This window comes from Haemaphysalis longicornis, unplaced genomic scaffold (genome assembly GCF_048455015.1).
Source record: "Haemaphysalis longicornis isolate Haplotype H1 unplaced genomic scaffold, Haemaphysalis longicornis Haplotype H1 scaffold_6, whole genome shotgun sequence".
Classification (NCBI taxonomy): Eukaryota; Metazoa; Arthropoda; class Arachnida; order Ixodida; family Ixodidae; genus Haemaphysalis; species Haemaphysalis longicornis.
The window spans coordinates 120,690,949-120,763,037 of NW_027526407.1; the positions used below are offsets into that span (position 1 = coordinate 120,690,949).

General features: G+C 47.2%; 2 protein-coding genes and 1 non-coding gene across 3 annotated transcripts; 2 read left to right on the plus strand and 1 right to left on the minus strand.

Moving 5' to 3' along the window:
• Positions 1–4,201: 4,201 nt before the first annotated feature.
• LOC144143228 (uncharacterized) lies at positions 4,202–7,809 on the plus strand. The gene is made up of 2 exons (XM_077675013.1): positions 4,202–5,009; positions 7,607–7,809. Exons 1-2 carry the CDS (start codon positions 4,202–4,204, stop codon positions 7,807–7,809), a joined length of 1,011 nt encoding a protein of 336 aa, XP_077531139.1.
• A 25,154-nt stretch (positions 7,810–32,963) lies between these two features.
• On the plus strand, positions 32,964–35,022 carry LOC144141919 (uncharacterized). The gene has a single exon (XM_077673380.1). The coding sequence runs from the start codon at positions 32,964–32,966 to the stop codon at positions 34,938–34,940; it is 1,977 nt and encodes a 658-aa protein (XP_077529506.1). The 3' UTR covers positions 34,941–35,022.
• An 8,502-nt stretch (positions 35,023–43,524) lies between these two features.
• On the minus strand, positions 43,525–43,597 carry Trnan-auu (transfer RNA asparagine (anticodon AUU)). The gene has a single exon. It is a non-coding gene; the product is annotated as a tRNA-Asn (tRNA).
• Positions 43,598–72,089: the final 28,492 nt, after the last annotated feature.

The window sequence follows — 72,089 nt, forward strand, 5'->3', positions numbered from 1 at the left end:
TTTTGTGTTGTACCCTCGAATCTTAACTTATGTTTAACACCCGCCTGTTATCTACGCTCTTGAACAACGTACACTTGTGAAAGATTTTTAAAACATGCTGGAGGGAATGTCAAACCATTTCTTGCATTACGCGCCTGCTCATAGTGGCCGGTGCGTTCAAGTCGCTTATGTGAAAACCTTCCATATCGTAATTCATACATGTCCCCCGCCAAGACCATCCAAGCTCTTAGTGAAGGATATCATACCTGAAGATATCGGGCTTTTTCTAGTTACCAGCATCTTGCAGTGTTTTTGTCTCCAAGAATACACTTACTTCTACAAGCCATGTTCGTGCAAAAACCAAGCGCAGGTGTGCACAGAAGCCTTTATGGTCCGGAATGCTGAGCTGGTGCGCTCAGCTGTGTATACGGAAGGTTCCCCTGATCCTGGTGCCAGGGAAATGATGCAGCATTATGCGTGTTTCCACCTATATTTTTGCTGTTCTTAATCTTACTTAGCACAACATCTGGATAATTGGAGATCCAGATGCTTTTGCCCTGCAACGGGGGTAGATAACCTGATGATGATTATCTCAACATCTATTTTCTGTGCCCCAAGTCTTCGAAGGAGCCCTATGGCATTACGCATTACTGGAGAGGTTTCAGAAAAGCGGTCGGAAATGCTACTCTGCCACCTTCTCCACACTTAATTCTGGCTACAGAAATCACCTGCTTAGAATAACATGGGGACTGGCATTTGGTTGGTGATTAGCTTGAGCAGTAAAAGTACAACTGAAGCCGAGCCGGCATTGCAGAAGCCCTCTACCATAAAAACCGCTTATAAAGATGGTGAGCTGCGCAGGGAAGGCTGATTGATCGAGGAGATCTCAGAAGTTGGGATTTCGCTCTTATCCCCCATCCTTTATTATCCCCACAACAGATCAAACACGAGGCTCACAGAGGTATGGTGATCTCGGGAGCCCACGCATTCCCGAGCCACTACCAACGCAAAAAGTTCATTCTCAAAGCAACTTGTATTGCTAAAACCTGGTAAGAAATCAAAGAAAGCCATATAATCCAATAAAGGTGCTGTAAAACAAACCACGTTTGTTTGTTGGGACGCAAGTTCAAATCGTGCCTTAATTTTGCGGATTCTTTAAATATTAGTAACTGTAAGATAACCTTTCTGGTCGCCACCACTTGAGAAATCGACACAAATTGAAGCACTTCGTCCTTTTTCTCCAGAAATGCTTTGGAGAGGATTAAACTACAGCTTCCACCAGAGAATGGAGGCCCCGCAAGCAACACGCATAGAGTCAAGCGGACAAATCTCTCTACGACAGTACTGCTCGTAATTGCTGGAAAGGAAGCAGATAATAAATACAACACCAACTTATGCAAGTAATATTGTCACCTAATATAAGTGATTTCGGTAGTACCTAGCACTATAAAAAAACAGACAAAGCAATCCAAATCTAACTTTATCTATATGTGACCCGGAGGGCTCTGCCGCAACCATGGGCGTCAGGCAGCAGCTTTTCTGATCTTGAAGAACATATAAGGTGTTTATTCTCTCTCTATCTCTCTTCCGCCTCAACTACCACAACATTGTTTTGTCTTTAAAAAGAACTAAACTACTATATGCACGACCTCCACCAAACAAAATTCTGCCATTAACTCTCAGAACTAAGCACAAACGGTCAAAAATCGGTATAAATAGCTGTTCGTCTTTCTAATCATTTCAAGCAAAAATGGCAGACGTTTGAGAAATATAGCTACTTTACGCTCCGTAGCATCCTGAAAGGCACGTTTTTATCAAGCAAAATAGGCCCTAACAAAGCAGCAAAACCAACTGTGGTAAACAGAAAGCACCCTAAACCTGTTCAGGAGTGAAGGCTTCCGGTGATAATCCTGCCAGAATATCTTGTAACTCTGGAAACAACGATAACTCCTCCTAAAAAGCAGCTCATTTTCTCTCGGAAAGTCTTAGCTGCCAAAGATAGACACGTGCATCTCTTTCAGGGGCCAACAAATTCGAAAAAACGCCAAAACAAAAGACCCGAGCATGAACTCTACCGCCATTGGGCATTTATTTTGAGGTACACAAAATCTGCTGTTACCAAAGCATTTGAGTGAACTAGCGCACTTATCTCTGTTACTGCTACCTTTGAAACTGTCGTTCGTGTTGCATGTGTAGGCACAATCCTTTTCTTTCTTTTCAAGATTTCAATTTTTTGCTTCATTATTGAAGTCTCCCTTTTTTTATCCAAGTAGTTAAAAATGTCCAGCCTCAAGCCTTTTTATAAGGGAAAGGATTAAGTTATCGCGTCAAAGGACAAACCGGGCCTAGTCAGCAGCATTTCCCTCATAACTCCTAGCACCATGAAGCAAAAATAAAACGGGACCCAGCACAGGAAACGACCTCGTGTGTGTGCGGTGGAGGGTAACACACTTAAATTCTGCTCGGTCCTTACACTACAAGGAACAGGGTATTTTGAGATATTTGAAATATAAAAACAGTGGGAGAGAAGAGAAACAATTTTGGAAGAACGAGATTGGGGACATAGGCTTTGAACTTGAAATGATCCCGGCTTCTCCTGGCAATATTTAAATGCCTCTTTTCTGGGGAGCTGCGCTGGTTCAAAGAAGCTTCCATATTACAGATTCTTAGGACATTAGTGGAGATTCTGTATTTCTCAGCAGCTTCGTGAAAAATAAATGCGAATTAATGAAAAGAAGAAATACGTACAAGAGACATAAGTTTTTGTCAAGCGTCGCAAGTGAAAACCATATTTTTTTGCATTCGTAGCGCGTAAGGCAAGCTACGTGCCCTGTGGATTTTTTGGCGGTCTTTTGATCCTGATTGTTCTTTCTCCAGCACTGCTTCTTTTTTTATCATGGCCATTTCAGCTTAGATGTAGATTAGATTCAACTTTTGGTCAACTTTTTATGCCGTAAGAGAAGCGGCAAGGATATATTGTAGCACAAAGTAATTAGGAAAGTAATGAGCAATTTATATAAAACAACTGGCCTGAATTAATTATTTACATTGGTAAATTACCAACACTCAAAATTAATTCATTACAATATTCATGATAAAAATTTATTGTATTGACTAATTAAATTACGGTAATTTTCTTACTGCCAAGTCTGGAAATGACATGACACTTCGCCTGCTTTAGAATGTATGTGATGTGAACTGTCATCCTTGTAGATGGAAAAATGTCTTAAAGTGTTTGGAAATTCTGTACGCATGCAAAAATTTACTGGCTATTTCAAAGTGAGTAATGATATTTAGGCTGATATTTGGTAGTTTCGAAAGGCGGATCGCCGACCTTTCACAGAAACCTAGAGTACTTTGGTCCAGCAGTTTCGCGGAGAATGCGCAAAAATCTTTTCTCCGGAGACACACCCCCGGCGACACACCCGTCGAAGCGCATCGCGTGATTCGGTGATTCGCCGGGTCTGCCTTTGGCGATGCGCACAAGGTCCCATTTTCAGTCGTTGTGAGCAGCACGAAAGCGGCGGTAGCCACCGCCGCTGCGCCGGCAGCCGACCACCCCCGTAGGGTCCTATGCATGCGGCGCTGTATCGTCTTGGGCTACGGTGCGCCCCGGCGAACGCCACGTTCACCCTGCCTTTGTCTGTAGGCGTTGCACGGGACCGAAGGGCTTTGAGATGTGGACGGCAACACACTAAATAAAAGGTTAACCAACGAAACGAAGACTCAACCAGAGCAAGCCAAGCTTTTGCTTTGCATACCCAAGGTAAGCTGAGCTAAGCCGTAGCCATTTTTTGGTGATCGTGAGAACTGACTGGTTCAGGGCTGTCTTATATGACGCCCTGATAACGGGGTTTGTTTTGTCTTAGTCAATATCAGAAAATCATTGGAACGGCAGGCCGTAGGATATCTGCCGCATGATCAGTGCCTGCATAAGGCTGGCTGTTTCTTTTTCTATCTTTCTAGCTCTTCACGTGGTTAGGTGTACTAAAATGTGAGCAAAATATATTGTAGCGGTGTCTATTACAGTGGCGACGCGGTCAATCCCGCTAATGGTAGCGCGAGACTGGACTGAACGAAGAGAAGGACGAAGGTCTCTTGCCGGTGCTCTTGCTCCAGCTGGGTTACCATTTTCACTCTCCGTGTGCCCAGTAATTAAAAGTGCCCCCTCGTTTTATCCACACGCTACATGTTTGGTGGAGGGTGCGGGTTGTGACCCCGTATGCGTCAAGAAGATAGCGTTGCTGGAGACGAAGCGCCTCGCACGGAGCTGACTCCTGTTCACCAACGCACCAGTCGTCGTCTCCAAGGTGCTTCACCCGAGTTCGGACTGCTGCCAGTGACATCCAGGGCAGCGAGAACACGCATCATGACCTCAACTACGACGCAGACCGACTATGCCGCCCCAGGTCAGTTCGTGATCCATCAGCCGCGAACGCCACCAATATTTAACGGCGATGTCTTTGAGGACGCTGAGGACTGGCTTGACCTCTATGAGCGCGTCGCGAGCTTTAATGGATGGGATGCACTGATGAAACGGCGACAAGTGTATTTCTCGCTCGACCACCACGCGACGACGTGGTTTGAGAACCACGAAAGGGAGTTCCCAACCTGGGACGAATTTCGCAGTTGGTTTCTGGCTGCCTATGCAAGAGGCGACCGCAGTGAAAAGGCCGAAGCTGCGCTACACACCAGAAATCAACGTCCCAATGAGAGCATGGCAATGTACTTCGAGGACATGTACCGCCTTTTCACACGCGCCGACCCTACTATGGCTGAAGATAAGAAGCTGCGACACCTCATGCGGGGTGTGAAACAGGAGCTCTTTGCCGGGCTTGTACGCCACCCTCCGCACACCGTCGCAGAATTTATGGCAGAAGCCACAGCAATGGAGAGGACACTGGAGCAGCGCGCCAGACAGTATGACCGCAATTACAGCTGCCCACCAGCGGATGTGCTGTCTGCTGCCTTGGCCACTAGCCAGGATGCCCTACGGGAGCTAATTCGTTCTGTAGTGCGGGAAGAACTCCGTATGTCCCAAGTGCCTACGGCTTCGCCAGCATGTGCCTCTCTCGCTCAAGTTGTTAAAGATGAAGTAAGGCAAGCTGTACGAGAACCCGTGGAACTGAATCTGCAGCCGCCTCCGCTCTACTCCACTACATACGCTCAAGCTCTGCAACAACCCAGCGCCTGTGCTGCTGCGAGTGTCGCGCCGCCCGTGTGCACCCTGCCTTATGCCCACGTAAATGGCGCCGTTGGTCCCCGTCAGCCTGGATTCCGGCACCCTCAACTTGCGTACCAGGGCACACTTCGCAAGACGGATGTATGGCGTGCATCGGATCGCACTCCACTGTGTTACCACTGTGGAGAGGCCGGCCATCTCTACAGGGTGTGCCCATATCGCCGTGCCGGCCTTCGCGGTTTTCATCCTGATGCTCCATGCCCCAGGAACGGCGAGCACCCCAGCGAAATCAGAGAGTACCTCTCCAGACGGCAACATTCCCCTGTTTCCAGCCGTCAGGACGTCGGATCAGCGTCGTCGTTCCGCTACCGGTCTCCAAGCCCTCATCGCCTATCCAGCTCACCTGGGCGTCGCTCGCCCAGCCCGCGACGGGAAAACTAAGATCAGCGACCACTGTAGGTGCGGTCGCTGAACGGGCTTCCAGCGAAGATCCTCCAACCTGCTCTCGACGACATTCCGCTGAACAGACACCGCCGACCAGTTCTGAACAAGCAGCCACCTCCGACACGGCTGTGACGATCGACGACTGCGACGTTACTGCGCTTATTGATACAGGGGCGGACTACTCAGTCATTAGCAGCAACCTTGCGCAGGAGCTCAAGAAAGTACTGACGCAGTGGACAGGGCCTCACGTTCGCACAGCGGGAGGGCATCTGATTGCTCCAACAGGCCGCTGCACAGCTAGGGTTGGCATCCGGGGCTACTGTTACGTCGGCGAATTCCTCGTACTTCCACAATGTTCAAGAGATGTCATACTGGGTATGGACTTCCTGCGAGCGAACGAAGCTGTCATCGACCTGCAGTCATCCACAAAAACGTTCTCGACGAGAGGCGCCATCGCCACGAATGACCCTGCAGAAGTCTGTGCCCTCCGGGTGGTTGACGACGATGTTACTGTGCTGCCGCGAAGCAGTGTCGTGGTTTTCGTAACGGGAGACGCATCTGAAAACTGTGAACGCCTAGCCGAAGGGAACACCAATTTGCTGTTGGAAAAGAAAATTTGCGTAGCAAGAGGCCTTTTACACCTGCAGGATGGTTGCGCCCAAGTCCTTCTGACAAACTTCGGGAACGAGGTCCAACACGTTGCAAAAGGAACTGCTATTGCTTCCCTGCATGAATTCGATCAGTTGACAGATCTGTGCACCGTGGGGACAGAAGGACCTAAAGCTTCGGATCCCAAGGCCATTTTGGAGTTGGTGCACATCTGTCCAGATTTGCCACCGACCCACAAACAGCAGCTAACAGACCTCCTGGCGAACTTCTGCGATTGTTTTTCCACGTCGTCAAAGGTCCGACAAACACCCGTTGCGAAACATCGCATCATCGTGGAAGAAACCACAAAGCCCGTGCACCAGCATCCATATCGCGTGTCCTACAAAGAAAGGGAAGCCATCCGGAGCCAAGTAAAGGAAATGCTTCAAGACGACGTAATTCAGCCGTCGAAAAGTCCGTGGGCGTCCCCGGTGGTGCTGGTAGAAAAGAAGGACAAGACCCTGCGCTTCTGTGTGGATTACAGGAAGCTAAACAGCGTGACAAAACGAGATGTGTACCCTCTTCCGCGCATAGACGACGCCCTGGATCGGCTGCGCAACGCAAGGTATTTCTCGTCATTAGAACTCAAAAGCGGATACTGGCAGATTGAGGTCGATGAGCGAGACCGGGAGAAAACGGCGTTCGTCACACCTGACGGAATGTATGAATTTAAAGTGCTCCCGTTCGGCCTTTGCTCAGCACCCGCGACATTCCAGCGAATGATGGATACTGTCTTAGCCGGGTTAAAATGGCAGTCATGTCTGGTGTACCTCGACGATGTCGTTGTTTTCTCCGCATCCTTCGAAGAACACCTACATAGACTGCGGCTGGTCCTGGAAGCTATTCATTCGGCTGGTTTAACTATAAAGCCGGAAAAGTGCCACTTTGGGTACAAACAGCTGCGTTTTCTTGGCCACGTTATCAGCGCGGAAGGAGTGGCCCCAGACCCTGAAAAGACGGCGGCTGTAGCAGGCTTCCCGAAACCAGCTGACAAAAAAGCTGTTCGGCGTTTCCTGGGACTGTCCGCTTATTACAGACGCTTTGTAGAGAATTTTTCGGACATCGCCGAACCCTTGACACGCCTGACAAAAGACGATGAACCATTTGTGTGGCAAGAAGAGCAAGAAGTCGCTTTTAATGACCTGAGAAACCGGCTACAAACAGCTCCGGTTCTTGCTCATTTTGACGAACATGCGGATACCGAAGTACACACAAACGCCAGTAATATCGGTCTAGGCGCGGTTCTCATGCAGTGGCAGGACGGTGCTGAAAGAGTCCTAGCGTACGCAAGTCGCACACTCTCCAGAGCGGAGGCAAATTACTCCACAACCGAGAAAGCGTGCCTCGCCGCAGTCTGGGCCATCAGCAAGTTCCGGCCATACCTCTACGGTAGGCTGTTTAAGCTCGTCAGCGACCACCACTCGTTGTGCTGGCTGGCAAACTTAAAGGACCCATTTGGGCGCCTTGCTAGATGGAGCCTTCGGCTGCAGGAGTACGACATGAAGGTCGTCTACAAGTCCGGACGCATCCATAACGATGCCAACTGCTTGTCCTGAGCGCCTGTCGACTCACCAGGCCAAGAAATAGAGCAGGATATACCGTTTCTTGGAAGTGTCAGCACGTCCGAAATGGCCCAACTGCAACGAGCTGACCCAGAGCTGCTACTCGTTATCCAGCATCTGGAAGGTCGTGAAGTTCGCTTACCGCCAGCTTTTATCCGCAACATCGCCTCCTTCAGGCTCCGGAATAGCGTGCTTTACAAACGCAATTTTGGAAACGCAAAGGAGGCGTTTCTTCTCGTTGTGCCGTCGGCCATGCGTGCGGAAATCTTGTATGCCTGTCACGACGAACCTTCAGCCGGCCATTTGGGTGTCATCCGTACAGTATCCCGGATTCGGCAAAAGTAATTCTGGCCGAAACTTTGGCAAACGGTCCAGCAGTACGTCAGAAGCTGCCATGAGTGCCAAAGAAGGAAGACTCCACCTTTGAAACCGGCAGGGCTTCTTCAGCCGATAAAACCGCCTACAGCACCATGACAGCAAGTCGGTAGGGACCTTCTTGGCCCGTTTCCGACGTCAACAAAGGGAAACAGATGGATAGTGGTAGCGACAGACTACCTTACGCGCTATGCGGAGACAGCGTCTGTAGTGCGGGCAACGTCGGGTGAGGTTGCGGATTTCTTTATGAACAGCGTCGTGTTACGGCACGGGGCCCCGCAGGTCGTAATAACAGACAGAGGGACAGCCTTTACAGCCAATATCATGCAGTCTATCATGAGGTTAACTCAGACCACCCATAGGCGAACGACAGCATACCACCCACAGACCAACGGCTTGACCGAGAGATTGAACAGAACCCTCGCCGACATGCTTTCCATGTATGTCGACGTCGAACACAAAACGTGGGATGACATTCTAGCTTACGTAACAATCGCCTACTACACGGCAGTTCAAGAAACTACAGGACTGACCCCCTTCCAATTGGTTTACGGTCGCACGGTCACCACGACACTATATTCTATGCTACCCGTTCAAGAGGACGAGTACAATGGTGATGTCGACGACTTCGTACAGAAGGCGGAGGAAGCTCGACAGCTGGCACGACAACGAATAGAAAATCAGCAGCGTGTCGACGCAAGCCATTACAATCAGCGCCGACGTACTGTGTTCTACAACCCCGGAGACGCGGTGTGGGTGTGGATGCCAGTACGTCAGCGGGGCCGATCCGAAAAACTGCTTCGCCGGTACTTCGGGCCCTACAAGGTGGTGCGTCGGATTAGTGACGTCAACTATGAAGTCACACCGGATAGTAGGGCGCACTCCTCACGGCGCAAGTCAACTACCGAGGTCGTGCACGTCGTACGAATGAAGCTGTATTACGACAGAGACTGTTCCCGCTCATAACGGCACCCCGTCCACGCCCAAGCCAAGGCCAGTGTGGCAGCTTAACTCTCCGCTGACTACTCTATGTACTTGGACAGTGAGCCACCGCATCGTCGCCATCCGGATCCGAAGCCATCCTCGCCTCGTAATATACCACGGCATCGGCACGATGCTCGCAGAAGAGGGGGGTAGTGTAGTGGTGTCTATTACAGTGGCGACGCGGTCAATCCCGCTAATGGTAGCGCGAAACTGGACTGAACGAAGAGAAGGACGAAGGTCTCTTGCCGGTGCTGTTGCTCCAGCTGGGTTACCATTTTCACTCTCCGTGTGCCCAGTAATGAAAAGTGCCCCCTTGTTTTATCCACACGCTACAATATAAAGATTTTCCTTTTTTTTTATGGTTAAATCTCCTCGGCCGCTTTTCTGTAGGGCCATCCGAGGATTTTTACATCACCGTCCTCTGGAGCAACATCTAGACCAACTATTACAGTGATACCTAAATTGATTATGTTTATGTCCCGCATTTAGCTTTAAGCCGTGACAGAGTATCAAAAAACTTGAAAAGTAATTTAAAAATTGACAAATTAACGCCCTATTCCGGTTTTATTTTCTATAAGAAGACATTTTAGTTACTTTCAAATCTGTGATGCTAGCATAAGGACGTGGGTTCAATTCCCGACTGCAGCGGCCACTTTTCTGATGCAAACGAAAAGCATCAACGGCCATGTGTTTGAGATTTCTAAGCACGTTATAGTCAGGAGCCCTCCACTACGGCGTTCCTCATTTTCTGCGTAGCGACGGTGCGTTAAACGCTAAAATCAATCAATTAATCCCTGGCCTCAATATAGACCTTCCTTGAGAGTTGAGAGCCTGGGGTTAATCCTATGCGCTCTTTTTACGTACGCAATGCAGGTTTATCACCGGCTTATATTCGTGTGGAATGGGCGCTTTGGTGTGAGGGCGTAAGTTGCCGGAGCGGCTGGGCATCGTATCTGCCGAGGACGGGAATGATTGATTGATTGATTGTGGGGTTTAACGCGCCGACGCAACGCAGGCGATGAGGCGCGCCGTAGTGGAGGGCTCCGGATTAATTTTGACCACCTGGGGATCTTTATCGTGCGCCGAAATCTCGTACACACGGGCGTTTTTGCTTTTCGCCTCCATCAGAAAAGCGGCCGCCGCGGCCGGGAATCGAACCCGCGACCTTGTGCTCAGCAGCGCAACGCCTTAGCCACTGAGCCACCGCGGCGGGTCCTCATAAAGAGCAGGAGGCCCTTTTCTGTGTAAAAAGCATGCAGTAGGTTCTACGACGGGGCGTAGAACCTACTTTACTGCGCATGCGTGGCCCCTCCTGAACTTACGGATATTTTCTTCGGTTTCCGCTGCTGTATTATTGTCCTACTTTTTATTTACCGTGGGTACCCTGCCGTATTTGATGTTTTGACGAGCGCTCCTACCTGGCTGCACGAGAACCAGTTTCCACTTGGCAGCGATGACGTGCCTCCCCGGAGGCTTAATAAGTATGGCTGATACTGGATGGCTAGCCGGCCCGGGGAATTAGAAAAATGAACCTAATAACGTTATCCCATTCCAAACAAAGGTTGGCTAACGCGCAAACGCGAAAGACCAGGCCTTGTTTAATCGTTTTGGTGCCATGATTCCACCCGATATTGCATACATATATATGTAGGAATCAACAAGTTGAACCCATGTTGTGCAGCTTAGTGTGAACACAGTCTATTTGAGACATCTAGAGGTGACGTTACATGAAACAAAACATTTCTGTCCGGTAACTTCATTGCTTAATCACGTTAGCAAGGTAGAAAAAACTTTGCCGCGTTTACACACGGAAAGTTGCTCTGCGACTACACGAGCATTGGAGGCTAAAAGAGCAGTTTTCCAACCGCGACATTTAAGCAAGCTATCTCGACAAAAGTGTCAATGCCTAAAGAACTTCAATGCATGCGTTACCACTTGTAATGTTCTCGTAAATATCTTCAAATATTGAAAAGTCAACGCACATACTACGCTCACCTATTATTACCACAAATTTAATGCAGCACGGTTGCATTTCCTAGTCCGAAAAAGAAACCTCCCAGTCAAAACAATGCTAAGCAGCGGGTGCCCTGTATGAGGAATCTGCAGTCCACTGCCCCCTCCAAAAAGTTTCGTGGAGGTGCTCCCGGTTTTATAATCATTATTGCAGTTACTTCTTTTTTGTGCAACAAGGTTTAGTTGGCGAGTCAACACAGGCGGCGGCCCCTCTGAGCCGTCAGCATTATCACATACTTGTTACCGGCCACGGAAAGAGGGTGGATCCCTCACACTACATATTGGCTGCCGCTTCTAGAAAGCCTTTCATATGCCCGCGCCGATGAAGCCAGTAATTTAGGGCTAAAAACGATCACGGCCTGCAAAACACCAAAAAAATACTGAAAACGTTTCTTATTCCGCATAACCAGCAAGAGGGCCTAACAAAGCGGTGGAGCGGCAACACGGACGAAACTTTTAGCATTGCCGACAATGAACAATCACTTACGGCAGCACACCCTGCATTTTTCAAACGTAGCGCCGACAGCCTAGAACTTGCTGTACAGGCTCTTGATTTAGGTAGGTGCACACAAGTTCCCAGGGGTTTTCTTAAACGGCGACCACGATGTGCGTGTACCAAAGCAGCGCTGTACGGCGACGACTTAGGCGGTTTGTAGGCACCGACAACCTTTCATATTCTACAAAAGCACTAACGATTACTCATAGGTTATATTGTGCCAGGTATTGCACGTACTCATTCACAGAACACCAGATAATAAAACGCGGTGTCTAGTGCGCCGTAAAATGGCACTCTAGCTATTTTCTGCAGGCATGGCTAGAGTGCCAGCGGGTGACATTTCAATATTTTAAGCTAGGCTAACAACTGCCAAAGCGTCTCTCGTTCTTGTGTGGACGATCCGTGTTAGCTTATTGATCCCAACGAAGGTAGTTCGAGACCGGCTCTTCCCTGGGTCGTTTTTTGCTCGTTTAAATTGAACTGTAATTTTTAAGGCTCAGCTTGGGTTTGGTGCTTTAAGTGATTTCTTTGTCTGCATTAGGTGATATTAGGTTACTTTTAGGTCACGTTGCCTAGCTTTACGTTATCTATAGCGATGGAGTGCCAGAGGGGACAATTTTGTTACAAAACGCCGGAGGATGTCAATATAGTGGTGTGCTTATACTGTCGTCGGACGGCACTCTAGACCCAGGAAAATCGAAATCAAACCACCACAACGAAGCACGAACCACGTTTTTGTGCACACCGCAATTAGTGAATATATGCTAGGCTATGCTTACCTTGTCTCTACTGTGGTTGTGTAACATCTATTGCAAAATCACCCTTGAAGCAAAATTGGCTTACGCCATAATGGTGTTTTGTTATTATTGTTAAAACCCAGCATATGTAAAATTGCATTACTTGTTCTTATTAGCGAGTAAAGTCTTTTATTGTAATAAGTCGCTGTTACGCAAAAAAAAATTAAAAAAAAAACGATTAACAAAGTTATTATCATAGTGATGCACGTTATGATTGACTGTTTTCTCTTTTGTAATGCATACCCGCTTATACTTGTTTACTTTTCATAAGCACTACGGGTGCACAAAAAATATTTCGCCGAGACACAGAGACACACACAGAAAAAACTGTGCGCCAAATTTTTTACGTAGCTAAATATTGCAGTTCACTGTAACGTAGGCCTATCGAAATCCTGCGAGCTCAAATCTTTAGGACTAGGTTTGGGTCCCGCACCGCTGTTGTTGCCCCAGTATTTTTAACGTTGTTTAAATTACCGGGCTGTAGCAGTTGTGCCTAAGATTTCAGACCTAAGAGGCGCAGGTTAGAATCTCAACCGCCCCCAATTTTTTACTCGTTGTGTTTTAGTTATAATTTTTTATGACTTAAGTTAGCTTTTGATATTTTAAATGATTACTTCCGTTCGCTATCATCTGTTAGCTTAGGTTTTTGTATCTCAGGGAGAGTAAACTAATGCCAGACGCGGCGTTTTTTCCCAGACTGTAGTGGGCGTCGCTTGTAGTACTCGTAATACCGTTGGGCGACACTTTCGACGCAGCCCTAATTTTTTGGTTTAATGAAATTAGGCTAACCGGTCGAAATGGTTGAATAACGTTTCTGAATATCAATATAAGCAAACAAAAAAATCATAAAATATTACTCGGATTTCATAATTATGATTGCGTGGAAGCGTGTTACATGTAATATATTACTTAACTGCTTTTCAGTTTTTATTTATTAATGAATTGATGTCAGGTCATATGAGTATGTCTTAACGTTTCTTAAAATCAAAAGAATGTATCAAGATTGCTCAATTATGAACAGTGAAAACACTATCTTATTTAAAATTTTGTATTTATTTAACACTTGCCTCATAAAAGCATAGTGACCTCTCTTAGCAACGTGCGAACTGCAATAACCACTGATGAGACCACACAGGAGATGTCATTCTTTCTTGTCAAAGTGCATGTATCCCATATGAAATTACATACCAGTAGCGCACACAGATGGAGATGGTACAAATCAACCAGGCCTCCTATTGCTCTGTCCCTGATAAATCATAAATATTTTTGGCGGAAACTACGGCCTAATAAACATTACACGGCTTCATCGTCTCGGTGCAAGAATAAGCCATGTTACAACGAACCTAAGGAAAATAAAAAACGGCTAAGACAATCAGAAGGTTGGTTAGTGCGCGCGAGCCCTTTTTTAGAGGTGAATACCCTTAGGGGCTCGGGCTCTTGGCGTCTATTCTCGCCGTCGTAACGGTGATCTCATGTAGTCACGGTAGTAACACGCCGGAGCACTCGTTTACGCCACGCGCTAGAACGTAACGCGTATTAAAAACAGCAGCGGTACACAAGTTTACGCCTCGCGCTAGATTGCTATGTAACGCATACTAAACGAACCCCGGGACACTCGCTTACGTCTCGCGCTGGAACGTTTTGTATCGGGTACTAAGAAAACGCCGGGACAGTCGTTTAGGCCTCCCTCTAGAGCGCTTCGAGCTCAAAGACACGAGACTTTTACAGCAAAGCTGTATACCTCTACTACCGAATGGTTTCTTCTCCGTGGGCAAAAAAGCCAAGGCGCCAAGAATACACGTACACACTGCATACTTCGCTCCTTACCAGGTTTCCCATTAGTGAAGATGGCACGGGATTGGTTAAGCTTGTTTTTGTTGTCATTTCTGCACACGTCTGTTTTATTCTTCTGTTGTTTTTTTACTTTTTCTTATCTTTATAATCTTCTCTTTCCCTTTTTTTTCAGCCGGGGAGTGGGGGAAACAGCGGAGTGGGAGGCTCCGACATCCTTCGCCCAATCTGTATCCATCTTACGCGGCTGTTTCAACAAAACGTACCGGTCGGTAGTTTAAATTGTACAAATTTATCACACGTAACCAGCACAAAATACCGTATGAAGTGCTGCAGTTTGTATTGACAACTTTTACACACCATCGGGATTTTCCTTACCCACTAGACAAACTTAACCTTTCGAGTACCTCTAGGGCTTAAATGCTTCATTCCAAGTTTGTTTGAGTATACACAACCGGACTGTTTATATAGCATTTCAGAAAAAGTTATTGCGGCAAATATGTCGGTCTTCTACCCAATGTACTCAATAAAACACAAAGAAAATGAGTCAGCGTTTTAAATTCTTTTGCCCTAAAGTACACACATGGGCAACAGCATTGCGGCACACAGAAAAATAATTAGGCAGCAAATAGTTCTATATTCCATTCAATAGAGGCACCACAAAAGTAATAAGTCAAAACCTTTTGACTTCATTGTATCTTGAGTACACACAAAGGCAATAATATTTCTGCACTCACAAAAAGAAAGAAGTGATGCAGTTTTACGTTCTATACCGCCCGCCCCCCAAAAAATTCTTTGTATAGCGTTTTAATTTCACTTTTAGCCTAGTCGATACAAAAGGATAGCCTCATGCAATTTGTCTGGCAGTTTAAAAAAATTACACAGCTTTTTCAGGTCCTTGAGGTAACACAGAGAAACAACCAATAAAAAGGCCGAAATATCAAGAAAACACAATGTAACAGAAAAGAAAAAAAATGGCAGCATCTCTACTCCGTGTATGATGGCGAGGGCGCGGAGTACTGGGACTCGAAATGAAATCCATGTTGCACCCGGGGTGACATCCGATTTGCGCCCCGACCGTCATTCTATTTAAGCAGTGAGTTGCACCTTGGCAATACTCTAAATGAAACTGGAACTCACGGCTCAAATCGAATATCGCTTGATTTTCGCTTGGTGGCGGTGTGCGCACTGATGGACACGCACGGACATTGGAATGTCCTTAGGTACTCCGCATTGTTACAGGTGAGGGAGTAAGCCGTATGAACTCGGGTACTAACTCACGGTCGTAGCCCAATGAATAAGACGACTGACGCTAATTCCGTCTGGTCTACTAGACACAGGCTCGAAACCTGCCGTTGTCTGAGTAATGTTTTGCGATTGTAAATGCTATGCGCACGGACCGAGACGGAACTGACATTGGGACGTCCTCAGGTACTCCGCACCATTACAGACGAATGAGTAAGCCGTTTGACTCTCGGGTACTAACGAGCGGACGTAGTCCAATGGGTAAGACGGCTGACCCTAACTCCTTCTGGTCTACCAGACACAGGCTCGAATTCTGCCGGTGCCTGAGGAATGTTTTGCTATTGTAAATGCACCCTCATGTAAATGCTATGCGCACGAACCGGGACGGATATTTTGTGGCCCTAAGGTACTCCGCACCTAAAAGAACTATTTTTATGAGGATCCACTTGTATGTGCCCGCGATGTTGGCGTTGTCGTCACTTTCAACGGACACAAGCACTTCATCTCACACATGGACTTAGCTTTCCAGAGCGTGACATCAAATAACCGAACTCAAGATCTTTTGGTGAATCGGCAAACAGGTGTGAGCCCTTCGTCTATCAGCCTGAGAAACTTCAAGCCTGATACCAAAGACGTGGTTCGACTTCATAACCACCACTACACGACGTTTTTCAAACGTCCCTCATGCAAAGTGCGGACCGTACTTATCGCTCTAAACATCTTCGTTATCCCGCTTGCTTGATTAATGTGGCAATGGCGGTGTGACTCTGCTTTTTGCCAATAGCATAATCGTTTTGCCCCCGTCAGTACCATTTATTCCGCTCTTGCCGATTGCCCGGCTGCAGACTATACTGTACAAGGGTACAGGCGGTATGTGTACAAAAACGAATGAAGTCGATCCAGTGTGTGCACAGTTCTTTACATTTTTTCATACAAGCGTGGCCGATGCATGGCGCGTAGCTGCTTGGGCTACGCAAAATCTGTACTTATTTCTTCTTTCAGTATCGATCAAGAGTCTAGTGTCCAAGACCAGGCTGCCAACGCGGAAGATGAACAGTGCACCACAAAAATTTCGCCCACTTGGCATACAAGTTATTCAAGCAGTATTTAAAAATTCGGTGACTTGGTAACAGCAAAAAGGAGCAAACAATGCAAAGTAGTAAATACTTCAATGTTGTACAATGTGCCTAGAGCACCCCCATTTGTGTGTCAAATTGAAAGCTACAAACCATACGTGGTTCGGGCAAAAATTCAAATTCTGATATTCAAAAGCTTTTCCTATATAAATTAAGGAGATGTAGTGAAACCGCTTGGGTTCTTCAATTTATAGCTCATTTATCAATAATCAGTGATTTCGGAAAATGATTCCAAGATCTCTGTTGCGTAGCGCTAGTGCATACCTTTTTTTCAGAGGAGAAATAAAAGTACTGGCATTGTTATCGGGCCCAGTATGCATGTCTTGGCGAAGAACTTCGTAATCTAAAATGTCAGATGTCGCTGGGGTGGTATTGCTCGTACATTTTTTAGTTTAATATATTTCCCAGCTCGTAAACGCGTGTGTCAGCCGTTGAGCCTGCACGTATAGGAACAAACAGAGCGAACACCAGAGAAATAAAGGGAGCGAACGATTATGGAAGTGGAAAAGAAATGACAATGGTAGCCAAGAAGCTGCCAATTTAAAACAGCTCGATAGCTGTTCCAAAATTTCGAATGACACAGTAGTAACCTGATTGATTTCATTATATTGTAATGCAAATTTATAACGTTTTATTTTTATTTATACCAAGAAATAACAAATTACGTTAAAGTGAGTGCCGATGTATTTCTTCTCCAATGTACTTCTTCGATGTATTTCTTCTCGCACTTCTCTAAGATCACTCCGTCTGAGCTGACAATTCCCCAAAATTAGTATAAAAGACTATTTATTCGCCAAAGTAAAGACCTCTTTCAACAAAATAGATTTCAGCAATGCTCTATCTACACGTTTTGTCCCTAAGCTGGTTGGTGGCGGTGCATACTAAGCTTGCCCCCCCCCCCCCAACAAGTCCGCAGTGCATTCCAAGCTGTCATTCGTCACACCTTTATCATGAAACCAGTAATATCGAGACCAATTATTATACTCCCATAATCGCGAGGGTGTTCCGCTGGGTGTACGACTATATTTAACTGCTGCTGTAGCGGACCGACAGAATGGGAGCGTCGAGTAATGGCATCGCACATCCATACCTCCCAGATGACCGCTGTAACCAGCATCATTGGTCTGCACAAGCCGCGTGATTTCCCGCATGAGTGTACGATGTACCATTGCAAACTTCGCGGAACCTTGTTACACTTAAGTGGAGAAGCTCAATTACTACTTTTATTTCCGTAAAAAACACCGTCATTATACAAAACATTTCATAAATTCTGTAATATGCGTAACTTGTCTTTGGTGCCATCAACAACAAATTTATGGATTTGGCGGTTTAGAGGTGTCATGGCGGATCAGTACCCTATTTGCAAATGCCATTTACATTCTGACTGAAACACCCGGTTTGTGCTCAAAAAGACATACAAGTAGAAACGCAGTGCCAGAGATTGCACCATAAAGCAATCACGGTTCCTTCCACAAAGACGGTTTCTTACCGTGTCGCGATTTTCTTGCCTTAGAGGAACGTCTGTTCATTGACTATTGAATCCATGACAGATATTTTTGAAAGCTTCAAATAAGGTTCAAGACTTGCAGACAATTGCAGGCAGCCCAAGCAATGCCCAGTTGAGGCGTCTTATTGAGATTCAGTTGTTACTGTTTTTAAAGAACAATTTATCTCATAGTTGCTCTTGTGAAATACAACTTGTCATCGGTAGTTTTTGATTTCTCTTTTCACGATGGGTGCTTATATCGCCAGTGGGCTTCTCGGTTCAAACGTAAAATTTGTCAGGCGTCCTACTTGCGTGTACGTAGGCTAGAGCTGGTCCACCGTAAAGTTTTATATGTAGGAAACGGACAAGAGGATTTCTCATTTTTTTGCTATTTATGCATCGTTCTTTTTTTGCGGAAGCAATATGCGGCACATTCAGTGACAACGATAAATGCCATTTTTCTCTAGCTGCGAAGCGCCCCCAATGAACTTGCTTCGACTGGTGAAGGCGTCGCAAAAATTCCTATTAGCCGTTACAGGCCGTTTTATTTATTTTGAGCGATTGGTGTTTCCATTTGACAGTCCTCGGCTTTGCTTAAAAGCATGTGATTGTGTTGAGTGTATCAGTCAAAGAAACAACAATGAAGGTTTCACCGCTCGTAGGAAGTGCTTCGGTGTTCTCAATTAAAGAAAAAGCATAATAGCGATGCAGAAACGTGTAGTGCTATCAGCAAGGACAACGAATACGGAAAAAGATAACAAAACATAAGAAATGAAGTGAATGTCCTTTTTTTGAGGTTGAGGGTTTTCAACACACCTGTGAGGGTTTTTTAGCACATTGAATAGAGCCGACACGTATCTCAGGAGAACTGCATCAGCCAGTTTTATTTCCCCTTCGATGGAATTTCATCATTTCTAAGAGAGAGTTTTGCGTTTCAGACACGATACGTGATTAAACCCTCAGTTATAAATTTTATCGTGGTGAATGCGGTTAAGCCAAGCATGTCGAGCGGAAGCTCCGTGCTCAGGATAAAGCGCGCAGTGTACGAGCATACATTTGAAAAGCAAAGCCAAACGAAGGCGCTGCTCGGTGCAATGACACAATAGGGGCAAATACGCAGTGAAGTGTTATGCTACCAGCGCATTTCTGTATCATGTTATGTTGGAAGGTTCCCGTACTCCGTCCCCGTATCCCCCTGTCCACACCCTGACTCTTTCCTAGTGGCTGCGTACCCAGCAACGGCTTCTTAGTGACCGATTTTTCTTACATTTGTAATTATGTTTACGGAAACTTCCAATTATTACAAAAGAGCAATTAGCCACGTTCACCGGGAGAGCCCCAGGTACGCAAATTTGTTCGGTCAGGTAAGGAAGCCTGGTTTGTTTGACTAGCGTCGGCACCCCAAAAGGGCAGGTGGCTGTTGTTTTACATTGACACCAGAAGGCGTTCGCTTCAGATTCAACTGGACGCAAGAGGAGTTCACTACGCTTGAACCCGAAGCACTAAGATTCGCTTAATACGGATAAAACAAGGCGGGCGTGATTTCACAGTCGGATTCGCTGTTCAGTGGGAAGGCACACAACTGTATTCTGTAACTTTTGAGGCACTAAGCATCGTTAGCTTCCAGATCAAGGAATTTTTAATGCAGCAAATTTTTCACCAAAGAGCTGCGGTAGTTAAATCAAGCGCATCCCAAATAGAGCCTACTTCATCGATATACTTTTCCTATGGCAGCAGCCGCCGGAATGCGGAGCGAATTCTTTGCACGCCACCACGACGCATATTCAAGTTCACTCATTCTCTGAAGAAGTTATGTTTTCTTCTATCTATCAGACCTCGGTCACAGGCGATATGGTTATTTTTGTAGCCCCCCAAAACGGCCACATTGCGCATTTCTGCGCTTTAATGTTCCTCATGTGCATTGTGCGCAAAGCATTGAAACAAGCCAAGGGCGGCCGAAAAGACAAAGTGTATCCTGGATGTGCGAGCGACAAAAAAGCAGAACGGTACCAGAATAACGCAAGAACAGGCCCAGGGCTCCTTTTTTTGTCGGTGCGTTGCTGAGAGGGCCTGCTTCAGATAATTCAAAAACTTCAGCGTCCTTAGCGTGTTGGGCTTCAAGATAAAAAAAGCTTTGAATGCAGGAGACCACGGTAATTTGCAACCCATGGGCGGCGAGAACTGCATAAAGCGCCGCAAGACATCAAGGGCGCAGTAAAAGAGCAGCGTTTCATTGAGGCGCCAAGGACGAAGAAGCAGGGACAACAAATGGGCAGCGCTGGGTAACAAATGGACACAAATGGACAACAAATGCACAACAACAGGATAAAAGCAGCACGCGTGAGCTCACTTTTCGAGGGTCGAAGAGTGGAGAGTGGTTGAAATCAAATCGAAACATTTCTCTAATAGAGCATTTTTGGCTCCAAGAGTAGGAGAAGCCCAACGCGACTTCGTTTATTCGCCACTGTTCACGCTTAATAGAAACATTCAAGAGCACCGAGAGGTGCAGAATCTCTCAAAAACAAAGGGTACATCGTGGATTTATTCCTTAAGTATAAGTTCATGACCTTCCAAGCATTCCGTTCGTTTATTTAATTTCAGTAGGAGTATAATTTCACGACTCCTTCACTAACAGCTTATATGTTTCGCGTATAATTTTTTTTCATTTATTCTTTCCACTTCTGGTCAAAGCCTAAGTTTAAATGTCCCATACTTTGATAAAACATGAAGAGCCATTTTGTATTTGCGATCCGTCATTATCTGAGAAATATTTTAGTTTCAATGCCAAAGAAGGAAAGCTACATCGAACGTTTCTCGAAACAGTCTGTTTTTATATGGATACTATAAAGCAACTTAAGATGAGACTTATGTTATTGCGGCATTCTTTGTACCTAACTAGAACTAAAAGTCTGGCGCAATTGTATTCAATATCTTAGACTACATCTTTTTCAAGCATTAGTAGCGAGCATAAAGAATAAAAGAATCGCGAGAGATTATTTTTTTATAATTTGAATAGATTTGTTGTAAACAGGCAGCGAAGTCGAGACCCCTTACGCTCTTATTTCAGAGATTTTATACTCTACGAACGCGCCACTTAGGCCAACATAGGTTTGTAAACTGTAGATAACCACGGTGCAGTTATCAATGACTAATCATGTTAGGCCATATAAGGTCGTTTTACCAGTAGGTAGAGAAGTGACGAGGCCAGTACTGCTGCTGTTCCCGTTGTATTAGGCCGAGTAAATTTCGTCGGGTGCGGAGTATGTTGCAAATTGCATGTGAACCTCGCGCTGAACTGCCGCGTGGTTTGAATGAGCCACGCAAGAAAGAGGATGATGAAGAAGATATGTACGTGCACTAAGGAGCGAGTACTGTGCCTTTTTTTATTTGTCTATTGGAACGAATACGACACTCGTTGAAATGGGTGCCGGGTTTTGCGTGTCTTTTCTTCGGCGCCACCAAAAGCCGGGGCTTCCTTTTCCAGAAATTAGCACGTGCGTATGAAAATTGCCGTTTTCACTTTGTCGCGATGTTACGGCATTCCTAGCACTTCTGCCTGTGATGAACATTGAAGAACGCATTAGGAACAAAACACCAACAAAATAAATGCCAAAGTACGAATCTCTGCAATATTGGATAGTAAAAGTTTATTATTTAATATTAATAACTTGTTGGTGAATACATAGTGAAAAAAATTCTCACCCAGAATTTCCAACATTGTGCTTCTGCACAGATCGCTGTAACATCACTGTAAATCTATTTCCCAATTTCCAATAACCCTAATGCAAGTTGTTAACGTCAAATAACAATCTCTTTGGAGCATGTGTTCAGATGGTTCTCTCGCGAACTAGGGCCCCTGTTATGAATTTATTCATTTATTTACTAAGGAATACATCTGGCAATTATGTGGATCAGTCAGGAGGGGTATTCGAGGCTGCGAAAAATACAGGAGAAAACCAGTCTGCCAAAAGCGAGTAACCGTTCATAACGGACTACTTTAGCACAATGGGGTACACGTATTATCGATATAAACAATAAACACAAAATCAAAATAAAAAACCCACAAAAAACACCGGCATTGATTAAAACTATAAAATACAAAAACAAGCAAAAAAAAGAAGGGCACAAAAAACATGGAAGAATACATGCAGTGTGTTAAGGAAAAAAGTTAAAGAAAGGAAAAAGTTAAGGAAAATGCAAACTCGTACAAAACTGCCGTCTCTGCTGCTAACAAAACAAATGTTTTAATTCTTTCGAAAAAAATTTGGAATGAACAACATGTTATTGCACATTTTTTCATTTGCTCATTGTTTGGTAGATAAAGTGTTTTTGTAGGAATTATAAAATATTACTGATGAGTTCAACTTAAGCATGTGCTTGTTTTTTGTGCCCTAACAAACTGAAGATTGAACTCGTGTAGAGCGTTTTCCCGATAGAAACTTGTGGAGTACTTGAAGTCGGGTTGTAATATTGCGTGTTTCTTGTGTCATAAGATTATTGCTTTTCATGGTGAATGGTGGAGCATATGTACGTTTATGTATACTTGGATACGTAACTACCTGGACGGTCAAGAGCAATGTGTTGTTTTGAATTATCATAAAGCTAGCTCTGTTCCGGTGAGTTCTCGCGTACCCCAAGGTAGCGTACTAGAACCATTTTTGTTCTTAATGTATATAAATGATATAACAGACAACATTACGTCCAAAATAAATTCTTCACTGACGACTGTGGTATTTATAGGCAGATAAATTCACTAAGCGACACATACACGCTACAAAAAAGCTGTAAACCGTAGCTCGGTGGTGTGACGGAAGGGGCATGAGCCTAAATATCGAGAAATGTAATCACCTCCAGTTTACATGAAAATCAGCTGTGTACCATGCAAGTTATAAAATAAAAGATACAATAATCAGTGGCGTCATGGAGTACAAATACTTAAATGTATACTTAACTCAGTTGCTCAAGTGGATTAAACATGTAGAGTATATATTTCCAAATATGGTGGCATGAGCTCTCAGTCAAGTCAAACATCTAACCTTTGATAACAGGCAGTACCCCGTCCAACTTTACGGTCTGGCCCCCGACGACTCCGTCATAGCCATCATCAGTGGGGTCCCGGTCCAACTAACTGAAGTAGACTGTCTTAACAATATTGATCAGCCATAGGATGAAGTTTAAACAGTTCGCTGACTTAGCACCTCATCTGCAGTGGTTCTGTGCAGGTCCCAGAGTCCCTTTCACAGTCTGGCTATACGGCGCCGAATACCCATGCTCCATCTAGAGGAAAACTCTCCCAGTGTGCTCTACATGTCACACCGTCAGCCACAGAGCCACGGCTTGTTCTCGCCCAACCGCTCCCGTCTTAAATCATAGCTGGACCAAGGACCCCCATCCAAACGAGCCATTTACCTACTTGTGACCTCTGTGCTGGTCCCCACCTTTCCGGGGCACCTGGCTGCCCTAAGCATTATGTAGAACAAGATGACTCAGACAAGCCCATGCCGTCGCGTCGGATACTTCTAGAGCCTCCTCTTCGTTTCATGGCCGGGCGAAGTTGTCGCCCGTTACAGAGGCTTAGGCAGGTGTCCAAACGATCGCCACTGGGTGAGATGGGCGGTACTGTTGAAGCATGACCTCCGCGATCACCCCGCGCGCGTTTTGCTCCGCCGCCCCATCGGCGGGAGAGAGCGTAAGTTGAAAAGTGGGCGTGGCCGCGTCTTCTGCTGCACCGCGGCACTCGCCACCTTTGCATCAACTTTTCCGCTGCAGTTTCGCGCAAGCGAGGAAACACTCGTTTTCGCAGCAAACAGTCAAATTGAGTTCAACAGCCAGCTTTAAAATGACAGGTACGAGACAATAACCAACAAATTTATTATGGTTAACTTAATAATATGAGGATCCAAGAACAAAGTTTAAGCAGCAATCATACGGGCGAAGCGCACTCGGTTCTGGCACTCTCTGCTGCGGTTTCGCGTCCCGATTTGGATTGTTTTTTAGATTTGTCGATGCGTATTTACACGCGGTGCCCTTGAAAAACCCCTCACGTCCTAACCCAACATTATTTTACAAGAGTGGTGACTGACATGAGCATCTTTAGCATAAATGCAATAATAAAAATTAGGATTGCTTCTGATTGCTATGCATGCCACGATATATTTGTTGCCGCCACTTTTTATGGCAGTCTTAGAAAATCGTAAGCATGCAAGTCCGACACAAACCAACGGGAATACATTCAGACACCACCTGTTCAATGCAATCCAGTGCCAGTGAGTATTTGCGAAGTTTGAGTAAGCGCAATTTGTGCACTAATATAGCGCATTTGCGGGGCAGTTAAGAAAAACTAATTGTGGTCTGTAAAAACTACAGTATACATCGTAGCATATAAAGCTGCATAATTATCGCGGGATGTGCGACTTATTATTTGTCTGTGTTTACAATTGAGAATGTTTTTTGCTTGTATGCCTGTGTGCTCAGATGGCTGAGCTAGATTGGTGGTTTCGTATAAATTCAACAATTAAATGTGCTAGCTCCGCAATTTTTTATTTTGCAAGATCACTTTGAAAATTCGTTATTTTTTATTTTTGTTGTGTTTCTGTTTTCAAGTTCCATTCAATTAGTTAGCTCCATTTACGCTATTTTTAATATACTAAACGTGTTATCATGCGAATTATGCACTTCTATGCAAAGGCAGATGTTTGCAAGGTGGATCGTTTTCACGATATTTTGTACGTGTTTCCGTAGTTCTTTTCAGTGCTTTTTTATTTTTGTCTTCCTTTTTTGGAGGAGGTGTATGAATGCGCAGTTAATTTATTTTGTAAGCTATCTTTTATAATTCAATATTTTCTGTTTTTGTTTTTTTTAAATATTCTGTACGACCAATCGTCTTCCTTCACACTATTATAACGAATTATTACACGTGTTAACTCCCCCAATTCTACGTTTTTTTGCGCAAAGGCAGGGCGTCACACTTTGGTCAGTATCATTATTTTTTTTATTCTTGCTTATTCCGTCGTTATTGTTGTCAGAGCTTCTTATATTTTTCGTCGCTTTGCGAGGCAGATCTATTGGAACAAAATTGTTTAATTCGTAAGTTCACTTTTGTAATTTCGTTCTTGGTTTTGCATTTTTTGTTTTGAAGATTTCGTTCGATCAATTACCTCTATGCGCGCTATTATGTATTTCTGTGCAAATGCAGGGCGTTAAAAAGTTATAAATGGTCTGTTCGCGAGACTTTTTTACGCACGTTTTTGTCATTATTTTAACTGCTGCTTTATTTTTGTTTGGTTTCTTGAGGAGCTGTATAAGACTTATATTTTTGAATTTGTTGATATCACTTCCATATTTCCTATTTTTCTCCTTTATGTATTTTTGTTTTCTTTTTCTAAATTACGTTCGTCTAATTGTCTTTATCCACGCCTTGTAGTGGTCAATTATATTAACTCCGCAAATTTACATTTCTGCGGCAAAGGCAGGGTCATACGGGGAGTACTCGACGGTTGCATATACGTTCGCTTTGGAACCATCCAACAATGATAGGCTGCTCTTTTCCTAAATGCGAGTGTATGCCTCACGGCATAAAACGTGTATCACAATTCTATGCTGCCTTTCGCTTCGCGGAAGAGCGCTAGGGAGCAGTGATGGTGTCCTTTTATGAATCAATGAAGATCGGGGGGGGCTCGACCTGCAAGGGTGAAGGCCTTTGCCTCGAAGGTGTCGAGTTCTCGGCTGTTCCAATGAAGGACACATTGGAACACGGGGCCACGCAGGGGCCACGCCACCGCAGTTGGGATGTTGCATTCAGCGCTTGCGCTTGCACAGGTCCTGCTCGTGAAGATACTGGGTCATACGTGTGCACAAGTCCTTTATTTACTGAATATTCAATGCTTCGAGCTGACAAAATCTGTTACATGAAGGTTCTGCACACCATTTATAAGCAAAGGACCCACAATCAAGTTAACAATAAATCTTCTGGCTACCATCTCAGGCATACAATACGGCACACTTAAAAGTAAGAACGAACTATGCTGAGCAATCTTTCCTGTACCAGTCAACTGAAATAAGAAATAAATTTTGAGAAAAACTAAACTTCGACGCCAGTGAACTTACGTTTAAAAACAGGTCAAAGAAGTGTTACTTAAGCAAAACGCTCGCAATACTGATATATAATTAAGGGTTCGAAGTATATGTCTACATGTTTCCCTAAAGGTAGAAATTAAAAACAATTACAAGCAAAAATATATTAAGGCCTAATTGTGACACAGTAGTGTAACTGATGAAACTTCATGCGTACGAATTACTGCGTTTATGTGTACATTGTGATCCCTTTGTGAATTTGAGACCTATGCTTTGTATAATACATAAGAAATGTAGTAATGACTTTGCTTTGTGCTATTTCTCTAGTACGATTGTGCTATAATGCTTAAATTTGTGAACAGATGTGCTGTTATGTACGCTGTAAATCTGGTGGCTGAGGCCTCTGTCAGGCCACGTTCGCCTTTAGTCTCAACCTCCCTTGGTTTTTGCCAAAAAATAAAAATTAAAATCAAATAAAATCATCACCGTCACCACTGCCTGGTCGTCGACTGGGCGGATGGTGCGACTTCAAGGATACAAGCGCCGAGTCACGGACCATAACAAGCGGACGAGACCCACCGGATGGCGTGCCAGCAAGCGTGATAGATTTTCGACCAGTTGGTTGGCAACCCGTAACCATGTCAGCTAACCCAGCTGCATTTAATCACGCAACCTTCTTCGGCACTTCGGGCCACGCCCCTACAGTTGGGATGTGGCAATCACCGCTTGCGCTTGCACAGGTTTGTTACCTTGAAACTTAATGTTACCGTAGCAACAATGATTGCCTTATTGCGGTGTCGTGGCCCCATTACCTGTCCAACCACTTCAAGGGGTTGGCACGTAAAGCAGTGTACTTTTTCGGCGCCTTTTGTTGCTTAGGGGCGACATCGAAACCAATCCGGGTCCCATGACCAAAGCGTAAGAGGAAAAACTTGATATGGTGTACACTGCTATGCGACGTTTGTAAGGAAGTAATGTTAACCTACTGGAATCGGTTAACAAAGTGCTATGCACTCACATTAAACTTAAAAAGGACATAGAATCGCTTACCCAACGCGTACACGAAATAGAAGGTAAATTAGAATCATTGTCCGTTCAGGCATCACTATCGAGTCCGGATGCTAGTCCTACAAAAATGCAAAACCAAATCAACGACTTAGAATCAAAGTGTGCATCAGAAGCTTCGACTCACCCTTCCAGCAGCAGCCAGGGTGACATTGCTTTAATGCATGACAAGATAGACGATTTAGAAAACCACTCTAGGCGTTCTAATCTTCTTTTTTGTGGTATTCAAGACACGGGTGAATCAGAAGGGTGGGAAACGTCCGAGGAAATAGTAAAAAAATTCTGCAAAGACCAGCTGGGAGTAACAGCAGCATCAATTGCACGTTCTCATCGCCTTGGTCGATTGTCGAGCGATCGCACTCGACCCATAATGGTGAAGCTTTTCAATGAAAAAAAAAAAATTGACACACTACTAAGCAATGGCCACAAGCTGAAAGATACAGAATTTGGGATTTCGCGAGATTACTCTGAGGCAGTTCGTGAAAAGAGAAGAAAATTGTGGCAGTTCTCATTGACTATAAAGGAAAAAAAAGACCGGGTTAACCTTGTCTTTAATAAGCTAAAAATTAATAAGGACGTTTACATATGGGATACCGAAGTGAATTGTGCGAAACTTGTTTGCCCTGTGGTTTCTGCAAATTGATAGGACGTAAGCCCTTCATCCTCAGCTGAGCTGCCACGAGCAACATGAAATAGCAATATTAGTACAGAGGATACTTGTCACTTTTTATACAGTAACAATAGGAGTGTTACTAGTAAAAACGTCGCATTATCTTCATTAATCGACTGAACATCTGCAACCATTATAGCTGTAACGGAAACTTGGACAAATGACTTTGTTCTTAGCAATAGCATATTCATTTGTGAATCAGACTTCAATAATTTTCGTTGTGATCGGCAAAACCGCCGGGGTAGCGGTGTCCTTCTTGCGGTAAGCAGACAGTACTTGGTTGTGCCAGTGATTATCACCACTTTACTGGAATGTGCAGTAATTTCTTTAAAATGCAAATCCAGTAATATAATAGTTAGCGTTTTTTATCGCCCTCCAGATTGTTCACACGGTTTCACTGCAGAATTGCATCGTATCCTTGCTGAATTTGGTCGTCGGTTTCCGCAATTAAACATATTACTTTTTGGGGATTTAAACTTCCCTGACATAGCGTTGTATACTCAATTAACTTCTAGCACATCATCTGAGTCTAACGCGTTTCTACAATGTTGTCTTGATTTCAACCTCACCCAATTAGTTAAACCCACCTCACACGACGTTCAACCCACCTCACACAACGTCACACGACGTTCAACTTACTGTTCGAATATTCTTGACTTCGTACTGACTAACAACGCAGATATATGCTCTGATATAACACATCCTAATGGTTTATCCGATCATGACGTGCTAACCGGTCGTAAAGTTCCTCCTCTTATCAAACGGAAAACATTTAGCAAGCTCATTCGATATTACAAGAAAGCTAATTTCGATTGTATTAACCACGAACTATCCCTTTTTGCCATTGACTTTCTAACAGATAACTTGTCGCGCACCGTCGAAGAAAACTGGTTACTTCTGAAAAACGGTTTTACTTATCTGATAGATAAGAACATTCAGGTCATCTCTATCAAATCTGATAGTACTGCTCCTTGGTTTTCACAGACATTTCGCCGCCTAAACAACAAGATGAAAATATTATTCAGACAAGCTGACAAAAGTATATTAGCTGTTTCCTGGCAACGGTATAAAGAATGTGCCAGATAATATTATGAATTGCTCAAAACCACGCGCTTACAGTTTTTTCAACGTAATTGATCATCCATGCTAACAAATAATCATCGGCGTTTCTGGCGTGTCATCAATCCAAAGCATAATCCCGACATCGTCTTTACTAATCAGAACGGCGTAATAATAACTGGCATTGACTGTTCGGAACTACTGAACAAATCATTTCCTTGGTATTTACAGTTGAATATTTCCTCCCACAGGCAACCATACGCAGTAGCACTGATTTATTTTTGCCTGAGGAGGACGACGACGACGAAGATCGCCATCGTGCTGCGATTACATCGGCTCCGACTTCGATGACCGATCTGGCAGTGCCGTTCAAATCATATTGCAGTTTCATTCTTACCAGTGCTTTTGTGAAGGTGCAAGGAATCACCCGATACGAGATTTTCGACGAAAGCCAAGGTTTTCGCTTTTTTATGGAACTTTTCGTCGGCTGCGGTGCGGCGGCGAGCTAAGCCTACGCTGCGTGGACTGATCAGCGCATCATCCGCAAGTGGAAACGACTTTTATCCAAGATGGAGGCTACTACTAGCGTAGCTATGCTTTCGGACAACCAAATGTGCGTGACAGTAGAAGGAGAGGAAATCTCACCCGAGGAATATCGCAACGACGAAGGCTGGACGCTCGCCGGGGAACGCATGTCGAGGCTACGTCGACGATCTCCGAACAACGACGAAACACCTGACCAAGGGCTACGCAAAATGAGTACTTCAACAAGGCAAGGGAAGAATTTTCGCACCACTGTCATCAAAGCTGCCCGCATGCCAATTATGCCGCGCGAGGAATGCAAGGTTGTCGTGAGACCCAGAGGAGGACTGGACATCATCAAAGCAGGCACTACAAACGTGGCGGATGCAATACTGCGTGCGGCCGGCATTTCCAACGAGGAAAGTGCGGGGGATACCATCTGTCCCAATGTTCAAAAGAATATCCTAGTTGTTAGTACTCCAAGCGAAGCAAATGCTGCAAAATACGCCCGAATTCAAGCAATTCGTGTGCACGATAAGGTTCACGAAGTCGGTGCCTACCGCACGGCTCCTTACGACACCGTCAAGGGCGTCATACGGGGAGTCCCCCTGTCGGACAGCGCCTTAGTCATCGACCGCAACATTGTGAACAACAGGAACCCTCTCGCAGTGGGCACCAAGAGAATTGGCGAGACCACCACCGTCATCGTCGCGTTCCAAGGCCTCAAGGTTCCCAACTTTGTACGCTACGGGGTCACCCTGATTCCTTGCCATCTCTACAGGAAGCAAATCGACATATGCCAACAGTGTGGCAAGGTTGGTCATCGGATAGACGTCTGCCCGACACCTACAGCTAAGACCTGTTTAGCATGCGGGGAAACCAACCCCAAAAAAGAACACACATGCACGCCCAAGTGCAAGTTATGTACTGGCGCACACCCAACAGGGGACCGCGCCTGTAAGGCCAAGTACAAGACCCCCTACATCGTTCGACGAAGACAATGGACCCGTCGACAAGCCGAGCAGCAGCTGTCGAACGCAGACTTTCCACCACTCGGTCAAGTTCAGGTGCAACGTACCCCAAGATCCCATTCCCGGAACCGTTCGCTGTCGAAAACAAGGGACGCCAGCAGGTGCAGCAAGAACAAGAGGAGCCCTAGTAGAGACATTAAAAGCACTAGCAGAAAGCGCTCGCCGTCACATGAGCGTGTTAGCTGGGCTGACGCGATGAAAGAAAACAAGGAAAACAAGACTTCGGCACACGTAAGCGTGCCTAGGAACGACGAGGCCATGGAATCTTTACGGAGGGAGAACATTGCACTTAAAGTGTCCCTGAACAACCTCGAGAAAGAAAATACAGAACTCAAGACATCCATTGAAAATCTCACGAAAGAAATGGCCAATATCCGGGCATTGCTCACAACCCAACCGTCCCAGTTATCATCTGATTCGGCGCAGATGAATAACGAACCAATGGACACTGCCAAGGCGCAAGGCGAGAGCGACAGGCCCGTAAAGGAACCAGCCATTAAGAAGAGAGCTGTTGAATCCCACTCATCCAGGGATAAGAAAAACAAGCATGTCGACGAACTTGAAGCAAGGATGGACCACATAGAGGCACGGTGGGAAGCTCGATTCAACAAGCTGGAGGAGCTCATGGGCTCATGCATCCCGGCGCTTCAGCAGATCGAGTTAACCTTAAGGCCAATTGTAAGTCACCCAACGTTTGCACCGCTCTTCGCGCAGCATCCTTACAATCAAGGCAACCAGCAGCTTCTCAACCTTAATCAAACATGGCCACCAACGCACCAGCAACAACCGCAGGTTTAACGATCTGGCAGTGGAACTGCCGCGGCTTCAAGAACAAAAAGGCGGTCCTCCAGCAACATATCTCATACACCCCAAAGAAGCCAGATGTACTGTTACTTCAAGAAACACTCACTGACGCCCCGTCCCTTCCGGGCTATAGGGTGCACAAGGGCCCCGCCGATGGCAGGGGCTTATGCACACTGGTCAGAAAGGGGCTCACCCTCGTGGAACATGAATTACAGCAAGGGCAAGCAAAAATTGAGCACACGCTCACCCAGATCATACCTGGCAAGAGGAAGAAGGGAACCCTATACCTTCTAAACGTATACAGCAACCCATCACAAAGGAAGCAAAAGTTCAAGACGCTGCTACTCAGGGCTAGCACTGCAGCGGGTCGAAACACACTCGTAGTGTGCGGCGACTTCAATGCGATGCACCCTGCTTGGGGTTACAAGAAACAGACAGCTAAGGGAAAAGACCTACACCAAGACACCACGGACCTCGGCTACACGCTCATTACGGACCCGACAAATCCAACCAGGATCGGAAACTCGGTTTCCAGGGATACCACACCTGATCTCACGTTCGTGAAGAACGATAATAAAGGAGTAATTACCTGGGCCAACACGGGAGTCGACCTTGGAAGTGACCATACTATAATTGAAATCAACATCCCCGAATACAACGACACCAGCATCAGGACGCACAAACTGGTCGACTGGAACGCCTTCAGAGACTGTAGGCCCAAAGAACACTGTGAAATCGAGGACATAGAAGCCTGGGCCAGGGAGCTTACCGAGGATGTACGAAAAGCGACAGAAACCATTGAGACGGATGCAGACATTGAACAAATGGACAGCAGACTAGCACACCTCATCGAGGCTAAACGGTCCTTGCTGGACCGCTGGAAGAAACAACGGCTCAATAGGCGCCTCAGAAAGAAGGTGGCTGAGCTCAACAGGGCGATCCAAGGACACTGCCGCGCCCTCTGCGTTCAGCAGTGGAATGAGATCTGCAACGCGGCGGATGGACAGTTACATTGCGGAAGGACCTGGAACCTCTTACGCCATCTCTTGGATGAAAATAAATCAAAGTCCCATCAACGTGATAGGTTAACCAAGCTTATGCACCGCGCCATACAGAAACACGGTGAAGAGGAGGTACTTAAGAAAATCAATGACAAATACTTACCGCCTACCCCAATTGTGCAACATGGTCCATACCAAGGGCTACCAAACAAAAGACTCGATCGGGAAATCGATGTAGAAGAGGTTCGAGTAGCACTACACGACTTAAACAGCAAATCTGCAGCAGGCCCGGACCTAGTTACAAATAAGAGTCTCAGGAACCTAGACGACCACTCAATTGAAAACCTAACAAAATTCTACAACAAGTGTTGGAAAACAGGATCACTGCCGCGGCAATGGAAAACAGCCAAGACCATTCTCATCCCTAAACCAGGTAAACCGCCGGACACCGACAATCTGAGGCCCATATCTCTTACGTCGTGTGTAGGCAAGGTGCTGGAGCATGTCCTCTTGAATCGATGGCAGGATTACCTGGCGAGCGAGGATCTATACCCAACCACGGTTGTCGGCTTCCGAAAGAGATTAAGTACCCAGGATGCGATGATTCAGTTGAAGCACGAAATCCTTGACGACTCCGGTGCCTCAAGAGATAATAAGGCAATCCTAGGGCTTGATCTCCAGAGTGCTTTCGATAACGTCAAGCACTCTGCGATACTGTCGCAAGTTTCTAAGCTCAACATGGGTGAACGCAGTTATAACTACATCCAGGACTTCCTAACGGGTAGAACCGCTCAGCTAAGGGCAGGCCATTTACAACTCGACGATAAGAAGCTCGGCAGCACTGGCACTCCGCAAGGGTCCGTGATATCGCCGTTACTATTCAATCTAGTAATGATAGGAGTAGCCAACAGACTCGCCACAGTGGGGATCCGGCACACTATCTATGCCGATGATATTACACTGTGGGTAGACAGGGGTAGCGACGGTCACATTGAGACCAAACTACAAGAAGCAGTCGACGCCATTGAAGAACATCTGGATGGTACAGGACTTGTTTGCTCACCAAGCAAATCAGAACTCCTAGTTATACCACCACGGAGGGGTCGCACTACGGACAGGCAACAAGGCACGATCAGGATAATTACGCGGTCTGGTCAAATTGTTCCCGAAGTCAGCAAGATCAGAGTACTCGGAATGATCATCGAACGGCACAGAAGAAACGGCGAGACTATCGCACGCATCACAGCCAAGACCGCGGACGCAATGAGGCTCATCCGACGAGTTACATCACGGAAGGCTGGCATGAAGGAGGACAGTTTGATCAGGCTAGTTCACTCCTTTGTGATCAGCCACATCACGTATGTCGCGGCATACCACAACTGGTTACAACACGAGCGTAATAAGATCAACGCCATCATTAGGAGGGCCTATAAGTCCGCGCTAGGCCTGTTTGAATCCACAAGCACGCCGCTCTTCCTCAAGTTAGGAGTGCATAATACGCTCGAGGAGATAGCGGAAGCACAACGTACGGCCCAGCTCGAGCGTTTATCTACAACGAGGACTGGAAGAAAGATCCTAGAGGACCTAGGATACATACGCCACAGCGGTGGTGACGACAAACTCACCATCCCGGATGAGATACGTCACCGGATCAGGGTAGATCTTCTACCAAAAAACATGCACCCTGACTACAACAAGGGCAGAAGGGCGGCAAGGGCTAAAGCCCTCGTCGACTTACACGCCCAGGATAGGCACGCTCGCTATGTAGATGCGGCGGAATATCCACACGAAGCCTTCGCTGCCGTTGTCATAAAGGCCACCACGGGAGACACTGTGACGGCGGCAAGCGTCAAGTGCACCGATGCAGAACGCGCAGAGGAGGTGGCTATCGCCCTGGCCATTACCGACGCAGGCTGCCAGTCGGTGATCAGTGACTCACGAACTGCAGTTCGGAACTACGCCAAGGGACGCATCTGCAAAGAAGCTTTGCAGGTGCTACGCAATGCATGTCTAGAAGGCGCAAGAACTGTTCGAGTGAAGTGGATCCCGGCGCATGCGGGCAAGGACGTGTCGAGTAAGAACGCAAACCACAACGAGACGGCACACGCGGAGGCGCGAGCACTCACCAACCGCGCCCCCGCAACTGACCGTCCAACGTGGTTCGGTGCTAAGGACCGAATGACAGACTATAGCGAAATAACCAAAGCCTACCGCCTGGCTCGGAGGACCTTCCCACCTCCGGACCCGTGGTTGAGCCGGGCGGAGGCAGTGCTACTAAGACAGCTTCAAACCGGGTCCCTACCCACCCCGGCTCTGATGCACCGAATGTATCCGGAAGCATACCCTACTGCCATGTGCCAGCTCTGCTGCAGGGAGACTGCAGACCAGAAACACATCTTATGGAACTGTGTCACGAGCCCAATGGAAGCGAGGTCAAGAACCATCCCGCCACGGCTTGCAGAAGCCGCAAGGAGCTACACCTACGAAAATCAACACTGGGCCGTCCAGCAGGTCCTGCGGGCGCTCGCCAGGCATGAGACTCGCGAGTCGGCAACGGCGAGCTCACGTCTCGGATGAGTAGCCACCAGGACGACGCCGAGGCCCGCGTCGCGGCGCGTAAAAACGTCGTTCTGCCGGCCTAAATAAAGTTTAATCAATCCAATCCAATTTGCCTGAAATAACCGTAACCGATGCTGGCATTTATTCTCTTCTGACTAATCTCAAGACTTCTTCTTCGGCTGACAACACTGGTTTAAAAAAAAACTATTCTAAAAAAAGCCCAAAGCATCTCCCCAATATTATCCGCTCTATTCCAACAGTCTCTATCCACCGGCGTTATACCCCATGACTGGAAGGTGGCGAAGGTTGTTCCGTTTTTCAAATCTGGTGATCATACCTCACCCCTGAACTATCGCGCTATTTCACTAACCAGTACCATATGCAAACTCATCGAGCATATTATTCCCTCCAAAGATCATTAACTACCTCGAAAAACATAACCTCATTTTTCAGCATCAGCACGGTTTTCATGAAGGCTGTTTAAGTGATACCTAACTAGCTGGCTTCATTCACAAATTACATTCATCTGTAGACGCCGGAATTAAAGTCGACGCCATTTTCCTAGATTTTTCAAAAGCATTTGATCGTGTTCCTCACCATCGACGTAGTCACAAGGTTACGCTACTGAACATTGACTCTGCTGTTATAACAGGGATAAAAACTTTCTTTTGTACAGGATGCAATTTACATCAGTTAACAATCACAACTCCTCTATAGTCCCCGTAACATCTGGTGTCCCTCAGTTAAGTGTACTGGGGCCCTTGCTTTTTTAGTTTATGTTAATGACCTACCAGACTGCGTTAAATCTAACATAAGAGTATTTGCGAATCACTGCGTATTCTACCGCAAAATTCAATCTAACCATGACCACGATATTCTACAATCTGACCTTAATGCTATACACAAATGATGCTCAACCTGGCTAATGCCTCTAAACCTTGCTAAAACAAAATTAGTGTCCGTTACTAATCACGCCTCCCAAAATTCAGCATCCGACATACTAAACAACTGCCTCGTGAACAGAACTTCTACCTATAAATACATTGGCGTACATCTAACTAGTAACTTGACATGGAATAATCACATTAACCATATCCTTGCATCTGCTAACAGTTCGCTTGGTTTCCTTAAACGTAACCTAAGACATGCTCCCGCGCGTTTACGAAAGTTAGCATATATTACACTAATACGCCCTAAACTAGAGTACGCGGCAGCCATTTGGGACCCTCATTGGCAATATATAATAAATGACTTAGAAGCCTTACAAAACCATGATGTCCGCTTTATCTTTTTTGATTACTCACCCTATGCCAGCATAACCGAATTAAAAAATCGTGCTGAACTCGAACCCTTACCGCATCGTCGCAACATATCTCGCTTAACATTATTTCATAAGCTGTACTACCATGCATACCTTCGTCACGAATTTCTCTGTGAACCCGCTGCCATTTTTCAGCGTCGAGATCATTCAAGCAAAATCAAACGCATCACATGTCTTACCGTTGCTTTTGCCGAATCATTTGCTCCTCGTACCACAACAGACTTGAATAATCTACCGTCAAACATTGTTACTCAACCGAATACTATGAAATTTACTAATTCTTTGAGCATGTATAATGTCACTGCCTCCTTTCACTCAGTTCTTGTGTTCTCAAATGACGTGTGATAATATAACATCTGGTTATAATCTTTGTAGGTTGTTCTAGTTACTGTACCAATAGCTTTTCTTGTTGTTCTACCACTTTTTTATATTTGTTTGCACTGTAACAAGGTTAATTAGTTCTGCCATTTTTTAGTTCTTGTGCTTATTTTATTCTTGTTCTAGTTTATGTGACCCCTCTGTAACCTCCCCTACCCTATGTAATACCCCCCAGAGGGTCTTTAGGGTGTTTTTGAAATAAAAAATAAATTACAGGTGTTCGGTGTAAGAACCTTCGACAGGAACTGTGCGAAAATGCGGCCAATAAACTCGCAAATTTACACTCGTGCCAAGACCAGAAAAACTGCAGCGTTGAAATGTCGCGAAAGGCCGCAAAAACAGCGGGCCAACGGGCTGAACGATGCATTCGATGCCTAGGTGCGCACTGCCGCCTGGCGGTGCACGGGGGAACCAGCGCACTTAGAAAATTTGGCTGGGGCACGCGGCGATTGAGACAGCCGGAGCAGAACGCGCACGTGGGAATTTCGGAGGCCATGGTTGAAGTACCCGTAGCGTACTTGGGGCCATCCTCCCTGAAATGGATGGGTTTACGAAGGGAAAGGCGAATGAGACGATGGAGTGATAAAATACGGAACTTCGGTGGTAAACTGTGGAATGGAGTGGCTCTAGACAGGAGTGTTTGAGAGTCCATGGGAGAGCCCTTCATACAGCAGAGCACCCGAGGAGGCTCCTGATGATGATGGAAATTGTCGTTTACTTTTCCGCGTTCTAGAGGGCATTCTCGCCTCTTCTAATTACCTTTTCATAAACATCCGTTGTGTCCCCTGAAAAAACATTGACGTTACAGCTACATCATCGTCAAATTTGCATCCCGTGCAGCTGCGTGTGCTCTATTTTTTTATCTGTTCTTTTTATTCCCACAGCCTGTCTTACTCCAGATATATGCATTTCATCACTGGTTATCTTTCCTTGTTTGCCTCTACTTCTAGTTTCTCTCTCGAAAACTGTTTTGTCACACTGATTGTGTACGTGCTTTCAATTCTCCCCACTAAAAGCGCCGTATAAGTCTAAATAAAACTCTTTCTGTGAGCTGTGACGGCCTCCACCAGAGGTTTTTCTGTCACGCGGCATAATCACTTGCTACCCTATGCCCTAAGACTACCATTATTCTTGGCACTGCCCATACAGCTGACATTGGATTACTGCAGTGAATCTAAGGAGCCGTTATGTTGGTTTTCCCCCGCTAAGTACCAGGAGCGATCGTTTGGTGTATAAATTTTTTTTATTTCCATGACATACATAGCCTTCCGTAATTTTTTTGGAAACGACTTGCTGAAATCACTGAGCCTCCACTCTTCGTATGCAGTATTTCATTTGTAATGTTTACGATCACTATATACTACTGAAAATAGTTGCGTTCACCATATTTTTGATAGTTATTTACAGGCTACATACTACTCTTCTTGCGTACCTCTTCATCGGTTCCTTTTAATGCTTTTATTTTTTAATTCTGACAATACAGAATTTTTGCGAATGATTATGAATATTTTCGGTACTGTTTCCCTGATCCACGGAAACTAATGGGGTATGCAGACATCAAGTATATTATTTATGCCCAGTCACAAGCAAACTGACTTCCCTGTACAGCTCCTCATATAAACTCCCGGTTAGGCTGTGGATCACTCTTAAGGGATAGTGTCTGCTTGCGTCATTCGCTTATCAAAATGTATTCAGAATTCTTTCAAAAGTCCATCATGTGCTATCGTTTTTTGTGCAATCCTCCTTGAGTCTCATGTAGCACTTATACCTCCTTGGTACCCAAGCCCTAATATTACACCAGCACCCGCGTTCATGTTACTCGCCTTTCTCTCTTTCTCGTTCCTGTGATGATAAATTCGATGAGAACGTGCTAAATGCAATTAAGTTTTTTACGTGTAGGCAAAACGCATGTACATAACTGCGACTACCGGTGTTACTTTAAAATAAAATATTTGTGCTGTTGGTTTTCTCGGTAGAAAATAAAAACGGGCTTCACACGACAAAGAAATTCGACAGAAAAAACAAAAAGACCACAACATTGGATCTCGTGGTGCGCTATGCAGAACAAATACCAAAAATAAAAAAAAACAATGCATGCTTTTTATTAAATGTTACGCCGCAGCTCTTCCAGTAAACAAACATACACTGTTTTTAGCATGAGACGAGTGTGAGAAGAGGAAAACAAAGTCGGGTGTGGGAGCGAATAGTCAACTACGATTCCCGGGAAGCGGCGGCAAATACTGGTCTTACTACAACTTTGGAGTAAACGATGCCAATATGCAGTCAATTTTTACGGGACATTGGTCGTCTAGTAGTTTGAGCCATATTAGCAAAAATAACAGTCAAACCACAATTCTACAGTTTGCGCAAAAGTAACACCTGGGGCGTAATTGTCCAAAACGAGAGGCCGTCGTTTCGAAACGACGGGGTGGCACCATGCAGCGCATGTGCTCTGGGGTTGTGGCGCCGCATTGAGTGGTTTCGGGACATGAGTAGCCCTGCCGAAAAGCACTGGGGCAAGGCCACAACGCGATATCCACCGGCCCCGTTGCTTCGCTTGTAGCTTCGCGCCCTTGCCACAAAGCTTTTCTGCAGGGCTACTCACGTTCGAAAAGCCTCAATGCGGTTCCCAACCACAAAAGCACATGCGCTTGCATGGCTCTGCCCCGGCGTTTCAAAACAGTGCCCCTTTTTTAGGGAATTGGGCCCCCGATCAAAGTTACGATTTGCGTTAGAAAGAACGCCATACAACTTATACTGTTTTGACACGCTAATTTTGACACTCGGAAGCGCGAACTCTTACTGCTGATTACTTTGTATAAAAAAATCAAGCTGCGCAAATAATTTAAATTTGAAATTTGCGTAGCAAAGCCCCGAATTATAAGGTGAAGATGCTTTTTTACATAAATTGAGAATCGCAGTCAATTTTATTTTCGTATTCTCTCTGCAACGTCGGAGCAGCTACTCTAAAATGTCTTTCATAAATTTTCCTCAGTCTTCCCGAAATACAGTTACAAATCCTCTCGCGACGCGCGAAACACAATGGTAACAGTCTGGTACTACCTTAATCAAGTGTCACACCTAATTAACGTTTACCAAAAGCGTTTGAAAAGTAGGGTTAAAACAGCCACTGCTCCAAACTAGAGGTCTCTCTGCTGTTTCCAGTTCGTTTATAATTCGCTAAAAGCAGAATCAAGAAGACTCGATAAGGTAGAGAAATAAGGTGATGAAGGAGGGAGAGTGCTAGTCTCTACATACAAAAATTGAGGTAGGCTCACATCTTGGCAAAATATAATATTGAGTCTGTCTAAAAGATGCAGATTTCTTAGAAAAATGGCCTGTTCGGGGCTACCTAGACCCAAGAAGTATGGCCCGTTCGTCCCTCTGCGTGCCCAAAGTGAAGCAAAGATTCAACCCAAAATATAGAAATGCTGTGCCTCTGAAAGCTACTAAGATTTGTTGCGTTGTGCCTACACGTTTAGATATTCACCATCACGGAAACGAAAGCGACTCCTACATATGTGAGAGCGAGAAATATTTGTATTGAAGGTAAGATGCTAGAGTAGGTATCACGATTGCAAAAATAAAATCCGTTCCTATATGCACGCACAACTGCTTAATGGTTTCAAACTTAACGTATGGCAATACTCGCAAACGACAGATTTAATTACTGGTTGGTACAAAGGAATCAATGCATGTACCCACTCTGGGGATCGGTCAGAACACGTTACGATATCATGGCAAAAGAGAGTTGGGAATTACAACTAAGAAGAAAATCAAAGAGACAAAATATTTGGAAAAGTGATGTTAAAAATTCTGAGAACTGAAGAAAAATTGTTCTGGAGTAAACAAATGCTGCAACTTGCACATATGGTCCAAGGCCCATTTGCACAACATCACGAACGCAGACAAGCGAGAAAAAAACTCCCAACGGTTAGTTCTCGATTTAAAAATAACAAAAAATAATCTGCCTGTAGCGGTTACTCAAGAACGCCCAAATAGAAAGACGTGCTCACGGTATTTACTACAAGATGAGCATAGGAAAGACAGCATCATTTTGAGTTTGGGTTGAAACATCAAATATTATTTCCTATTTCTAAATTAAAGCTTTACTGTCTTTGCTGATTCTATTGTATGCCTATACGCCCGGCAGAAAAGCTAAATTTATCTGAAGATGATGATCAGTAGTCGTGGGTGCAGTGAAAAGAAAACGCTGCCTGCGGCTAGAACAGAACCGGGGTCACTAGCGTTACGAAGCGGCCGTCTATCTGATCGCCATTTCGACCTTTTTCTTCTTTATTACATGAGAGAATACGCTCAAACATGACAGTAAGATGAGTACATAATCAAGCAAACAACAGAACCCAAGCCAATGTCAAGCAGCTGCTACCGATTCACGCCGTACACCCCAAATCCAAACGTTCGACCTACGAAGTGCACACGCGAAAGTTGCTGTGAGTATTGAGAAAAGTGGTACACGACTCCAAAGTAGCACAAAACTGCAGTTTGGGATTGGTCAACCAAAAAATCCATCACGTGATAGCTTCGTGTACAACCACTGTGGTTCTAAGATGATGTACTTTTTTATTCGAATAAAAGTGAGAAAAGTTTTAAAAAGTTCCTAACGACGCAGTATGTCAATAAAGTGGTTATTATTAACAATGCTGACGATCATTTCTCTCCGCTCAAATGTCGGGCAATATCGGGCAACATGTCACTCAAACTTCGGGCAACATGCAGAAGCTAACGAAAAACCTTAATCAGGTAAAAGGCAGAGTTACGCTAATAATTTTTGCAACTGTCATACAATTCGGTTTAACGCTCAATTGTGCGCCAGTCATGCCATTTTAGCATTTTATTAGGTTTAAATGACCTTTTCATTTAATCTACTGCCGTAGGTCACGCACTTCAAGTAAATGTGCTTCTCTAAGAACCCACAAAAAGCATTTGCAATTATTTTTACCAAGCAGAATAGTGCCAATTCTTTAAAGCAATGCTCCCCTGAAGACATGATTGCAAAGAAGGCTCCTCCGCATCAGCATTAAAAGTGTTGGTGTAGTAACCACAAAACGTTTTACCTAAATTTCCTTGCATAATTTACCAATAAGACATCCGATTTTTTTGCATCAACTTCTCCTGAAATATAAGGTAAATAGTTCCCGCTAAGCACAACTGAGTACTTTGTCTCACGACGCAGACGGTGACATTTCCCGGAACACATGGCTTCCCTCTGACTCATTTACACGCGCTTCTTTGTGGGTCTCCCGTATGAGTCAACCCCAAATTACGCCTGTTTCAGGAAAACAGATTTGAAGTGTTGACCTATAAAGATAGCATCTTTTTCACAAGCTATTTTTTGGGGGGAACGCGCGGAGCGTGTGCCTTGGACATCGCTGTCAACGTAAAGAAAGTTTTCATGCTGCGAAACGAAACTTTGCGTGATCATGGCATTACTTTGTGCCAAATAAAGGAATTGACAACGCAGTCAGCTAAAATGAATCTCACTATCTCTTAAAAAACCACCCACTGAAATGAAATAAAATTACTATGTCACTAGTCCTCAGTACGTGAGTGAAATAATTTGTGCCTTATATTGTTATTTAAAACCAGGCAGGGTTTGTCGTGCGGGGTAATTTCGCTTGGGGTATCGTGGTTTCGCATACGTTGAATGTATTGAATACGATGGGTAGTTTTTGATATTACCAAATGCTGCAATTTATTCCCTCACACCCAAATATTTCGGTGTACAAACTCATCTTGCATGAAAATATCCAAATTTGGAGAACGCGAATATAACTTCTGCTTCGCCTTCTATGCAAGTGTGCGCTTTCAGGTTAGCCATTGAGGTGATTGTTAATCGCAATGCAAATTGCACAAAGTGTGATCTTGGTACCACGAACCGCTGTGCAAAATCTAGAAAAAAAACATATATATACAGATTTATTTTATATATATATATATATATATATATATATATATATATATATATATAAATATATATATATATATATATATATATATATATATATATATATATATATATCTATATATATATATATATATCTAGCGAATCAGAATAGGAAATGAGGGGCTCGTTGAAAATAACACAGAAATAAGGGTTGGCAGTCGAGAAAACCTCGGAAAGCAAAGGGGAGGATGTGGTAGATCATTGAAACAGATTAAGAATTTGGAAAGAAAGAAAGAAAGTGAAGAAAAAATTCCCGCCAGGTGGGATCCGAACCCACGACCTCCAGAATACCGGTCTGGTGCGATAACCACTACGCTACCGGCGGGGCGATTTTCCCATTCACTTTCTGGGGTATTTATGTTAGGTATGTTTGTTTCCTGTGCTTGGGGGGGGTAGCCAGCGCCATTCGGACTAATCGGGGTGAAGGGGACCTTCTTTGACTTGTTGAAAATAAGTCAAAAAATAAGACAGAAAAGAAGGTCCCCTTCACCCCGATTAGTCCGAATGGCGCTGGCTACCCCCCCCAAGCACAGGAAACAAACATACCTAACATAAATACCCCAGAAAGTGAATGGGAAAATCGCCCCGCCGGTAGCGTAGTGGTTATCGCACCAGACCGGTATTCTGGAGGTCGTGGGTTCGGATCCCACCTGGCGGGAATTTTTTCTTCACTTTCTTTCTTTCTTTCCAAATTCTTAATCTGTTTCAATGATCTACCACATCCTCCCCTTTGCTTTCCGAGGTTTTCTCGACTGCCAACCCTTATTTCTGTGTTATATATATATATCTATATATATCAGAATAGGCAATGAGGGGCTCGTTGAAAATAAGACAGAAAATAGGAATTGGCAGTCAAGAAGACCTTGGAAAGCAAAGGGGAGGATGTAGTAGCTCAAGATAAAGACTTTTGAAAATAAGAAAGTCGAGAAAAAATGACCGCCAGGTGGGATCCGAACCCACGGCCTCCAGAATAATGGTCTGGTGCGATAACCACTACGCTTCCGGCGGGGCTACTTTGGCTTCCACTTTCTGGGGTATTTATGTCCAGCTGTTTTTGTTTCCTGCGCTTGGGGGTGGTAGACAGCGCCACTCGGACTTCTCGGGGTGAAGGGGACCTTCTTTTTAACCCCCAGGCCATGACTCGAGCGTCTACGACATGTCGAGAGTAGTCGACCAGCGTTGAACCCTCTTAAGCTTCCTATGGCACCAAGACTGCCAGAACAGAGGCCCTCGCTATGCATGTAGTGAATCAGAATAGGAAATAAGGGGCTTGTTGAAAATAAGACAGAAAATAAGATTTGGCAGTCAAGAAGACCTTGGAAAGCAAAGGGGAGGATGTAGTAGCTCAAGATGTAGTAGCACGTCTCCCGCGGTAGTCTCTGCCGTCTCTGCCAGAACAGAGTAGTCTCTGCCGTCTCTGCCAGCACGTCTCTGCCAGAACAGAGGCCCTCGCTATGCATGTAGTGAATCAGAATAGGAAATAAGGGGCTTGTTGAAAATAAGACAGAAAATAAGATTTGGCAGTCAAGAAGACCTTGGAAAGCAAAGGGGAGGATGTAGTAGCTCAAGATGTAGTAGCACGTCTCCCGCGGTAGTCGAGGGGCGGCGCTAGTTGACCGGCCTCAGAGCTCTTGTAAATATAAACCCCCGCTTTAAAGTCGAGAGAGAAGCCGCTGTGGGGATAGCGTAATGGCGAACGCACCGCACCGGTTATGCGGAGATGTGGGTTCGAGTCCCGCTCCCGGAAAACGGCGGATTTTTTCTCGACTTATATTTTCGCTTATTTATCAATGAATCAAACAAACGTGACAAGCACACGTAATTCGGCCCTATTATATATTTCGAAAAAAGCCGAATAGCACTGGCAATGACAACTGCAACCTTGATATGTATCTTTACCGAGTCCCTCGTCCCGTATCTCTCTGTTCTGCTACATGCATTACGAGGCACTGGCTCCAGCAGTTCGGATATGCCAATTGCTAACCCCGACCTCCGACCACGTTCTACGTGGCGGCCGCTGGGAAAAGAAGACGTTCTACGTCTCCCGCGGTAGTCGAGGGGCGGCGCTAGTTGACCGGCCTCAGAGCTCTTGTAAATATAAACCCCCGCTTTAAAGTCGAGAGAGAAGCCGCTGTGGGGATAGCGTAATGGCGAACGCACCGCACCGGTTATGCGGAGATGTGGGTTCGAGTCCCGCTCCCGGAAAACGGCGGATTTTTTCTCGACTTATATTTTCGCTTATTTATCAATGAATCAAACAAACGTGACAAGCACACGTCATTCGGCCCTATTATATATTTCGAAAAAAGCCGAATAGCACTGGCAAGGACAACTGCAACCTTGATATGTATCTTAACCGAGTCCCTCGTCCCGTATCTCTCTGTTCTGCTATATATATATATATATATATATATATATATATATATATATATATATATATATATATATATATATATAGATATTGTAGTGGGGTTTATTATACAGCCAAGGAACCGAGGGGATCAAGCGACGCAGTCCGAAGAAGCTCGAGCAGCCGAAGAAGCAGAGCAGCCAGCACTGAACACGATCATGCTGCGAATGCTGCGCGCTTGATGCGTGAGGATTGTCCTGCTTCTGCTTGGATTTCGGCCTGAGCTTTAATCCCTTGACCGGAACCTCTCTTCTTCGTTACAATCACCCCGGGTGACAAGGAGCAATCCTGGCGACTTCATGGCGAGGGCGAGACGATGGGCTCATGGTAGGGCTTCAAACGGTTGGCGTTGACAGTCTCGCGGCGACGGCGACGACGATCGTCAGATGGTGTGAGCGGCTTGACGACGTAGTTTACTGGTGATGCGCGCTCTATGATGCGATACGGGCATAATATTTGGCGAGGAGTTTAGAAGACAGGTCAGGCGTTGTAAGCGGTATCTATAGCCAAACAAGAGATCCAGGGGGGAAGGAAGGCGGAGATGACCCACCTAGGTCGTGTTGGTACTTTTGGCGACTTTGTTCACTGGACGTGAAGGAACGAGCTAACTGGCGACATTCTTCAGCGTGTCGCGCTATATCGGAGACGGGCTTGCCTTCCGAGGAATCGGGGCTGTATGGGAGGATGTTGTCCATGGTGCATGAGGGCTCGCGTCCGTAAAGAAGGCAAAAGGGAGAAAACCCGGTGGTGGTTTGCGTTGCGGTATTATACGCGAAAGTAACGAATGGAAGCACCACATCCCAGTTACAGTGGTCCGATGCTACGTATTTAGAAAGCATGTCACCAAGCGTGCGATTGGATCGTTCCGTCAAACCATTTGTCTGCGGGTGGTAGGCAGTACACGTTCGGTGAACAATGTTGCATTCACTGAGGAGAGGTTCCAGAACTTCGGACAGAAAGGCCCGTCCTCTGTCGCTGAGAAGCGCCATGGGGGAACCATGACGTAGGATGAAATGATGAAGGAACAGGGCGACGTCGCGTGCCGTAGCGCTGGGAAGCGCGGATGTTTCCGCGTAGCGCGTAAGATGGTCTACGGCGATGATAATCCACCTGCTCCCAGAAGGCGTGAATGGTAAGGGTCCGTAAAGGTCAATTCCAACCCGGTCAAACGGCGCGAAGGGCACGGTAGAGGTTGGAAGTCTGCTTCAGTCTTTCGATGGGGTAGCTTGCGTCATTGGCAGGCCTCACAGCCACGGATGTACTTGCGCACAAAACTATACATTCCCTTCCAGTAGTACTGCTGACGAAGCATAGTGTAAGTTCTCAAGACGCCAGCGTGGGCGGAGGGGGGGTCAGCGTGGAAAGCTGCGCATATTTCGGCTCGTAGATGGCGTGGTATTACGAGCAGCCATTTCCTTCCGTCGGACGTATAGTTGCTACGCTACAGGAGACCCTCCCGCACAGTGAAATGAGCTGCTTGCCATCGTAGTGTCTATGTTGGGAGGTGGCCGTCGGGGCGGTAAGGTACGTTATAATAGAAGACACCCTAGGGTCTTGAGGCTGGTGAAGGGTAAGGTGAGTAAGCTTGATCGCAGCGACGATGGACTCCGGTGAATTGGGGCACGTCGTCGAATCTGGCAGAGGCGAGCGAGAGAGGGCATCGGCGTCAGAGTGTTTGCACCCTGATATGTAAACGACGCGAATGTCGTATTCTTGAATACGTAGGGCCCGACGTGCAAGCCGTCCCGTGTGGTCTTTGAGAGACGAAAAGCAACATAGGCGTGGTGGTCGGTGACAACGTCGAATGTGCGGCCATATAAGTAAAGTCGGAACTTTCCGAAGGCTCAAACAATGGCCAAGCACTCTGTTTCTGTTCGGGAATAATTGGACTCCGCTTTCGTGAGGGTCCGGCTGGCATATGCAACGACGTATTCCGGGTAACCAGACTTTCGCTGTGCGAGAACAGCACCGACGCCGACACCACTGACGTCCGTGTGTACTTTGGTTGGGGCGCTGGCGTCGTAGAGGCGAAAAATGGGTGGTGATGTCAACAAGAGCCGTAAAGTAAAAAAAGCCTCGTTACACTTTGGCGACCACGAAGTTATTCCATTGTCGCTGCCAGTAGTCTTGTTAGGGGCGCTATGATGGCAGCGAAATTTCGGACAAACCGGCGGAAATAAGAGCAGAGACCAATGAAGCTGCGGAGGGCCTTGAGTGACGTCGGCTTGGGAAACTCCGCGACTTCCTGCAGCTTGTTCGGGTCAGTTAGAACACCCTTCTTGGACACCACATGGCCTAAGATTGTCAATTTGCGGGCCCCGAAGCGACACTTTTTCAAGTTTAGCTGTAGACCAGCGGTCATCAGGCAGGTCAGAATTTGATTGAGCCGGATGAGGTGTGTCTCAAAATCTAGAGAACACACGACATCGTTTAAATAACAGAGACACGGGCCCCACTTGAGACCTCTTAAGATGCTGTCCATCATCCGTTCAAATGTTGCGGGCGCGTTGCAAAGGCCCAATGGCATTACATTAAAGGGACACTGAAGTGATTTGCAAACATTGCGGGATTACTAGCACAAATTGTAGACCGGAGTCCATAGGCCATGTGTCGACCACTCTGAGCGCGTTTACGCGAATTTATTTAGTAGAAAAAGCAATTCGAAAATGCTGTCCTCCTCTCTGCACCCTCACCCAATTTTTGTGGCGTTTTCGTGTGACGTCACGAGGAGACGAGCTGGCAATTGGCTGCGCTACTGCGCGGTTCGCCGACCTTCCGATCGAGTCAGTCGGCACAGCATTTAGACCGCCAGCCGCCGACGGGTCGTTGCAATTGGTTCGCTCAATTGAAACTAAGCCACCACACGTTTGTGAATGAAAGAATGTGCCTTTCTTTACTTTGTTAGTTTGTACACTGTATCTAGCTCCAAGTCGAGTTAAGGTCGCCTCACAAAAATGTTGCACAAGGGCACATGCGACGCCTCGCTGACTTTACGCTAGTAGGAAAATCTAAGGCCCCTTGAAGGCGGGAGAAGAGTCAACGAAGTCAATATTGGTACTAAGAAAAGAAAATCAGCTGAAACTTTTACTGTACAGCGGAGAACTAGGGAGCCGGAAGCACTTCTTTGCGCTGGGTGAACAAGCACAGCGGTCAGCAGCACGACCACACATCAGAGAACGCTTTTGCGTCCAAGAAATGCAATTGCTAGACGTGAGATATTGTGGACGTTTGAGGGACGCTTACTGCACGGGCGCTATACGACAAATAGTCACCTAAAGTACTTCAAATAATAAGGCTAAATAAAAGTGTAATTTGGTTATACATTATATACCTTATATATCCTACTTCCGTGAAGTTTGTCTGTGGCGGAGTGGTTTAAGGCACTAGGTTATCGTTTTGCAAGTCGCCAGTTCAAATCCCCCAAGGGTGCATCGTTTTTTTTCCAGTTGATTTTTTCCTTTTCGGCCGATGTTTTCTAAACTGAGTTCACCATTTTTGGGCCGTAACGTTCACTGTTCCACGAGCGAGTTTGCAGAACGCGCGCAGACTGCCACTGACGCTCTAGCGAGTTCTCGTTAGCGTGCTGCTGCTTGCGGGTAGTGGGCACAGGCCAGAATCAACATACCCTTGGCCTGGTGCGAACACGCTTTTTACGATACAGGCATGAGTGATGCAAGCTCCGAATATGAGGGAAAAGCGCATGGCATTTGATCGTCAGCGGTGACGCGTCATCCACTGCGTAGGCCTCGGCTAGTGATTTCTGCGATTCCAAGCCGTCCTGGGAGGCTTATCTCAGGCATTTTACAGCCGACAATATGGCAAAAGGGCGGTATGGCGATTACTGAGATATCGAGAAGGCCCATCCAACGATGCCGTCGGATGTCAAACTAGTTGTTTTACAGAACCGAAACCGAAACTTGTTTGAATGCTAACCTAGGACGTCGTCCTATCACGGTGCCATCTCCTCGCGACGTCACAGCTTTAGTTGGTGCGGCCGCCACAGACCGCGCATGGTAGTTTTTCTTCTTTCCCGCTTTATAAAATAATTAACGACTTATCAACCGGATAAACGATGAAAAGTGTGGTAATTTCAGCCAGTCTACGCAGTGCAAGCAAAACCGGGAGCTTGACAAATTCACTTCAGTGTCCCTTTAAACTCATATAAGCCGTCGGGAGCAACCAAGGCTGTTTTCGGTCGGTAAGGTTTCGCCATCGGAACCTGCCAATAGCCGGATCGCAAATCTAATGAAGAGAAAAATTCCGCACCGTGCAAGCAGTCAAGGGCATCGTCAATGCGGGGAAATGGGTAGACATCTTTGCGGGTCACTTTGTTAAGCCTCCGATAGTCAACGCAAAAACGTATGGAGCCGTCTTTTTTAGTGACGAGCACTACCGGCGATGACCACGGGCTTTGTGACGGTCGGATGACACCTCGCCGAAGCAGGTCTTCCACTTGCTCACCAATGACCCGGCGTTCAGATGGTGATACTCGATATGGACGCTGGCGCAAAGGTGGCTTTGCGCCAGTGTCGATGTGATGGGCGACAGTTGACGTACGGCCCAAGGCAGTTTCGTTCGAGTCAAAGGAATAATGGAAGGTACTTAGCAGTGCGAGCAATTGTGTGCGCTGCGTTAAGGTCAAGCTGCTGTTCAATGAAGAGGCGAAAGTGTCGGCCGGTAGCGGATGAGCATGGGAGGACGGAGTGGTGACAGCGTTGATGTCCAGGGCACATGTACTTTTGCCATGGTGGAAGTAGAGAATGGAGGCTATGGGCTCAATATTACCAAGTGATTCGGCGTGCAGCAAACTGAAATGGCAGGGAATCAAATTCGTAATCCACATTGACGTGCAGCCAGACTGTAGCTCCAAAACGGAGAAAGGAAGGGGTAGGTTTTTCCGGCGGAGGAATACTTCGGATGGAGTAAACAACCGTGTCATCGAAGGTAGAGTAGCAAGACAGAGGTACAAGGATAGAGCTGTACGGTGGGATATGAGAGTCTCCGGAGATGATGACTTTGTCACTGGAAGAGGACGAACCGGAAACATCCCACAAAGTCTCACAATATTGAGCAGATAACTCGACCTCAGCACGGGTACAATCAATTATCGCGTGATGGCGAGACAGGAAATCCCAGCCCAGGATAATGTCGTGGGAACACCAGGCCAGGACAACGAGCTCAATGGGGTAAATGGCATCCTAAATAATTACACGCGCTGTACTTGTACTTGTTCAGCGCTTGCGGTACGAAGCAAAACGCCTGTGAGGGATGTGGTAACTTTTTCAATGAGCGACAAAGTTGTTCACTTATCACAGAAATAGCGGCTCCTATATCTACGAGGGCGACTCCGTGTATACCGTCAATTGTAACGTCGATGACATTTCTTGGGGGCGATCGAGGTCTTGTGCATTTCGATGGGTGCGAAGTTCATGCCTCGTGAAATGCGCACGTTAGTTTCCGTCTGGACATCTTCGGGGTGGCGAGGCATGGGCGACAGTGAGCGGTGGCGCGGTGACGGTGAACGGCTGCTGGCGTCAACGGCACGAGTGGGCAGAAACTGATCAGGAGTTGGGCCAGGCAGTGCGCCACGACCGAGCGGCGGCGGCTCGTAGATCCACTTGGGATGGGGTGAGTAGGCAACGGCACGAAGTGCGTCGGGACGAGATTGTGGCATACGGCGGCAATAACGTGCAACATGACGCGGTATGCGGCGGGCGAAGAAGATAGGCCGGTTGTCAGGTGTTCGCCAAGGAGTGGCGACTGGCGGCGTCATCTGAAAAGGGAGCGGCGATAACGTTGGCCCCACACGACGAATTGCGAAGAACTGGCGTGGGGTTTGGGCCGCTAATTGAGCATAAGTGAGCGGTGCGGCGTCTTGAGCAGAACGTTCAGCTGTCGGAAGCGCTGGGGCGATTTGCTCCTTAATAACAGTTTGCAGAGCAGGATCTAGAGATGATGACGTCTTCTGAACGTGGGGCACGCAATAAATTTGGCGCGCCACCTCTTCGCGCACAAAATCTTGTATTTTTGCCCAAAGGGAAGGGCTTTCCGAAGGGAGAGCGAGGCCCGACACGGTATTCACTGGTCACAAAGATTGACGGGCCACAACCCGGAGCCTGCGCAGTTCGTCGTAGCTCTGGCTTAGACTTATAACTTGACTCAACGTGGTCGGATCTTTCGCAATGAGTATCTGAAAAGCACCGTTGTCGATGCCTTTCAAGATGTTCCGGATATTCTCAGCGTCCGTCATTGCGGTGTCGACCCGCCTACACAAGTCTACGACGTCTTCGATGTAGCTGGTGAAATTTTCTCCTACCTGCTGGGCTCGTCCGCGAAGGCGCTGTTCGGCGAGAATTTTACGCGCGGCAGGCCCATCAAAAGCATCTAAAAAGCGCATTTTGAAGTCCGTCCAGGTATGAATGCCGGTCTTGTTGTTGTACCACAGCTCTGCGACGTTCTCGAGGGAAAAACTCACGTTGTTGAGTTTCATCGGGTCGTCCCATCTGTTGTAGTTGCTAACGCGCTCGTATGACGAAAGCCAATTGTCAGCGTCATAGTCACCAGTGCCGGTGAACTTGGCAGGATCACGCTCCCGGAGCGCGCCAGAGCAGATCGCAGCAGAGGGTGCCGGCTGCGGTTGAATGGCGCTGTCTTTACCGGGCATTTTTAGGGTTGGAAGCCGCCGATTTCGAATTTCTAGGGTGATGGCCGCTGAGCTCGAACCCGCACACTCCACCAAAATGTAGTGGGGTTTATTTAGACGGCCAAGGAACCGAAGGGATCAAGCGACGCAGGCCGAAGAAGCTCGAGCAGCTGAAGAAGCAGGAAAGCCAGCACTGAACACGATCACGCTGCGAATGCTGCTGGGGATGTCCGTGGGGTTTGTCCTGCTTCAGTTTGGATTTCGGCCTCAGCTTTAATATGTATATATAAATATATATATATATATATATATATATATATAAATATATATATATATATATATATATATTTATATATATATATATATATATATATATATATATATATATATATATATATATATATATATATATATATATATATATATATTATATATATATATATATATATATATATATATATATATATATATATATATATATATATATATATATATATATATATCGCACCAGACCGGTATTCTGGAGGTCGTGGGTGCGGATCCCACCCGGCGGGCATTTTTTCACCACTTTCTTTTCGACTCAAAAAATTCTTCATCTCTTTCTATGACCCACCACAACCTCCCCTTTGCTTTTCGAGGTTTTCTTGACTGCCAACCGTAATTTTCTGTCATATTTCACGGAGCCCCTCATTTCCCATTTTCTGATTCGCTATATATATATATATATATATATATAGAGAGAGAGAGAGAGAGAGAGAGAGGGAGAGGACCTCTGTTCTGGCAGTCTTGGTGCCATAGGAGGCTTAAGAGGGTTCAACGCTGGTCGACCACTCTTGACATGTCCTAGACACTCGAGTGATGGCCCGGGGGTTAAAAAGAAGGTCCCCTTCACCTCGAGTAGTCCGAGTGGTGCTGGCTAGCACCCCCAAACACACGAAACAGAAATACCTTAACATAAATACCCCAGAAAGTGGAAGGGAAAATCACACAGCCGGTAGAGAAGTGGTTATCTCACCAGACTGGTATTCTGGAGGTCTTGGGTTCGGATCCCACCTGGCGGGCATTTTTTCTCCACTTTCTTTCTTTTTTTTCCAAATTGTTTATCTGTTTTATTGACCTACCACATCCTCCCCTTTGCTTTCCGAGGTTTCCTTGACTGCCAACTCTTATTACCTGTCTTATTTCCAAGGAGCCCCTCATTTCCCATTCTGATTCGCTACATGCATAGCGAGGGCCTCTGTTCTGCAGTCTTGTTGCCAAAGGGAGCTTAAGAGGGTTGAAAGCTGGTCGACCACTCTGGACATGTCGTAGACACTCGAGTCAAGGCCCGGGGGTTAAAAAGAAGGTCGCTTTCACCCCGAGTAGTCCGAGTGGGGCTGGCTACCACCCACAAGCACCGGAAAAAAAAATACCTTAACATAAAAACCCAAGAAAGTGGAGGGGAAAATCGCCCCGCCGGTAGCGTAGTGGTTATCGCACCAGACCGGTATTCTGGAGGTTGTGGGTTCGGATCCAACCTGGCAGGCATTTTTTCTCCACTATCTTTGTTTATTTCCAAATTCTTTATCTGTTTTATTGACCTACCACATCCTCTCGTTTCCTTTCCGAGGTTTTCTTGACTGCCAACTCTTATTTCTGTCCTATATATATATATATATATATATATATATATATATATATATATATATGTAATACATTTATATATATGTATATATATATTTGTATATATAGATAGGGTTTGGAAATGAGGGGCTCGTTAAGAAATACAGAAAGAAATGCCGGCAATCTACAATGCCAAAGAAGACAAAGGGGAATTGTTAGACGATTTTTTACCGTCCGTGACGTTACATTATTTTGTTAATTGCGTAAGAAAGAAAGAAAAACACGCGTCCAGAGTGGGGATCGAACACACGCCTTTTGATTAGATCTCGAATGCATTACCAATTTGGCATCTGGGCGACTGTATTCTCCTTAACTTTGCGGGGTATTTATATTTACTACAATTGTATCTGACGCTTGAGGGTGGTAGCCAGTGCCACTCAAACTACATGGAGAGAAGGGGACCTTAGTTTCAACCCCAGGGGCGTGACGCGAACGTCTACAGCCAGTCATAAGCGGGTAACTGGCGAAAACCCTCTTCTGCTACCTTGGCATCAAGGCTGCCAGAACCGAGGCCCTCGCTAAGCCTTCGTACGATAATAGGGTTTGGAAATGAGGGGCTCGTAAGGTCTCTGTCTCTACTAACCTTATTTTTTCGCGGTCTGTGTGAGTTTTTGATTCCAGACTATATATATATATATATATATATATATATATATATATAGACTGAAAAGATAAAAACTCGCACAGAGCGCGAAAAAAATAAGGTTAGTACAGACAGAGACAAACGAGAACGACTTAGACAATAAAAATAAGTTTACTGACGTTTCAGGGAGAAGACTCGCTTTCTTCAGAGTACAAAATAAGTTCGTTTCAGAGCTACATATACAGAAAATCTAGCAAGCGCGAGGGCAAGGTAAGAGGAGGGAGAGTTTGTACAAATGGATTCATGCTTGGTGGGTAGCAAAAGAATGAAGGGAGAGCGAGAAAATTAATTACAACAAGGATAATAAGAACACACAGTCACGCGGTACGAACTCGGAAAAAAAAGAGAGAGAAGAACCAAACACAGAGAAAAAATAATAAATAATTAAAAAATACAAATAATACTAAATAACAAGGTAATTTTCCTCCCCCGTGGCAACGGGGGTGAAAGAGGGGTCAAAACAAGATAGGCCCATGCCCGTGTTTGACATGGGCAAAAAGAATAGTCACGCGGAACGAAGACGTTCCAAAGAAGATATGCACACAAAGGGCGAACATCTGCCCATTCACACCCGTTCTAGCAATCCAAGTAAGGTCATTGAAACAAGAGACACGTGGCTTCTGTTGGTGGGAGGCGGCGGTCACGCCCAAAAGCAGTAGGACAGGCAGTTTCGACAGGAAAGAGTGTACATTGGTATACAAAGAGCGAAAAAAATAAATAAATAAAAAATAACCAGGTAATTTTCCCTCCCTCGTGGCAACGGGGGTGAAAGAGGGGTCAAAACAAGATATGCCCATGCACGTGGTATACATGGGCAAAAAGATTAGTCACGCGGAACAAGGAAACGAAGATATGCAAATGCACAGAAAGAATGAACATCTGCCCATACACACCCGTTCTAAGAATCCTGGTAAGGTCATTGAAACGTGAGACACGTGGCTTCTGTTGGTGGGAGGCGCGGGTCGCGCCCAAAAGCGGTAGGATAGGTAGTTTCGACTCGAAATGAGTGTACATTGATAGGCGAAAAAAGACAAGGTCAAACAAGTCATGAAAAAAAAGGTCATTTAAAAAAAAAGAAAACAGGAAAACAGGCAGGTGCACGCGTATGACGCGGCAGCAAGTGGTATTCATCTGCCCGGCGCATGGTGCCAGTTCAGGGAATGCCGAGGCGGTCAGCAACGAATATTAGAAAACAACAATACAGAAAAGAAAGAGGACACGAAAACAATCACACACGCTCGCGTTCACAAATTAATTGCAAGGTGAGAATATCAAAGCTAAAAATGGTACTGCAGCCTTCTACCCAGAACACAATGTCCAGACTTGTTCATCAAATTTGCTTCAGTGAAGCCATTGTGCTAAAAAACGTCGTGCTAGCACGAAACTATACCCAACTACGAGAGCTCGCCAACTAATGGGGGAATATTATTGAGGGAAAGAAATGAACAGGCATAACACTAGCCTGAGAAATGCAGCCGAAATTTTAATCGGAGGAAAGACAGGTTAATTTCCCATAACTTTCATTTATGCCAAACGACGCTGATTTAAACTTATAGATAAGGTAAGACTCACGAACCTCGCGATCGTGATGCGTTTTAAAACTAGATTCAAGAATTGTGGCCTTCAGTTGTTCAAAAGAATGACCAGGAGTGTTAACATGCTTTGATAGAGGCAAAGAAGGGCAGGTTTTTGCATGGGAGCGGTGATTGTTAAACCGCAAACGAAAGGGTGTTTCAGTCTGGCCAATGTATTGTTTGCCGCAGAGGGTGCATTCTAGCAGGTATACGACGTTGGCGGAATCACAGTTAAAGTTCCCTTTTACATTAACATAATAGTTTGAAGCTGTGCTGGCGGCGCGCTGTGTGGTGGTCATTTGTGGGCATACCTTAAACCGTGGTTTGTTACAGGGCATGCAACCAGTAGTCTGTGGTCGGCTGATGCTGGATTTAGTGAGAACGTCGCCCAAATGTTTGCTGCGTCTATAAACAACACGTGGTGGCTCGGGGAATATTCTTTCTCTTTAGGCGTTCACTGTGAGCGAGGATATTGTAATGTTTCCTTAGTATGGAAGCCACTTTCGGAGAAGAGGCTGAATGCGTCAAAACGAGGTTGGTTTGTTGATTGGGTTTTGGAGCTTTTTTTCGGAGAATTTCGGTGCGGTTCAACTGGTTAGCTCGTGTAATCGCGTCATCGATCACCTGCTCTGGGTATTTTTTATTTAAGAGTGCGGTTTTAAGTTCTCTGCAGTTAGAATCGAAATCCGCCTGGCTTGTGCAGATTCGCCTAAAACGGTGAGATTGCCTGTAAGGTATTGCAGTCTTACAGTGCCTGACATGGCTGCTGTGGAAGTGCAAATACTGGCGCGTGTCCGTAGGTTTCCTGTAGAGATTAGTCTGAAGTCTGCCCTGAGAAACTGTGACAGTAACATCCAGGGAATTTATGCTGTGCGTAGAGTAGGAATGAGAGAGGGAGATGGTAGGATGCGCAAGGTTAAAAGCCTCAATAAACGCAAGAAGTTCCATTTTACCGTGCTGCCAAATCATGAATATATCATCTATATACCTTTTGTAGTACAATGGCTTCAAACATTGGGTTGCGAGAAAGTTTGTCTCTAGACATCCCATAAACATGTTCGCGTAGTTGGGCCCGATTTTGGTTCCCATTGATGTTCCGCTGACTTGCACGTAATTGACACCATCAAACTCAAAATTGTTCAGTTCAAGGATAACGTGAAGGAAAGCTTCAAGGGTGATAGAATCAAAAGGTTTGTCACCCGCCGACCCCTCATACGCACATGATACAGCGGTGATCCCATCGGCATGCGGAATGTTAGTGTACAGCGACACATCTAGGGTAACAAGTAAACAGTTGTTGGGAATTTCCATCTTCATGATATCTGAGAGAAAATCATTTGTATCCTTAATGAAGGATGGAAAGCTGGGGGGAATGTCGCGAATGAGAGAGTCGACATACCGCGAGAGGTTCTCGGTGACAGTACCAACGCCAGAGACAATGGGGCGACCTGGGTTGTTATTTTTATGAATCTTAGGAAGAAGGTAGAATCTACCGGCTACTGGGCTTAAAGGGATAAGAGAACGAGCAGTTCTTTCAGTTATTTCCTGATTTTGAACAAGTTCAGTGAGTTTTTCTTTTACAATTAGCTTATAATCATTAGTGGGATCGCTAGGGAGTACTTTGTAGAACGCAGATTCTGATAGTTGTCTATGAGCCTCGTTGACATAGTCAGCTTTGTCGAGGATCACGATGGCGCCTCCTTTATCGGCCGGTTTGATTACTATCTCGGGGCAACCTGTGAGTTCCTCCAGGGCTTTCTTTTCCTTGTTGGTGATGTTACAGCGGAAAGGGATTTGCTTTTGGTATGCTGCTCGTACATCGCGATGAACGGCTTTAATATACATGTCGAGGCATGTATCGCGCTGCGTGGGAGGTGTCCAGTGCTTATGGCTAGGTAATGCGGTTCGGGCTTCGTCGGTTGGAGGACGGTCATGGAAGTACTCTCTCAGTCTCATATTTCTGGCGAAGTTGTCTAAGTCCTTAAAAAGTTGAAATTCGTTGAAACCGCCAGTTGCCAGGCAAAAATTCAGACTTTTTGACAAGGCGCTCATCTGATCTGGTGACAGGGTAATACTAGAGAGGTTCATCACATTTCCGGTGAGATTTTTGTTAGTTTCAGTAGCCTGGGGAGAGGTTACAGAAGGGGAATAAAAATTTGGGTTTGCGTTGGCAGACTCGCTAGTACTGGCACTAATGAGAGTTGTGAATGGTTAGTATTTGGCGCGTTTAAGGGGCGATTTTCATGTGCATTGCCAGATAATGGACAGCCATTAGTAATGGGGCTAACTTTATTCTTGCGGATGTTGTCATTGCTAGGGATATTATCTCGGGAAAATTTACGGACTTTTGTTTCGGATATAGCGGATGCCTTTTTGGATTCGTAGCTGCGTAGAAGGCCTGATTCTCTTTCGCTTAGATCCTTACTAAGAATTTCCTCTTCCTGGCGGAGGGAATGGGACATAGTCTCGTAGTGATCTAGAATTATCTGCGTTAATTGCAAGGATGCGTTGTCTAGTACTTGTTGCCACTTTTTTTTGTTGGAAGGGGACAGTTCGGCAGTTGCAGGTCTCAGTCTAACCCTCAAACCCATGGGAGCTACCTCGGCAGACAAATACTGTGAAAGTGCGGAAACGTGCATTTGGGAACGTATGCGTTTTTCAGTAATCTTTCTTAATTTTAAGAACTGTTTCGATACTGGGTAGGAAGCTGCATTACCGGGTTATTTGGAGCTTAGTCACTTTGTCGGCGCAGAAGACACTTTCTTGCGGAGGTTGTAGGCTGGCTTTGCGGCGTCCGATAGCAGTGCGGAGCCGCTGCTGGCGTTTTGCAGTGGCTCGGTTGTGGTTGACGCTCCGGTGGGCGTTGTAGTTCCCGAGGGCGGGCGCGGCAGGCTCTTGGCGCGGCGCACTCTCGGGGTTGGGCTGCAGGCGATGCGTCGGTGCTCCGAGGCCATGGTCGCAGGAGCACGTACGGGTTGCAGGCTGCGGCGGACGTCCGGGGACTCTGGGTGTGGGTCCCTGGCGCTCAGCTGAAGGTCCGTGGCCATGGTGGTCACGGCGGCACACGGGGATGGCCGGTTGGACCGTGTGTCCGGGGACGTCGTGGAGGAGGTTGGGCTGGAGGGGAGCAGAGGCAGCGGTGGGAAGTCATGGACGTATGAGGCCCCTGCGCGAGCTTGGGCGGTGGTGCATGCGACTTCGCGCCACCCGGGAGGGTTGCAGCGCTTTTGCGTGAAGCAAAGCTCGCGGATGTGGCTAGCAAGCACAGCCACACCCTCGAAGCTGGGGTGCAGGCCATCCGCAGCAAGGACTCGGCGGTCGGGAAGGTACTGGAAGCCGTGGTCAATGAAGCGCACACAGCGAGAGTGTCGGCAGAATTCACGCAGGAGAGAGTTAAAGCGTCGTGCGTTTTCATTGCAGCCAATGGCAAAGCGGGAGATGCGGTAGTCACGGCGGTGGTTAGCAGAGCCCGGAAGAATCAAGCTGGCATAGATGGTGGAGACGTTAGGCCGAGATTGAAGGATCAGGTCAGTCAGCGAGCGATAGTCACTTAAAGCGCGTTCAGCAGAAGAAGAGGTCAGGTCATTTGTACCGACATGCAGAAAAACTGTGTCAGAGCAAGCAGGTATAGAGTCAATGAGTAAGCTTGCGTCAGAAATGCATGCGCCGGGTTGCGAAACAAAAGTAGGGGTTCCAACACAGAGCGGGTCAAAATGTTCAAAAAGGTACTTAGTCTGAGGGTCGCCTATCACAACACCAGACGGGGCAGTCTGCGGGAACTTCCGGATGACGTCTTTCTTCGTTGTCCTGGCAGCGCTCATGGTTCATATATATATATGAACCATGTATATGTATATGAACGCTCATTTCTATATATATATATATATATATATATATATATATATATATATATATATATATATATACAGTCGAACACGGATATATCGAACACGGGTATATCGAATTATTGTCTATATTGAACTCATAAATTATCCCCTTCAAAATTTTGTGTAAAAGTATAGGAATTTGTACGTTTATATCGAACCGTATTTTTCCCGACATCGGGTATATCGAACTTCGCGGGAGCTGGTAGGTGCTCTTCGGCGGTCGCTGCACCCCCGATGGAGGTTGAGGAGGATTTGGAGGAATGCGCTGGCATGGCGAAGTTCGGGTACAGGAGGCGACTCCTCGATAGGCTTTTTATGAACCTCCGCGTGGGCACCGAGCTTAAGGTTGACCTGCTGGGAGCCGTACATATGATGACAAGTGCTTGGAACGGCGTGAAGAAGGAGACCGTGGCCAACTGCTTCCAGAAGGGAGGCTTTGTGACGGCCGAACTTTCCGAAGCTTGCGAAGACGGCCACGACGACGACAAGTGCATGGGCGACACGTTTCGTGAGTTTTTGTCCCTTTTCCCGGCTGCTGTTCCAGCCGGAGTGTCTGCCGACGACTTCGTGAACGCTGACACCAATGTTCAGGCTGTTTCGAGCCTCGGTGACGAGGATATTGTAGCTGCGGTCGCAGGAACCTAGGCCGATAGCTCGAGTGGTGAGGATCGCCCAGACGAGGAGGCGGCTACACGATCGTACTCCGCGGGTGAAGTGGACGCTGCGTTCAGCTTGATTCGCCGTTGTTGCGGCGACATGGAAAGAACTGCGCTGTCGCACCTGGACGGCCTCGAGAAGATTGAGACCAGTGTCTTTAATTTCATTTCCAGGACGAAGAAGCAGGCCAAGATCAGCGATTTTTTTTTCACGGAAATAAAGCGTCCTGTTGCGTCGTGAGTGCGGAATTAGTTGTCATTCTTGAATGCGCCCATCGGTAAGTGATCGTTCGCCATAGGTGAGGTCTCAGAGCCCATATTCTTTATATCGAATTTTTTATATATCAAACTATTTCGCGATCCCCTTGGAGTTCGATATATCCGTGTTCGACTGTATATATATATATAATGCCGCGAACCATACATTGGGTTTGTTTATTTTTTGTTTTGCTTTTACCGCCCGGCTGCGCCGGTCTGTGTTATCTCTGCGCCAAGGGAAGCGCGTGTTCCATTCTTTCTTTCTGTGCCGCATCTGTTATCTGTCGTGATAGGGAGAGCATTCCGATCTAACGTGAACAGCCCAGAATAATCTTCTTGGATCTACTATGTTCTCGATGTGAATCGACGTTTCGAGAACCACGCGCACCGAAAGATAAAAAGCCTGCAGTGCGGACGCCGGGGCATTCGATTCTGCGACGCTCGCTGACGCAAGTCACTTTGTTGACCGCTGCTTCGCCGCCTCTGTATTCTTTTGAGTTGTTAGGGGAGCACAAGTTCGCTCCAATAAACTTGTTTCTCCTGCAAGACAACTGCGTCGTCCTTGGCTTCGTGACATCTGGTGGAGGTGCGGGGTACGCACCCTTCATGCCCACTGCAACCTCGGGAAGCCGCCAAGCCAGTCCAACAAGAGCCAGCCTCCGCCTGCAAGGTTTACCACCCGAGTTCGGTTTGATGCCAGAAGGGCCCAAGAGAAGGAACGCTGCAACCAACACCATGGTACAAGAAACAACGTCGCCAATCATGCTGCAGCAGCCCCGGGAACCGCCATCGTTCCGGGGAGCCCCCGCTGAAGATCCAGAGGAATGGTTGGAGAAGCTGGAGCGCGTGCGGATCTTCAACAGGTGGGACGATGAAGAAACCTTCCGGCATGTTTTCTTTTACTTGGAGGATGCAGCCCGAACTTGGTTTGAAAACCACGAGAGCGCCTTGACCGACTGGACGCAATTCAAAAGCGAGTTCCTTAAGACCTTCACGACCGTGGTGAGAAAAGAACGAGCTGCGATTTTACTGGAAACTCGAACGCAACACCCGAACGAAGGAGTCGTAATCTTCGTCGAGGAAATGAAGCGACTTTTCCGCCGTGCGGACCCAGGAATGACGGAAGAAAAGAAACTACGGTTTCTGATGCGAGGTGTGAAGCAAGAGCTCTTCGCGTGCCTTGTTCGCAACCCCCCCCAAGACCGTGTCCGAATTCGCGTCTGAGGCCGCCGCGATGGAGAAGACGCTCGAAATCAGAACGAGGCAGTACGACCGCCCAATCAATGCGCTGGTTTCGGAGACGTTTGGTGCCAGCGCTATCAACTCCGACTCACTACGCGACACTATCCGCGAAATAGTGAGGGAGGAGCTGCGGAAACTGCTCCCGACGCCGCCGCAACCACAAGTCGCTTCTCTTACCGACGTCATTAGAGAAGAAGTGCAGCAAGCGCTGGGAACTTCAACGACGCCAGTAGCACCTCGCGAGCCGCAAGCCATGACCTACGCGGCTGCTGTACATCGCCCTCGCCCACCTGCAACCTATCGTCACGAGGCTCCGTACCGTCGTCCCCTCTCGCCGGCCCGACCACCTGCGGCGCAACCCCCTGCCCCAAGGAAGACCGACGTGTGGCGAACGCCCGACAATCGTCCGCTGTGCTACCACTGCGGAGAGGCCGACCACGTCTACCGTCGCTGCCCCTACAGGAGGCTCGGTTTGCGAGGGTTCTCCGTCGACGCACCCCGCCCCCGAACTGGCCAGCGCCCATCGGAGATCGAAGAGTACCTGTCCAACACCAGCCGTCGACCATCCCGTTTCAACCGTTCGCCGTCACCCTACCCATACCAGTCGCCGAACCGCCGTAGCAATGCTGAGTTCTCACGTGGAAGGTCCCCCAGCCCACGCGTGGGAAACTAAAAGCAGCAACTTCTGGAGGTAAAGTTGCACGATCGCGGAAAAATGAAAACCCTCCAACGACGCAACGACTCGCGGAAAACAGTGACTCACAACATGCCCTCATCCTGACGATCCGACCCAGACCTGACGAGACTTCCGTACACGACGACAGCTATACGCCGCGACGCGCACCCGACCGGACCGAGACGTCCGCTGAGAAGACGATGACAACGACGACGCACAGTGCCCGACCGTCAACACGCACAAGCCGAGATGCGACGCCCCGACGCACCCGGAACTCGAGGAAGGCGGCATCCGACGTCAAGGTGTCCATCGACGGCTTTGATGTAGTCGCCCTCGTAGACACGGGAGCCGACTACTCCGTGTTGAGCGGACCATTTGCGTCTAAGCTGAAGAAGGTTATGACCAGATGGGACGGTCCGCACATACGCACAGCAGGAGGCCACCTCGTGACGCCAAGTGGAACGTGCACATCGCGCGTCACCATAGACGGCACGACGTACCCTGCGGTGTTCGTCGTTTTACCCAACTGCTCCCGCGACGTAATTCTCGGAATGGACTTTTTGACGGACAACGGCGCAATAATCGACCTGCAGACGAAGTCGATAACGTTTTCCTCCGACCACTCCATCACGCCGGAATCGAACCCCGAAATCCGTGCAGCTGTAAGGATAGCCGATGATCATGTCACCCTGCCACCCCGCGCAAGTTTGATGATCACCGTCTACTGTGAAGGTGCTGCTCCTGACGTTGACGCTATCGTGGAGAGTGACCAAAGGTTGCTTCTTGACCGCGGTGTGTCTGTCGCAAGAGGCATTGCGCGCTTCAAGGAACACCAATCCCACATTTTGGTTACTAATTTCACCGAGGAGTACCAGCATTTAAACAAGGGCGCGGCAATTGCATTCCTCGAAGAAACGCAAGAAGCAAGTGACGTGATCGCGGTCGCCGACTTTGAACGCACCCCCGTAGAAACCTTCAAGCTCCCGCAGCCCTTCGACGTGAATCCGGCGCTACCGCAAGAACAACGGAACAAATTATTGGCTTTGCTGCGTCGCTATAGCGAATGTTTTTCGTCGAGCGCAAAACTACGTCAGACCCCTCTAGCGAAGCACCGAATAATAACCGAAGATGGAGCCCGACCTACCCGACAGTCACCGTACCGCGTCTCTTCACACGAACGGGAAGCCATCCGGACTCAAGTCGACGACATGCTCAGCGACGACATTATACAGCCATCGAAAAGCCCCTGGGCTGCGCCTGTCGTACTCGTAAAGAAAAAAGACGGCACATTAAGGTTTTGTGTTGACTACCGGCGACTGAACAAAATCACGAAAAAGGACGTGTACCCCCTCCCCCGAATCGACGACGCCCTCGACCACCTCTGCCACGCGAAGTACTTCTCATCGATGGACCTGAAGACCGGCTACTGGCAAATTGAAGTGGACGAGAGAGACCGAGAGAAGACTGCATTTATAACCCCAGACGGCCTATACGAGTTCAAGGTGATGCCGTTTGGGCTGTGCACAGCACCAGCGACGTTTCAAAGAGTCATGGACACTGTGCTAGCTGGCCTTAAGTGGCACACCTGCCTCGTATACCTCGACGACGTAGTGGTATTCGCCCGGACTTTCGACGAACACCTTGCAAGGTTGGAGTCTGTACTCGAGGCCATTCGTACGTCGGGGTTGACGCTGAAGCCTGAAAAGTGCCGTTTCGCATACGAGGAACTCAAGTTCTTGGGCCACGTCGTCAACGCCGCGGGAGTCCTACCTGACCCGGCAAAAACTTCAGCTATCGCGAACTTCCCTAGGCCGAAAGACAAGAAGGGCGTGCGAAGATTTCTCGGGCTGTGCGCATACTACCGGCGCTTCGTCGCAAACTTCGCACGCATTGCAGAGCCACTCACGCGCTTGACAAAAGACAGCACCCATTTCAGCTGGGAAAACGACCAAGAAAAAGCATTCTGCGAGCTGCAAAAACGCCTGCAAAGCCCGCCCGTGCTCGCTCATTTCGACGAAAATGCCGAAACCGAAATGCACACGGACGCCAGTGATATAGGCTTGGGTGCCGTCCTTGTCCAAAAGCAAAGCGGCTGCGAAAGGGTAATCGCCTATGCCAGCCGTGGTCTGTCGAAGGAGGAGAAAAACTATTCTGCCTCTGAGAAAGAGTGCCTGGCTATTATATGGGCGATTTCAAAATTTCGCCCATACGTGTATGGAAGGCCATTCAAGGTTGTAACAGACCACCATGCGCTGTGTTGGCTCGCCAATTTGAAGGACCCCTCTGGCCGTCTTGGGCGGTGGAGCTTGCGCCTGCAGGAGTTCGACGTTACAGTCGTTTATAAATCCGGCAGGAAACACTCCGACGCCGACTGCCTGTCCCGCGCCCCCGTCGACCCACCACCACAAGACTCTGATGAAGACAGCGCGTTCTTCGGGATCGTGACGGAGAGCGACCTAGCCGCCCAGCAGCGTGCCGACCCCGACTTACGCGCCATAATCGAGTACCTCGAGGGATGCAACGTTGCCGTTCCTAGGACCTTCAAACGCACCTTACCAGCATTCAGCCTGAGAAACTCCGTCCTCGTGAAGAAGAATTTCAGCCCCGGAACAAGAACGAATTACCTTCTCGTCATCCCCGCGGACCTTTGTGACGAAATTTTGGAAGCGTGCCACGACGACCCGTCTTCCGGGCATCTCGGCACAGCCCGCACTATTGGAAAAATCAAGGCGAGGTACTACTGGCCCGGCCTTACCGCTGACGTCACCCACTACGTCCGGAGCTGCCGTGACTGCCAGCGACGAAAAACGCCGCCGTCAAGACCCGCCGGACTTCTACAACCGATCGCCGTCCCATCGAGACCATTTCAACAGATTGGAATGGACCTTTTAGGCCCGTTCCCTACGTCACGAACACAGAACAAGTGGATTGTCGTAGCGACAGACTACATGACGCGCTACGCAGAGACCGCCGCTCTTCCGAGAGGGACTGCACAAGAAGTGGCAAAGTTCTTTATAAGCCAAGTTGTGCTGCGACATGGAGCCCCGGAAGTCCTAATCACAGACCGCGGAACGGCATTTACTGCGGAGCTGATGCAAGGAGTATTACGCTACAGCAACACGGATCACCGAAGAACGACGGCGTACCACCCCCAAACGAACGGACTAACAGAACGTCTGAACAAGACAATCGCAGATATGCTGTCAATGTACGTTGACGTTGAACATAAGACTTGGGACGAAGTGCTCCCGTATGTCACGTTTGCGTACAACACGGCTATCCAGGAGACGACGCAGCTGACGCCGTTCGAGCTTGTCTACGGTAGAAGGCCGACTACGATGCTCGACGCCATGCTTCCGCACGTAGAAGACGACGACCTCAACGCCGACGTCCACGGATATCTTCAACGTGCGGAGGAGGCCCGCCAGCTCGCTCGAGTTCGTATAACGGACCAGCAGCTGGTGGATGCGGGCCGCTACAACCTCCGACGCCGAGACGCCGAGTACCAACCAGGGGATCGTGTGTGGGTTTGGACTCCCATCCGACCACGCGGACTCAGTGAGAAGCTCCTGCGACGGTATTTCGGACCCTACCAGATTCTACGACGTGTCGGCCAACTTACCTACGAGGTGATCCCCGATGGTGATTCCGGAACATCACGACGACGCACGCGGCCCGAAGTCGTCCACGTGGTTCGCTTAAAACCTTTCTACGGACGATAACGAATTTTATTTTTATTTTCGGACTGTCGCTTATGTTAGCATCGGGTCGATGCACTCTTAGAGGGGGGGTAATGCCGCGAACCATACATTGGGTTTGTTTATTTGTGTTTTGCTTTTACCGCCCGGATGCGCCGGTCTGTGTTATCTCTGCGCCAAGGGAAGCGCGTGTTCCATTCTTTCTTTCTGTGCCGCATCTGTTATCTGTCGTGATAGGGAGAGCATTCCGATCTAACGTGAACAGCCCAGAATAATCTTCTTGGATCTACTATGTTCTCGATGTGAATCGACGTTTCGAGAACCACGCGCACCGAAAGATAAAAAGCCTGCAGTGCGGACGCCGGGGCATTCGATTCTGCGACGCTCGCTGACGCAAGTCACTTTGTTGACCGCTGCTTCGCCGCCTCTGTATTCTTTTGAGTTGTTAGGGGAGCACAAGTTCGCTCCAATAAACTTGTTTCTCCTGCAAGACAACTGCGTCGTCCTTGGCTTCGTGACAATATATATATATATATATATATATACATACATATTTATATATATATGTATATATAAGACAGAAATAAGGGTTGGCAGTCAAGTCAAGAGACACTCGAGTCACGGCCCGGGGGTTAAAAACAAGGTCCCCTTCACCCCGAGCAGTCGGAGTGGTGCTGGCTACCACCCACAAGCACCGGAAAAAACTTACATTCACATAAGTACCCCACAAAGTGGAGGGGAAAAATAGCCCCGCCGGTAGCGTAGTGGTTATCGCATAAGTGGTTATAAATGAGCACTGGACCCCTCCCACGCAGCGCGATACATGCCTCGACATTTATATTAAAGCCGTTCATCGCGATGTACGAGCAGCATACCAAAAGCAAATCCCTTTCCGCTGTAACATCACCAACAAGGAAAAGAAATCCCTGGAGGAACTCCCAGGTTGCCCCGAGATATATATATATATATATATATATATATATATATATATATATATATATATATAAATGAGCGTTCATATACATATACATGGTTCATATATATATATGAACCATGAGCGCTGCCAGGACAACGAAGAAAGACGTCATCCGGAAGTTCCCGCAGACTGCCCCGTCTAGTGTTGTGATAGGCGACTCTCAGACTACGTACCTTTTTGAACATTTTGACCCGCTCTGTGTTGGAACCCCTACTTTTGTTTCGCAACCCGGCGCATGCATTTCTGGCGCACGCTTACTCATTGACTCTATACCTGCTTGCTCTAACACAGTTTTTCTGCATGTCGGTACGAATGACCTTACCTCTTCTTCTGCTGAACGCGCTTTTTGTGACTATCGCTCGCTGACTGACCTGATCCTTCAATCTCGGCCTAACGTCTCCACCATCTATGCCAGCTTGATTCTTCCGCGCTCTGCTAACCGCCGCCGTAAATTCCGTAAATTCCGAAAAGTCCGTAAATTTTCCCGAGATATTATCCCTAGCAATGACAACATCCGCAAGAATAAAGTTAGCCCCATTACTAATGGCTGTCCATTATCTGGGAATGCACATGAAAATCGCCCCTTAAACGCGCCAAATACTAACCATTCACAAGCTCTCATTAGTGCCAGTACTAGCGAGTCTGCCAACGCAAACCCAAATTTTTATTCCCCTTCTGTAACCTCTCCCCAGGCTACTGAAACTAACAAAAATCTCACCGGAAATGTGATGAACCTCTCTAGTATTACCCCGTCACCAGATCAGATGAGCGCCTTGTCAAAAAGTCTGAATTTTTGCTCGGCAACTGCCGGTTTCAACGAATTTCAACTTTTTAAGGACTTAGACAACTTCGCCAGAAATATGAGACTGAGAGAGTACTTCCATGACCGTCCTCCAACCGACGAAGCCCGAACCGCATTACCTAGCCATAAGCACTGGACCCCTCCCACGCAGCGCGATATATGCCTCGACATTTATATTAAAGCCGTTCATTGCGATGTACGAGCAGCATACCAAAAGCAAATCCCTTTCCGCTGGAACATCACCAACAAGGAAAAGAAATCCCTGGAGGAACTCCCAGGTTGCCCCGAGATAGTAATCAAACCGGCCGATAAAGGAGGCGCCATCGTGATCCTCGACAAAGCTATGTCAACGAGGCTCATAGACAACTATCAGAATCTGCGTTCTACAAAGTACTCCCTAGCGATCCCACTAATGATTATAAGCTAATTGTAAAAGAAAAACTCACTGAACTTGTTCAAAATCAGGAAATAACTGAAACAACTGAGGAAAGAAAGTTCTCTTTGCTGAAACGTAGGCCACAATCGTGCTTTTACCTTGTTCGAAGTTTTTCTTCTCTTGTGTTCTCTACCATCTTCAAAGTTCTACTACTCCCTATATATATATATATATATATATATATATATATATATATATATATATATATATACATTTATATATATATATATATGTATATATATTCATATATATTTATATATATATGTATATATAAGACAGAAATAAGGGTTGGCAGTCAAGTCAAGAGACACTCGAGTCACGGCCCGGGGGTTAAAAACAAGGTCCCCTTCACCCCGAGCAGTCGGAGTGGTGCTGGCTACCACCCACAAGCACCGGAAAAAACTTACATTGACATAAGTACCCCACAAAGTGGAGGGGAAAAATAGCCCCGCCGGTAGCGTAGTGGTTATCGCACCAGCCCGGTATTCGATAGGGTTTGGGTTCGGATCCCACCTGGCGGGAATTTTTTCTCCACTTTCTTTCTTTCCAAATTCGTTATCTGTTGCAATGGCCTGCCATATCCTCCCCTTTGGTTTCCGAGATTTTCTTGACTGCCAAACCGTAGGTCTGTCTCGTTTCAACGAGCCCATCATTCCCTATTCTGATTCGCTATATAGATATATATATATATATATATATTTATATATATATATATATATATATATATATATATATATATATATATATATATATACCGTATTTATTCGAATATAAGGCGGTCAAGATTATAAGGCGAGGGGGGAGTTGAAGGACACACGAAAAAGAAAAAGTTTGCACACTAATATAAGGCGAAATAAGGAAAGAAAAAAGGCAACTAAATTCCTTACCTTTCAGCAAAGCACACACCAAGTATTCATGAACCATCGGACGAGGCCACAGTGTCAGACGCCATCCATTCATTGTACAGCCATCTGACGTGTGCCAGAAAGGGCTGGTTAAGGCAAACGTCAAGCGGCTGTAGTTGACTCGTGATGCCCACGGGAATGACGACCGGCTCCGTCTGGTTGTCCATGAGCTTCTTCTTCACACCTTCCATGAGGTTCCCGCGGAAGGCTTCGAGCAGCAGCATTGGCGTCCGGGCGAGCAGTGCCCCTGGTCCCCGGCACCCCACTGACTTTATCCAGTCAAGAAAAAGTTCTTCCGTCATCCACCCTTTCTCCTGGCAACGAATGTGTACGTTCTGAGGGATCACCTTGTTCTTTGGCATAGTCTTTGTGTTCGGGATGATGAAGGGGAGCAACTTCCGCCCATCCGTGGTGCAGGCTAACATCACGGTTACCCGAGCCTTCTCGTTGCCGGTAGTGCGCAGGCACTTAGCGATCACATTTTTGGTGAATGGTCTGGGCCGACGGAATGTAAACAAAAATTGGAGTTTCGTCGGCATTGCCAATATGCCCAAGTTGGAAGTCGTGGTCGTGTCGTAGGCGAAAACATATCTTTGGAAGAAAATTAGTTTTTCTTCATAGTCTCCTGCCAAATTCTGCATCAGGGAGGTCCGCCTTCGCAACAAAAGCCCCGCCCTCTTCATGTACTTCTGCACCCAGCCACGGCTGGCTTTGAACTTGAGAGCGGGAATGCCATGCTCTTTCGCGATTTTGCGTGCCTTCATCTGCACAATGTCGGTAGTAACCGCCAAACCGCGGCCTGTTCTCTCTTTAACGAAGTCCGTCAGCACTTCTTCCACTTCGGGAAACGCTCCTTTTCGTGGGCCACGGAAAGCCTTCCTCGTAGCGGCGCATGTAAAGAGCAACGTCTTCTGTTTGCGCCAATGACGCACGTTGTTTTCGGGAACGTCAAACTTTCGACCCGCCGCGCAGTTTCCAGTGACTTCCGCCTCTGCTATGACTTTCCTCTTGAAGGCTCCATCGTAGTGGCAACGACAACTCGCCATTGCGCTCGTCGGGACGGCCGCTAAGGGGCCGAGCAGTGCGAACGTACGTTCGCACGGGCTCCGTGTTTTTCCAAATCTCCCGGCGGAAATTTCCAATACAAGTGCCTTTCTGGTGTGGATACCCTTTCCTAAGGATCATCCGCACCACCGGACACCACCCCCTGGACCACCGGTGTCTCCCTTAGTGAGTTTTCACCACGTTTGGACCATTGCCAGCCGAGCGCCGCGCTAAGCCTAACATCGAACGCCGGACCTGAGACCGCCGGCGTGGTCGACCACTACGCCTAGGGGTGCTCTGCGAGCGCAAGGCCTGCGGCTGTCGCACCGCTGTCATACCGCTGCGGCTCGCGGCCTCGGTGGAGGCTCGGAAAGGCCGCTGCCACGGATACGAGCGTTCAACCCCACCACCACGAAGAGAATTTAACGCTGCAAACGACCACCGTCGATCGATCTACCGGCCGCACCGTCGCCGCCGTGCGGAGAGAGACCCTCAAGGCCGACGACACCGCCGGCTGGGTGCTGCCGCGACGACGCGCCGCCGCCAGGGAACAGAGAACGGCATCGCAAGCGTCGCCGACCGGTGAGTCTGCCGCCAAGGACTCCTCCAATTCCACTACCGCCAGAACGCACTTTGCCAAGAGAATCAACGCCATGCTAGCGAAGTCGGCACGCATGCCCGCGAGCATACCGAGGAACGAGCACAAGATTATCGTCAGGCCGCGCGGCGGACTCCACGCCAGTCGCGTCAGGGCAACCGAACTCATGACGGCGATTATGGCAGCCACCGGAATTACGAGAGACGAGGCCCTACCAGACATCATTTGCCCGAACGTCCATTAAAACAGTATCGTCGTGAGCACGCCGTGCGAGGTCTGCGCGGCGAAATACGCACAGCTACAGGCGCTACGCGTGAGCGATCAGGAATACGAGGTCTACGCGTACCAAGCCGCCCCCGACGGCACCGCCAAGGTGGTGATACACGGCGTAGCTGGAGAAGACACCCAAGAGGAGATCAGAGCCAACGTCGTCAACGAGTAGAACCCGCTAGCGATGGACGCACACCGCATCGGTAACTCCTCGGCGGTCATCGTCCTCTTTCAAGGCCTGAAGGTGCCGTCGACGGTCAAGTACTGCGCAGTAATATTGCGGTGTAGCCTGCACAGACAACACCGCGAAGTGTGTACTACCTGCGGCAAGCTAGGACACCGAAGAGACGTGTGCCCGCAACCGCACGTACGGGTATGCCTCGCGTGCGGCACGCGCGACCCAAGCGAGGGGCACGAGCTCGCGTGCAAAACGCACTGCAAGCTGTGCGGAAGGCCCCACTCAAACGGTGCGCCGGGCTGCACGAACAAATTCAAGACCCGTATCTGGTGAAGCGCCGGCAGTGGGAACGCAGGGAAAAGGCCCCGGAGAAGGACGACTGCAGTTTCCCACCATTAAACCCCGTGAGAGGACGCGGGCGCAGCCGCAGGGGGCGCAGCCGCTGTCGCGCGCTAAGCGACGCCAGCTGTTCCGCCGATCGAAGCGCAAGAGGGAGGAGCCGCAGCAGAAACGCGTCACGATCACGTGAGCGCGTGGCGTGGACTGCCGTAGTCAAAGCGACACCTGCTCGCCGCGCCCGCTCCAAAACGCCGCGGAGAGACGGCGAACATTCAGACGCCACGTCCCAACGAGTCGCCAATCCTCACCAGAAAAGGGGTTGAACGCGGAAATCGTGTCGCTGCGAAACGAAAACGCGCAACTGCGACAACAATTAGCCGACATCAACGAGAAGCTGCAACGTCTCCTGGCCGCACAGCAGCAACAGCCGCAAGCACCGGCCCACCCAAAGGGGGAGCAGGGACGGGTCCCACTTTCCCCGTCGCTTACGCCGCGACACCGACCCCAACCAACACCGCCAACACCGGCAAGCCCACAACCAATGGAGACGACCGTAAGCCTACCACCATCCTCCGAGACCGCCATTGAGGCCCAAGACGACGA

What these genes read in the sequence shown, in the direction of transcription:
- LOC144143228 (XM_077675013.1), top strand. Translation starts at nt 4,202, where the DNA reads ATGCGTCAAGAAGATAGCGTTGCTGGAGACGAAGCGCCTCGCACGGAG. An exon ending in TGTAGTGCGGGAAGAACTCC is followed by an intron (nt 5,010 to 7,606) that starts GTATGTCCCAAG and finishes GCCTCGCCGCAG; the next exon opens with TCTGGGCCATCAGCAAGTTC.
- LOC144141919 (XM_077673380.1), top strand. Translation starts at nt 32,964, where the DNA reads ATGATTCAGTTGAAGCACGAAATCCTTGACGACTCCGGTGCCTCAAGA.